General features: G+C 38.7%; 2 protein-coding genes and 2 long non-coding RNA genes across 4 annotated transcripts in view; all 4 read left to right on the forward strand.

The window, feature by feature from the left end:
- Nucleotides 1-27,140: 27,140 nt before the first annotated feature.
- LOC122050497 (probable serine/threonine-protein kinase PBL21) lies at nt 27,141-39,440 on the forward strand. The gene is made up of 10 exons (XM_042611395.1): nt 27,141-27,168; nt 36,423-36,586; nt 36,668-36,750; nt 36,981-37,009; nt 37,121-37,173; nt 37,452-37,585; nt 37,938-38,022; nt 38,232-38,293; nt 39,200-39,356; nt 39,405-39,440. Exons 1-10 carry the CDS (start codon nt 27,141-27,143, stop codon nt 39,438-39,440), a joined length of 831 nt encoding a protein of 276 aa, XP_042467329.1.
- Nucleotides 39,441-39,697: 257 nt separating this feature from the next.
- On the forward strand, nt 39,698-40,886 carry LOC122053866. Its single transcript, XR_006132414.1, has 4 exons — nt 39,698-39,731; nt 39,815-39,953; nt 40,262-40,615; nt 40,806-40,886. It is a non-coding gene; the product is annotated as an uncharacterized LOC122053866 (long non-coding RNA).
- Nucleotides 40,887-52,036: 11,150 nt separating this feature from the next.
- LOC122053867 lies at nt 52,037-56,567 on the forward strand. The gene is made up of 3 exons (XR_006132415.1): nt 52,037-52,099; nt 53,778-53,866; nt 56,442-56,567. It is a non-coding gene; the product is annotated as an uncharacterized LOC122053867 (long non-coding RNA).
- Nucleotides 56,568-71,424: 14,857 nt separating this feature from the next.
- The window catches only part of LOC122050498 (ethylene-responsive transcription factor 3-like), an 841-nt gene continuing 176 nt past the window's right edge, over nt 71,425-72,089 (forward strand). The window contains exons 1-2 of the mRNA XM_042611396.1: nt 71,425-71,481; nt 71,660-72,089. The exon at nt 71,660-72,089 is cut by the window's right edge and continues 176 nt beyond it. Of these exons, the coding sequence (XP_042467330.1) occupies nt 71,425-71,481; nt 71,660-72,089 (487 nt within the window). The remainder of the gene's footprint in view (nt 71,482-71,659) is intronic.

Consider the following 72,089-nt stretch of genomic DNA (forward strand, 5'->3'; position numbering starts at 1 on the left):
GGAAGGAATCTTGTACTAGTTTGGTTACACAATGTTTTCCCTAACCTCCTTAAAATATTTTTGGCCGAAATTCTAGGGTTAGGCACTCCTCTAATCAAGCATCAATTAGGTATGAAAACATGAAGAAAATCCTTCCTACATAGCATAGAGAACATATCATAAAATAAAGACTTGTTTAAACCTTCCTAGATTTGAAAACCCTTTCTATAGCCGAATTTTCTTAAATTCTTTCCTAGGTTTTCTAATCCTCATAAAATCCAAAAATCACATAAAAATCCTTGTACCACAGGTGAGGGGAAGCTTACATCCTTTTCGCTTGTGGATTTAAGGTATGGTGATGGAAGAAGTAGCCTCTTCTTCTAATTCCTTTCCCTTGATTCCCTTGCTAAGTCCTCCTTGTATCTTAGGCTTTCTTAGGGAAAAAACCTTGTCTTTGGGGCCGAAGATGGAGGAGAGGGGACTGATGGTTTCGGTGAGGGAGAGGGAGGATGAGGAAATGAGAGAAAAAATAACTTTCTCTTTTCTTGCTCCCTTTTATGTTAAGGGGGAAGAGGTAGCAAAATTGATTTTTGCTTTCCTTCTCCCTTAACCCATTTTCTATTTTTTTATTTTATTTATTTTATTTCCTAATTTATTCTCACCATTCATGATGAAATAAGGGGGAATGAATTCCCTTAATTCCTCTTTAAATTTTTGGCAAAAACAAAGAGGAAGAGGGAGAGAAAGGGAGGATGGCAAGTTGCCTTTCTCTTGCTCTTTTCTTGTATTCTTTTGGCTAGCTTTTACTCTCACCCTTATCATGAATTTCCCACCTTTGCTATCAACATCTTCTCTCTATTCCAATTGGTTTCTACTAATTAATTCTATGAATAATATAAGAGGTTCAAGGTTCAATCCTTGACCTTCACTTCTTTTTATTTCATTTTATTCCTTTTTGCTTCAACTCACTTCCTATTATTTTTCTAAGGCAAAATCTCACATTCATATATTTATCATACAAGATTAGAGGGTATTACAGGTTAACCTAGAGTTATTTAAGGAAATAAATATTAGCTTTCCTTAAAAGGCTTTTCCTAGGCGGTGGTGGTTGCTCCCATATCCAAGAAGGTCACGTGCCTCGCCATGCAGTCCTGGAAGCCAATTTTGAAAATTAATATTTATGGAATTAATAACATAGGTGGATTTGAATCAATAGTGTTAAGTTCCGCTTGCGATTCAAATCTAAACCATTAAGAACAGATAAGTTAAATTTGAAATCAATGATGTTAAGTTCCGTTTGCGATTCCTAATTTATCTTCAAAAGAACACAATAGGTTATTTAAGGAAAGGTTAGACACTTGTACAAAATTTTTGTACAGTGGAGCCGGTATGATTTTCCTAGGACTAACCAACAGACCCATAGCGGTCGGGATATACCTCAAAAGAGGTACGCCAATATCGATCGGCATATACCTCAGAGGAGGTAGGCCAATATTGATAGGGGTATACCTCAAGGGAGGTAGACAAATATCGGCCAGGATATACTTCCAAATAAGCAGGCTAGCATCGACCGAGATATACCTCAAAGGAGGTAGACCAATATCGGCCGGGATATACCTCAAAGGTGGTAGACCAATATCGATCAGCATATACCTCAAAGGAGGTAGGCCAATATTGATAGGGGTATACCTCAAAGGAGGTAGGCCAATATTGATAGGGGTATACCTCAAGGGAGGTAGACAAACATCGGCCGGGACATACTCTTAAATAAGCAGGCTAGTATCGACCAAGATATACCTTCAGGAAAGAAGAGAAATATCGGCCAGGATATACTTCCGAGTGAGTAGACCAATGTCGACCGAGACATACCTTTAAGAAGGAAAGCCAATATCGGCCGGGATATACATCCTAGTGAGTAGACTAGTATCGACCGAGACATGCCTTTAAGAAGGAAAGTCAATATCGACTGGGATATACTTCCTAGTGAGTAGACTAGTATCGATCGAGACATGCCTTTAAGAAGGAAAGCCAATACCGACCGGGTTAACTAATATCTTGAAATGATATTTGATAAAATATAGACCAGGGCTAGCAAGAATAATAAACATAAAGGAGCTTGGACGAGCATTGCCTCAGGAGCCTCATAAGAGGTAATAATAATTGATCAAACCTAATTAAACTCAACCTCGATCAATACAAGAAACATTAGTATATTAAGTTATCTATGATGAAGTAAAAACAGGAGGGACGAGTAGGAAAGGTAGAAATACTTTAAAAGAACTTGTGAAACAAAGGAGAAGTAATATTTCAAATAAAGCGATGCAGGAAGATATTTGCAGTATATGATTGTATGATAGGTGTTATATGTTTTGGCGGTAAATGTGTATTCAGACTATTTTGTAGGTACTAGACGACAAAGAAGGTACATCTGGGGTACAAAAAAGATTCCTTAAAAGTCGTTTACCACAAGTACGTAGCTTACGTCATCTCATAACAAACTCTAACAAACCGGGGTCCACTTCATGACTACGGAGGTTATATGAAGTGGTATAAAAAGGGGAATCCTCTCCGTTGGCATGGTAAGTTCACATCATTGTGCACATTCATAACCCTAATTTTCAACCAATGTTCATATTCTTCCTCCTTCAGACACACCAAGACAGATCACTTACTTGAGCGTCGGAGGGCCTAGCCAGGGATTACTACCCCGGTCTTAGGTCACTGACGATAGTGTTGGCTGGTCTCTTGTGCGCAGGAAGTCTTGGAAGCCCCGGATCTGAGTTCTCTTCGGTTGGATTTCTCTCTCGGTATTAGATCTTTGCACAAGGAGAGCATTTAGCGACTCTATTCTTCCTGATCTGCTTTGGGTTTCTCAGATCGGTGTTCTACAGGCATTATTCTTCATCAGCGGTAGGTTTTTTCTCCTGGCTCTCCGTCTTGTCCAGCTTCTCAGACAGGATCACATGGTATTTATTATCCACTAATGCAACCACTAATCCCTAACACTAGTTTAATGCAACCATGCATGCATGGTATTTTAATACTAGCTTAGGAACTCTCCAAAATTGCATTAAAACCTTACGAAGGACATCAAAAATCACTTTAGAAACCCCCCCCCCCAAAAAAATACATACGAAAATGGTCCTCATGTTGGTTCAATTTCACTTTCAAATTGAAGGAATGTGATCCATTTAGTTGTTGCCTCCATTGTACATTGATCCTCCTTTTCCTTGAGCCCCATTATTAAGCCTTCCAAAGCTTGCTTCATTCTCTTAGTCTTGGACCTGGTCATGGGTCCCCCAATTCCCTTCAATGCCTCTTCTTGGCTCACATCACTTTGCTTTGACAAAACCTGACTACAAATGATTTAGGTAGTAGTGAATATCAAACTTTGGTAGGCATATGAAAAGGACCTAATTTCAATTAAACTACGCATATATCACATACAATCATAGTACACATCAACATATATACTAAATTAAATATGACATCGTTATAGTCCCATCAACTACGATCTTCTCAAGCCAATGAGAAGAGCAAAAGGTCAACCTAGGTCAAAGTAGCTTCTCCAAGTGCTTCCTTGATCATCGTGTATTGTTGTCCATCTCCCTTTTTCACCATTGTCCAATAGACTAGTTCTTTCTCTAATTTATACATTACAAAACCTAAAGAAACCTCAAGTTATATTAGAGAGTAGTCTAAATTTACAACAGGAATAAAAGAGAAGAAAGCCACGACACGCGTGTCGTATTATGAATTACAGCATACACACACATTCAATCACATTAGGGTTAAAGGCCATAACCATACACCATGTCATAATATTCATAATATTTTATGACATAAAATCTACTATGATTGCAACAAAGAATTATGAGTCGTAATGCCACGGCGATCCCGCTAGCCGGTTAGTAGGAGGAAGTCAAGGGGGCAACGGCCCTTGCGGGGTTTTCAGGGGTAGTGCCCCCAAAGTAAAACTATTTTCCATACTCATTATATGAGTTGCTGTCATGCCCGAGACCTTGTTCCCCACAAAACCTTTGGCCAAAATCTTGCTGTTCACAATAGTTTTGCCCGAGACCTTATTGTTCACAACATCTTTGGTCGAGACCTAGTTTGGCCGAATCCTTTGTCTGGCCGAGACCTTGTTTGGCTGAAACCTTGTATGGCTGAGAACTAGTTTGGCTGAGACCATTTTGTTCACAATAACTTTCTGACTCATAATTATGCAAATCATAGTAAGCATCTCATACAATTTCTATATCACATATAAAAATCTAACAACTTAGTGTTGGAGCAATCCCAATGATCTGCGGGACCATGTGTTTTGGTGTTTGGGCAAAGGGTTTATGTTAGGATTACCCTCGTTATTTGATATGTGTATGTGAATGTGCAGGTTTACAGGATACACATGTGACTCAGGTTGACGGCTTCGGGTCCGGTGAAGGATGGAGCATCCGAGGGACCGTGGACAAGGCAGCAAGGACAAGGGCCGATGGAAGCAACTTCGAGGTATACGTGAAGGATGGCATTGGGGACGAGCCGCGGGCTTGGATGCATCCAAGGGACGAGAGCAAAAGGAAGTAAGCTTGAAGGCAAGAGGTCAAAGCTGCAAAGAAGAGTCAAGTGAGTCGTGAGGGTACGAGTGCATGAGAGATTGTACTCGGAAAAAAATCCCACGGGGGTACTGTAGCAGTTGACGACACTGTAGCAGTTACTGTAGCAGTCGACTGATGCACTGTAGCAGTCGACTGATACACTCTAGCAGTCAACTGGTAGAGAGCCGTTGGGTTTAGGGTTTAGGGTTTAGGGTTTACTAGCAGTCAACTGGTGCACTGTAGCTCGACTGGTAGAGAGCTGTTGGGTAGGCACTAGTCGACTGGTGCAAGGACCAGTCGATTGGTAACGGGCAAATCAGCTTTCTAATTTCTTCTAAGCTCTATAAGAAGGAGCTTGGGATGGCCAGCCAAGGTGACGAAATAAGACTTGGTTAAAGCCTAATTAGTAGTCACTAAGTGCTCAAAGGTTCATTTGTGTCCAAGTGTTTTTGGTGAGTGTTGTGGTGAGGTTTCTCCACCCACAAGGAGGTTGAGCTAGCCGGAGTTTGCCGGGGACTAATCCACCGACGGATTGAGGGATCGTCCACCTTACGGGCACGCTGTGGAGTAGGAGGAAGTTATCTCCGAACCACGTAAATGAACGTGTTATCGGTTGGTATCTCCATTCTTGTATTTGGTGTTTAGCTTTCTATTTGTGTTCGTTTGTATTCCGCTGTGCTAACATCGTAGGAAGCAAGTAATTGGGGGCGCCGTCCATTCAACCCCCTTCGAGCCAGCCGTAAGATCCCTTACAAGTGGTATCAGAGCGAGGCCGCTCTCCGTTGGACTAACCGCCATGGAAGCACAAGATGACCGGCTTGATAGAACCGCCAAAGCTTGAAGGTAGAGGCTTATCGGACATCACACATTGGATGATGAAGATGGAGTTGTTCTTCAATGCGGATTGGGACACCATGATGGTGGTAAAGGAACCGTTCGAAGTCCCAAAGGACAAGAAGGGAAAGAAGCTCCAACCACGACATTGGACGGAGGAGCAAACCACACGATTAAAGGAAAACGACAAGGAAATATCTATATTAATTGATATTTTGCCTAATGACGTAATGAGCCTTGTAGGTAAATATGAGAATGCTCACGATTTTTGGAGCAAGATAAAGAAGGCTCAATGGGAAGAACCTATGCCTACACAAGAAGAAGAAAAATCCGAAGAAATGGATGAAGAAGCTCAAGTAGAGGAGGAGCAATCGGAAGGTGAAGAGCACTCAACTTCCGAGGAGAAAGAGGAGAAGGATGAAGAAATGCCATCCACTAGTGTGGATGAGGAGACATCCTCAAAGGTTTAAGAACAATCCAAGACAAGTGAAGAAGAAGAAGAAGTCTTGGAAATCATCCTAGCAAGCACCTCCACCGAAGTGAAGTCAAAAGACAATATAATATGCTTCGGGTGCAATGAGAAGGGACACTACAAGAATAGATGTCCTATGGGTAAGAAGAAGGTAAATCCTAAACCCAATCAAGTTATTTTAAATTCTAATGTGGGTTATAGGAATGAAGAAGTCCAAAAGAAGAAGATGCGCATCATATGCTTCACGTGTGGAGAGAAGGGTCACTACCACACCAAATGCCCCAAAAAGGGGAAAATCAAGAAGCTTGCGCAATTGAAGAAATGGGAGAAAGAGAAGAAGAAGAAAAGCTCAAGTCAAGAGGGAGCTCCAAAGGTAAAGGGTAAGGTAAACCCTTGTTTAAATTTGAAGTCAAATTTAAATTCCTCCATGCATGCTAGGAATAATTCTCATTATTTACCCATGCAAAATTTTGGATTTAAATATCAAGATAGGAATAGGGTAAATATCGATCATAAACCTAGGAGACCTATGCATGATAGACCTAGGAAAGTTAAATTCTCATTACCTAAGGAGAAGAAGGTAATAGAGAACCAAGGCATTAATCCCAAGAAGGGGAGACATATGCCTAGGAAGGGTAGGTCTAGGAATGTCCAAGGTGAACAAATTAACTCTAGGGTTAGAAACCTAGAGAAGGAGAATCAAGCTTTAAGGGGAAAGCTTGATAAGTTAGAACAATTCCTTAAGAGATTCAATGTTGGATCTAAGGAATTAAGTATGGTGTTGGGTAGTCAAAGACCCAACAATGATAGATCGAGTTTGGGATACCGATCTTGTCCCTCCAAGGCCAAAAGGAGACCATGTGCTAGGGTGGCACATGATAAGGGCAAGGGAGAGTCATTTAAAGCCAATGAGAAGAAATATGCTAGGGTTGCATATAATTATGGCAAGGATGATGTGTCCAAGGTGCACCACTGTGGTTTAGCCATAATGGAGAAAGCATCTAGGGAGGTGGTTAAGGCTAAGGGCTCTAAGGGGAGCGCAAAGAGTCAAATTAGAACCCACGGCCAATGGATCTCATGTGGGTACTACTTGAGAGTCTAGAGGAGCCATGGAGTGTGCCACATAGTTTGGAGACGGACTTGAGTCTTAAACCTAGGGATTTGGTACACATGGTTTGTGTTTCATGTAAGAAATATGACATTTGGGGGTCATATAACATTATAATTGATTTTGGATGTATATATTCCATATAAACCAATGATAGGGGTGCATTGTGGGTTGGTATGGGCAAATACATCAAGAGGAAGCCAAAACTAGGACTTTAGGTCAAAGTTCAATTGAACCATTTAGCTAGTTTTGGATTTTGTATCAATCTTGGGATTGGTGATAGATACATTTTGTAATGTATTTTTCCCAAGTAGACAAGGGTACAATAGACCTCTCCACAAAATTTGGAGATTTTTGGAGGTATAGGGAATTTCTGGTGCATTTCTGAATTTGGCTTGAAAAGACTGATTTTTTCAGAAATAAGGTACCAGTCGACTGGTACAGATACCAGTCGACTGGTAACAGTGTTTTTGACCACAGAATGTCTCTTTAAGCTCATTTTTATGAGGGCAGTCGACTGGTGACGAGACCAGTCGACTGGTAACAGTAGATTTCGACCACAGAATGCTTCTGTAAGGTTCTGTCGAAGGGGACAGTCGACTGGCACTCAGGGGCAGTCGACTGATACCAGCCTAATATTATTTTTCAATGTTGTTTGTGACCGTGTCAACTCATTTAAATGTATGGGATCCATGGGATAAATACATGAGTTTGGGTCAGTTTGGATGATAAGTTTTCAACAATTGAGATATTGTTGGAGAACTTTTTGGATGTTTGGCAAAGGGGGAGAAGTAAGGTTTAGTTAGGAAAACCTTAAATGCCTTTGCATAAGGGGAGCCTTGTGATAGGTTCTTAAAAATCCCTGTGGTAAAATCCTAGCTCATTTGGGAGCTTAGGTGTAGGGGGAGCCTTGGGATAGGTTCAAATGCATGATGCATTGTTTCGGCGGTGTAAGTCCAAGTGTGTAGTCTTGGCAACGTAAATCCATTCGGCTGTGTAAGACCAAGTGTGTAGCCATGGCAACGTAAGTCCATTCGGCGGTGTAAGTCCAAGTGTACAGCCTTGCCAACGTAAGTCCATTCGGCGGTGTAAGTCGAAGTGTGTAGCCTTGGCAACGTAAGTCCATTCGGTGGTGTAAGTCCAAGTGTGTAGTCTTAGCATCGTAAGTCCATTGTTTTTAGCATATTTATTTGCTATTTGTTTTCCCTAACTTAAACGTATTGCCAAACATCAAAATGGGGGAGATTGTTGGAGCAATCCCAATGGTCGGCGGGATCATGTGTTTTGGTGTTTGGGCAAAGGGTTTAAGTTAGGATTACCCTCGTTATTTGTTATATGTATGTGAGTGTGCAGGTTTGCAGGATACACATGTGACTCAGGTTGACGGCTTCAGGTCCGATGAAGGATGGAGCATCCGAGGGACCGTGGACAAGGCAGCAAGGACAAGGGCTGATGGAAGCAACTTCGAGGCATACACGAAGGATGGCATTGGGGACGAGCCGCGGGCTTGGATGCATCCAAGGGACGAGAGCCAAAGGAAGTATGCTTGAAGGCAAGAGGTCAAAGCTGCAAAGAAGAGTCAAGTGAGTCGTGAGGGTACGAGTGCATGAGAGAATGTGCTCGGAAAAAAATCCCGTGGGGGGTACTGTAGCAGTCAAACGGGGGGACTGTAGTAGTCAACGGGTACTGTAGCTGCTGACGCACTATAGCAGTTACTGTAGCAGTTGACTGATGCACTGTAGCAGTCGACTGGTGCACTATAGCTCGACTGGTAGAGAGCCGTTGAGAGAGTCATTGGGCTGGCACCAGTCGACTGGTGCAAGGACCAGTCATCTGGTAACGGGCAAATCAGCTTTCTAATTTCTTCCAAGCTCTATAAGAACGAGCTTGGGATGGCCGGCCAAGGTGACGAAATTAGACTTGGTTAAAGCCTAATTAGTAGTCACTAAGTGCTCAAAGGTTCCTTTGTGTCCAAGTGTTTATGGTGAGTGTTGTGGTGAGGTTTCTCCACCCACAAGGAGGTTGAGCTAGCTGGAGTTTGCCGGGGACTAATCCATCGACGGATTGAGGGATCGTCCACCTTACGGACACGCCGTGGAGTAGGAGGAAGTTATCTCCGAACCACGTAAATGAACGTGTTAGCGGTTTGTATCTCCATTCTTGTATTTCGTGTTTAGCTTTCTATTTGTGTTCGTTTGTATTCCGCTGCGCTAACATCGTAGGAAGCAAGTAATTGGGGGCGTCGTCTATTCAACCCCCCTTCTAGCCGGCCGTAAGATCCCTTACACTTAGTATATGTCTTTACAAGTGGTTCAGATTCCATTGTAAGGATCTAGCATGCTAAACAAGTAGAAAGCATAGTTGAAAAATTATTTAGATCCTCTCTAGAAGATTCGTGCAAAGGAAAATCATATACTAAGTTTTTGTTGAGAGTTATACCTTTGTTGTGTGCCCTTCACGGTTAGCTAGAGCCCTAGATCCAATCATTTGATGATTGTATTTTGGACTTGTTGTATCATATTCTATATATAAATAAAGGCATTTGGTTTTTGGTTATTATACTTACTTGTATTGGTGCCAAATAAACTAAGTATAATAACGTCCTTGAGTAGAAGGTTCTTACCTATATCAATCGGTCAGATGAACCGATAGTGAGATGATATAGGGAATACTACTCTTAATCATTTCTAGTAGAGTATTAACATTCAGGGACAATGTTAATGCAATAAGACTAGCATGTAGGTCAACTTGATGACTTGATCTCACAAGTCATGGATATAGAGATATTAAGTTGACACATGGGTATACATTAGAGAATGTATACTGAATGACCTGCCATGAGAAATTATCATGGATCGTTATATGAGTGTCATATACTTTCTCATGTGGCTATTAGTATGACTACTAGTTCTTAGACCTGAAGTCACCATGGATCCCTACATAAGGAGTTATGTACTTTGGTTTCGTCAAACGTCACCCGGAACTGGGTGGACTATAAAGGTGATTACTGGGTATGTAATGAATTATGCAGAGGGATGTGAGTGATGTAGATGGGATCTATCCCTCGTATATGGCGGGAGAGACATCGGTATTCTTGATAGAGTGAGACCACGAAGTGCATGGCCATTCCCAAATGAGTCAATATGAGATATTGAGCTCATTTGATTTAGTGAGTCTACTTGGAGTTCAAGATTTAGTTTGATCAGAGGATGACATGGTCTATGCCTCACATTGATCAATCTAGATGTCTAGGATAGAAGGACACTTGTCATATATTGTGACAAGTCACAATTAGTAGTCACAAGGTGATGTTGGATCTCAACATTCTTATAACTTGGGTAGTAATAATGTGTTGCTAGATACCACTCATTACTTATGCTCCTAAATGGGTTTAGGGGCATTGCCAACGTTACAAGAACCTATAGAGTCACACACTAAGGACAATTAGATGGAGATTAAGTTCATATGATGAACCAAGAGAATTAGATTCATTTGATGAATCAAATTGGATTAAGAGTAATCCTAATTGGGCTAACTTGAGTTGGACTCAAGTTGATACATGTATTCAATGAGTCTAATTTAGATTATGACTCATTAGATCAACTTAATTTAATGAATTAGATTCATTATATTAAGTTGGCTTGAATCAAATGGTTAGATTAGATCAACCAGGGAAGAGATTTGGTCAAGTTTGACTTGACTTGAGAGGAAGATAAAAAGTCAAGTTTGACTTGACTTTATGTCACCTCATTGGTGAGTTGGCATTGATGTGGACTAATGATGTTGCTCCACATCATCATGGGGTGCCACCTCATGGAAGTTACAAAGTCATTCTCTTTAATGGCTTCACATTAATTGCACTTAATGCAAAATTTGGGGGTTACACTTGGGAAGTGGCCGGCCACTTTTGAATGTGAAGAGAATTCATTTTTCTCATTAAAGTGCATTCACATCTTCTTCCTCTTCGAGCTTTCTCTTCTCCCTCTCCTCCTCTCTTGGCCAAACAAGACAAGGTGCTAGCACACCATTGTTTGATCTTATCCATCAAGGATTGTTCGTGTGAATACTTCTAGAGGACCGTACGCTTGACGGTCTAGAGATCCGGCACCTTGGACGAGCGGGATTCGCGAAGGGCGCGCTTCAAAGGTATAACCATTTCTTCATGTATATCTAGAAGTAGATCTAAGTAGAAACTCGTACATGTAAATTTTGAAATCTATCCTTCGCTCGAGATCCAGTGGCATGGGTGATTCGGGGTTTCCACGACGTGAAAACGTGGTTTTCGCGGCCCGAAAAAACCCAACATTCAGAATCTTGGCACCAACGTTTCTTTAGATACAGATATCAGTGCGATCAAGTGGTCATGTCTCTATGGTATCTACATGAACAAGCCTTCGTTTGTCTCACAAACTCATGAAGTGGAGAAGGAAACAATCTTTGGTTGTGCTAGGAACCCACCAAGGATGTTTCGGCCAAACAAGAAGAAGAGGAGGAGGAGGAGGAAGCTCAATGGATACAACAAGTTTTCATCTAATAAAAATTTCATTTATAAATCATATTTATATCTATCTAATGAATACCAAAGGGTTTTTCCCTTTGATCTTCCTCTCTTCAATCCAATGGTTCAAACTTAACCATTCATCTCCCTTGATGAATTCGAGTTCACCCAATGACTCTAACTCATTGATCCTCATCAATCCGAATTGACTCCATGAGTCTAATTCATTGCATGATTGGCTCTTAGGACTAATACTAACAATATCTTGGGCCATCACACTCCATCTTCTGGTGACATTTTCGATGATCTGAAGTTGTTCCCATCATTTGTCCATCTCTGAAGCAAAGGATTGGTTCTCAAAGACATCGATTTCTCCTTGGCTAAGTTTTCTCCTCTCTTCCTGTCATTTTGAGTTGTAGAATACTTCCATTGATGTCTTTGAGTCTTAGTTCTTTGTGTATGAGTATATTCTCTTTGTTCTAGGACATAGGTAGTAGTTGTGATGTGCATTTGATGTAAAAGTCTATGAATATGTCTATTTCTTGTTTTAATGGCATTCTTATGCTTGGTTCTTGTTCGATTGAATGTGTATGTGAGCTTTGCTGGCTTTTATATGTTGTGTGATTGAATGGATGTATGGATTTGTCTTTACGTAGAAAGAATACTCGAGATTATATGACCGGGGATCCTTAGTGATAAAGGATATCCCTTTAACTGGATATCTCAAGTGTTCCCCTAAATTAGAGGTCAAATCCAAATAAGGGAGACTCTAATTAGAGCTTAATAGATTTTTTCATAATTCTGTGATAGAAAATGATTTGTGTAACCTAAACAGTATGACCGAGGGACTCTTGGTGGTAAAGGGTATCCCTTTAACCATACCTTTTATGTTACCTTCTCTACTTAGTGACATTGAATGTTAATGGAGAGAATACTCTAGTGTGACTATCATAGGGATACATCAGTATTTAGTTAGAATTCCTAGTAAGCATGAACATAAAGGATAGATAATTGGCTATTCACATTACTTCAATGTGCCTCATAATGAAATTGAAATCCTAGAACTCTTCACCAAGTTAAACTTTCGCACACAACTTTCCTCATTCTCTTCTCTTTAGCTCTCACTCGCTCTCTCTAGTTCACGAACTTTCCCACAATTCAATAGTTTAGGTAATTCATTTTGCAAAGTCTTTAGTGTTTACTTACAGTACCTATGGATCAATATCTTTTATTACTTGACGGTATTTCCATGCACTTATAGATACACATCGAGAGGTAAATCAAATGAATTTATTTTTGAATTTGTTTGGAGTCTTTAGCTTATTGTTGTCTATGTAGATCTATGATTCTAACTGAATGGAGAAAAAAATGAATAGTTAAATTAGTTTAAGTTATATTAATGTCTTGGACAAATTTGGACTCTGATGGCAAAAATTGTTAAGATAACAAGAGATTTAAAGACTCATTAGGTGTAATTATCATGAATCAAGTTTTGAAAGATATGAATTTGATCATTAATGGAAGGATTTTCTACTATCTTAAATTTGTTAAAATAGGAGGCAACTTGTTTACCATCGTCAAGTATGTATCTTACAACTCCTTTCTTACATGTTTCATATAGATTATCAGATAAACAACTGAGTGAACTCAATAAATTTTTAGGACTCATAAGACAAGTATTAGATGTAGAGTTGAGGCTTTGGAAGAGGCTTGCCCTCAGAGAAATTAGATCATTGAAATTTCTCTAAGGCTTTAGAACAAACTATTCTAATGAGTATGTTGTTGCCAACCAGAACCCAGCATAATGTTGTGATAAACTAAACTACATTTAAATTTAGTAACAAAGACAAAATAAACATTAATTCCAATGGTTATAATGGTTATAACTTGGATATTTGCAGTGACCACAGAAGCCAGATCCCATGCTCCAAAAAATAATGCGACCAAGTGATAGAGCATTTGTAATTATGATATGATGTTGATCGTGATCTGATCATAATTAGTTACAAGTTGCCTTTAGATTTATCGTCTCCTACGTTATAGTTTGGATTGGGTCGGATCGCCGTAGGCCTCCTCTTGCTCAACGTCCAATAGTCTAGTCACTTATACACCTCCAATAACCTCCGAATGACCTCCGGTCATTCGTCTCGATCCAAAATATAATCTAGAAGACGATGAATTGAGAGAAATATTATAATCAAATATGATCAAATTATGAATATAATCCAATTATAATTACAAATGATCTATTTCTTGATTTATTTTGTTATAGACTAGAGGATCTATCTCATGACAACGTGTCCGTTTAATAAACAGTTTAAATTCTTGGGGAAGCACCAGTGTGGGAGTAGGGGTGAGTATTCGGTTAAAACCGAACCGAACCGAACCGAATAAACCGAACCTGAATAAATCGAATTTTTTTAAAAAAAATCGAACCGACCGAATTCCTCATTAAAACTCGAACAAACCGAACCGATTAAAAATTGGTTAATTCAGTTTTCAACCGAATTAACCGAATAGGCCGGATTTCTCATAAAATTAATGAGAAATCATTTATAATGGCTTTGATCGCATCATTGGAGGACTGCACCATAGCCACAAGGCTTAGCATTTAAAATGTTGGACTTGGAATATGAGTTATTAACTTTGTATCCGTAAGTTGAGGAATTTGTGATTTTACATTCTTTTTTCCAATTTCATAACAAACCAACACTTTATTTTTTGTAACTGAATCGATCGAGATTTCATTTTATCATAGAATCAAATTCAACCATGAAGGGCATTATTACCGCCTATGCAATTTTACGGTGCATATTGTGGTTTTAGTCTTCTTCAATGAAATATGCTTCGCAATACAGAATTGAAGTAACGTACAACTAGGCGTAGTTATTCAGAAAAAAGGGCACATCAACGACATACAAAAGCTGAGTTGGTTATTTAAAAGACACGCTGATACATGATGGATAGTATGACTGATTTTATTGTAGCATAGCATAACTATATAATGAAGTACAAGACAATCAAAACATATTAAATCTCACTTGCCACAAATATAGCTAAAAATTAACAATAAATAGAAAGAAAAAAAAGGAAACCTCATTTTAAATCAACCCATAATCCTCATGCTTGGTTGGCTACAATTAATTCATACCAAATAACAAGGTCTCTCAAAATATTTGTCCTAATACAGTCACTGACCTTTAGCACAAAAGGAAATTTGAAGGCATGATAAGACGAGAGAAATTCTTTTTAAAAAAATGGAGCCTAGGACTTTGATTTCATTGATAAGCCTGTTTCAACTTTCTTAATTTCAAAAATCAGCATCCTCCACGTTTTGAGGACAAACATTTCTGCCTCATCATCTAATATAGACTGAAGCATTTCTAGCATTGTGGATGCTTGTACGTGATCTTTAATACAGGAAACAATGTAGTCCACCAAAGTGGCCTCCTCTTCTCCAAGGAACTCAGTTATCTTCTTTGAGATCCAAGGTCTCATCCTCTCATGCAAGTGATGCTGCAAAGGACAAGGTATACATTTATCAATAGCAGAGAGCATAGTACAAGAAAAAAGAGCAACTTTATGCCAGTAAAAATGTAACCCTTTTTATGAATCTTCAGGGAACTATATCTCATTTAGCATAATAGCATTCAAACAAATTCAACAGCTTAGTACACTAAGCTATAGCATTCAATACTGAGAAAAACATTTGAATCCATAACACTATCATATATTAAAATTCATAAAAGAAAGCATTACCTTGTCATAAACATCCCAATTAATTTCATAGACAAACAGTTCTTCTTTTGTTTTTGGAATCATATCAATCAACTGCTTGGCATCCAATAATTTCTTATTTCCAGTTTTTGGTTTATCTTCTCTGCCTTTTTCCCGATCAATATTCCTATCATGCATCTTCTCCCTACTTTCATCTTTTGAACGGCTACTCTCATCATCATTCTAATCTCGATCTCTCAAATTCTGTTTGCCACTAGAACGTCTACTCCTTTCCCTATCTATATCAGCCTTCACATCTTTTGGGTTGGCACCAGATATGCGCTTGGCAAATTCAGCAGCAGCCGCCAAATTTGATTGTGATCCAGATGCATTTGCCTGGACAGCCTGTAATTCTTCACTTGAATAATCAATTGGCACAAGAGGTCTCATTTTTTTCTCATCCAAATCCTCATCATCCTCTTCATGGAAAACTGAAGGGATAGTAGTACGTTTTCCTGAGCCAATTAACCCAAATCCAAGCTTCCGAGCTGGAGCATTATTGTTCTGCTTTTTGTCTGAAACTGCAATTGCCACCATCATATTCAGATCATCACCACTGCTGTTTCCAGAAATGGCATCAACTGTGGTAGTAAAAATAAAACATTTGTTATAAATAGCATGCTTACGCTTAAAATGAATCCATAGTAAACAAAGGAAGTAAAAGTTTACCATCATTAAGACCATTTCTAGAAACATCATTAGCATGACTGGACTCAATATGCTTTCGTTCAAAACTTCATTATTGCTAGTCTCAAACAGAACATAAAAAAAAAGTAAGAACTTTGCTAGTATCAAGAACAAAAATAGCATAGCCAAAGTAAGAACTTTGCAATACTATACTCTTTCATAAGGAATTGGATTGCACCTTTCCTTGTCCTTTAGAAAATGATGGATCCAGCACAGTGCACTTCTCGGCATCTTTAAAACCTTCAAGCAAAGCACCTAACTTCTTGGCATCTTTAAAATCTTCAAGCAAAGCACCTAACTTTGTGTAGCATGCTACCTTAGCAGTAAACTTTTAAAAGCTTGAGTCATTAAATAAAAAAATGCTATGAAAAAGGCTGAGTAGGAGTTAGAATTACTATTAACAAGTGGGTGTTTTTGATTGCACAAGACAATCTAGGCAAAATTACAATGAGCACAAAGGGTTCTAGGCTAATAGATCATCTACTTGTATGAGATATACAAAAAAACTTTATACAATGTTTTGATTACATCAAGATAAAAATTCATCATTTGGAGAGCAGTTTCAATGCATAAAGCAACAAGGTCAGCCCCAACATAGTCATGTGTCTGCAATCCTTTCCAAATCAACCTACATTATATAAATCAAATTGCATAAAATCAACATGTACTGTCACATTTTTATTGAACAAGGTAACAACAATTGAAAATGATCGCTTACATCATTAGATAACTTCAAGGTCAATTTAAATAAAATATAATATTTAAACATACCATTGTTTATCACCGGTGTTGTCGAAGAAGATGAGTCCACTATAATTTTTGAGAATTCTGATAAAAAAAATGCAAGTTATCACAATATTCTTTATAAGTTTATAATTATAAATAAAAATCTAATTATCTTTTTCTTAAAAAGAAAAACTTACCACTTTCAAGTTTTTCCACATCCTCTAAAATTTCTTCGATGTTGAGTGGTTTCAAATTTAACCAAAGCCAATCTTGAGTGTAAATAAGACTTTCTACCACCTTCGGAGTCAATGAACTCCTAAAGCAATCAAGTACCCGACCACTAGTACTAAAAGCAGATTCTGAAGCAACTGTTGATATCGGAATGGCTAATACATCACGAGCAATTTGAGCAAGTATAGGAAATCTGTGATAATTTTGCTTCCACCATCCCAAAATGTCAAAATTATCACAATACTCTTCAACTATTTCATTCAGATACTTGTCTAATTCTGACATATTGCCATCACCAAAAACTTGTGACTTTTGTTTCTTATACTTGGCTATAATTGTTTGTCTTTTCAAATCACTCATATTGTTTGAAGTATTGTCCTTGTCAACTGATTCTAAAATAGATGGAACTCTTGAAGTATTACATTGAGGCTCCATTTTTTCCTTATAATTCTTGTACAAAGCAAATAAAGTGTCCTTTATTATCTTTCCTACTCTTTCACCCTTCTCATCTCCATATAATTCAATCAACATAAATTCTACGAAATCCAATTTATGCCTTGGATGAAGCACCACAGCAATATAAAGCAACTTATTCATTTTCTCAGGATCTCCCCAATACTTGTCAAATTTATTTTTCATTTTAATTCCCATTGAATACACATCAACACTACAACAAAAATCCTCATAGACATCAGTGGAACAACAACGGTTTTAAGCAAAAATCGATGTCTTTGAGTATTTTACACCGATTTTTCTAAAAATCGATGTCTATGAGCGTAAATTTTAGCTCATAGACATCGGTTTTTTAGGCGATGTTTATGAGCGCCCTTTTTTTCGTTAATAGACACCAATTTATATGCGGTTTTTAAAATCCGGTGTTAAAGAACCAAAATAAAATATTTTAATATTCCCACAGCTAAAATTTGCAACATTGTGAAGTTCCCTCCAAACCTAAATCTATATCGCGCCCCTTCCTCCGCACGACCATCTCTCTCGCCTAAGACTAAACCTAAACCTCCGACCATCTCTCTCAACCTCATCTCCCTCTTTTCCTTCCTAGATCGACGCCCCTTCCTCTCCCGATCAAGATCAAGATACGATGCCCTTACTTCTCCGTCCAACCACACCGCATCTCCTCCAACTCCACCCTTAGGTTGAGAAGAGGAGCCCTTCATTTTATAGAAATGCTCACAGTTAAAAGGGCAAGTTGGCGACAACAGCGGAGCTTTTACTCACTTAAGCTGTTTTTGTTAGAGTGTATACTAAAAGCCTAGCTTTTGGTATAAACATTTATCTAGAAATAAGAATCACATTGGTCAGATGTCTACATTTATGATAAATGTAGTTGTTCAATTATTTTATATTGTAGATAACATGGTGTGTGGTGTCACACACAGAGGATCATGTTATCAGTACCTTATAAATTATAAACAGTAGCTCACGACCATGATGGAAAGGAACAAACCATTGGAAGGTCGTAGTGTAACTAGGTATTAGTTTATCTTAACCATATAATTACACTAGTACACTTAGTGTGTATTGAGTAGGACCATTAGAGATCATTTCTTTTATACTGATTTTATAAAGGAACAAAGACCTCAGTTATTATGGAAGTGTGTGCTCTTAATCCTAATATAATAACAAGCACATATATTAGATATTTATTTATTTAATTTATCAATGGGTGAGATTTAGCTCGATGAATCAATAAGCCCGATAGGTTGGGAAATGATATCATTTATAGTGTGTGTTGTTAATTATAGAAGGAAATTGTATCCTAGTAATCTAGGTTGAGAATACCCCCAAGAGGAGCTCATAAGGATTGTCATGTCAAACCCTGCAGGTGGACTTAGTCCGACATGACAATAAGGTTGAGTGGTACTACTCTTGGAGCTAGATATTAATTAAGTGAGTTGTCAGTAACTTACTTAATTAGTGGACATTTGTTATCTTAAACACAGGGAGACTGACACACTCATAATAAGAAGGAGCCCAAAAAAAGTAATTTGGGATTGGTGCGGTAGTTCAATAATAGTTCTCTAGTGGAATGAATTATTATTGATAAAATTAAGTTGTGTGTTCGGGGCGAACACGGGATGCTTAATTTTATCGGGAGACCAAAACCAATTCTCCTCTTGGTCCCTATCGTAGCCTCTTATTTATAGAGTACTATACCAACCTATACCCACCTTCTATACCCACCTAAAGGGGGCCAGCCAAGCTAGCTTGGGAACCAAGCTAGGGCCGACCTAGGTATAAATTGGGGTGGTCGTCCCTAGCTTGAACCCAAGCTAGAGGGGCCGGCCAAATTAAATTAAAAAAAAATTTAATTTTTATTTTATTATGTGGAAGATATAATTTATTAAAGAGAATTAAAATTAAATTATCTCTCTTGTAAAAGATCTACAAAAGATTAAAGAAAGAGATTAGATCTCTTTCCTTATTTGTAGATTGGTGAGATATTTTATTTTCTCTTTAAAAATTATTCACATGTTGTAAAATTAAAATTATGGAAATTTCTTTTTATCAACCATGAAGAGATTTTGAAGAGAAATTTTAATTTTAAAAATTTCTGGAAACAAATTAGGAAGTTTTAATTGTTGATTGAAACTTGTCTAATTTGATTTCATGATGTGGCCGGCCATTAGAATTTAATTGGAGAAATTTTATTTTATTTTTCTCAATTAAATCATGTCAAGGAAATTATGGTAATTTTATTGTAATTAAATTTCCTAATTTTCTTAGGCCAAGGAATATAAAAGAAGGGGTGAGGGTGCCTTCATGAGATACAACCACTATTATTTCTCTCCCTCTTTTGTTCCTTGGTGTGGCCGGCCATCATCCTCTCCCTCTCTTCCTCTTGTGGTGGCCGAACCTCTCTCTCCCCTTGGAGCTCTTGTGGTGGCCGGATACTACTTGGAGAAGAAGAAGAAGAAGGAGAGAAAGCTAGCATCTCTTGGAGCTTGGTTGGTGTTTTGTTCTTCATCCTTGGTAAAGCTTCTTTGTGGCCGAACCTAGCGAGGAGAAGAAGGTGGTTGGTGGTTTCTCATCTCGGAAGATCGTTGCCCACACAACGTCCGAGGTTAGAAGAGGAATACGGTAAAAGATCAAGAGGTCTTTCTAGAAAGTATAACTAGTAATTTTTCCTTTCCGCATCATGTTAGTTATTTATGGAAAAAATACAAAATACAAGAGGCTTACGATTCTAGTATTTCGAATATGTTTTTTGATGTTTGTTCTTTTGTTTTATTTTTCCTTGTGATTTGATTGTTCTTTTCGGTTAACCTAAAGTTATTTTAGGAAATTAAATATTAGCTTTCTATAAAAGGTTTTGTCTAGTCGGTGGTGGTTGCTCCCATATCCAAGAAGGTCATGTGCCTCGCCACGTCAGTACTGGGAACCAATTATGAAAATTAATATTTAATGGAATTAATAACTTAAGGTGATTTGGGTCGAACGTGTCAAGTTCCGCAGGAGACCCAAATCAAAACCTAAAAGAACGAATAGATTAAGTTTTGGATCAAACGTGTTAAGTTCCGCTGGCGATCCAAAATTTAATTTAAAAGAACACATGGTAGTTAGGAAAAGGATCAGATCTTTGTACAAAAATTTTGTACAGTGGAACCTCTAGGTTTTCCGAGTAGGAACCAACAATTGGTATCAGAGCTAGGGTTTTGCCTCTGTGTATTTGGTATTATTTTAATTATGCACATGTCATACATAATTTAGGCAGGTTAATAGTAGGATGTGCTAACTTTGTGGATGCAGGATCCAACTATTATGGCTTATAGTTATTATGTGTGTGATTGGACCCTTGGACATGTCAAGGGCATTTTATTGTGTGTGCATGATTGTATTATAAAATACAGCAGGAGCTGTATTTAGTTTTATTAGGATTTTATTTTTGATCTAGTTATATGAACATTCCTTTTATGGAATATAGGATCGATGGAAGTAAATTTTATTTTATGTTCGATCTAGTTTACATGTACATTCCTTCGAGGAATATAGGATCAAAATGTAAAATTCTATTTATGTCGCGGATCGAATCTTGCAAAGCGTGGAACCTTCTAAGGACCAGAGGCGCAGCAGAACTAGGAGCAAGATGGATGCGGTGGCAGTGGCCAAATATGGCAGCAGCTTGGGATGACAAAACACGGAGGACAACAAGAGATAAAAGCCATAATAGTTGAAAATTAGATTTTCTATTTATTGCTTTTATATTGTGTTGTGTGTGCATGTTAGTTTACATATTTAGTAGGCTAACATAATTAAAATTCCTCATTTATAAATAACTAAGTGGGAGAGGATTTTAAGTAAATCCCATGGTCTCCATTATTGGTTTGTAAGTGATGCAAACAAGCTTGTGTGCTCTGAGTGCCTTCCTCCATAACGGATGAGCTTGTTTGTGGATCACTAGAAGACTTCCATTTTGGATGACTATAGGAAGTTAATTAAGAGCGTGTGATCTTCCCAACGGAAGGGCATAATCTTATTAATGGACTTAGTGTCAAGTAATGGTATACACTTAGACACATCTAATAGTATCCTCCCCATCGGAGTCACTGCTATTATTTGTGTGACCAAATGATACCAACTATTAATTTTATTTGTCAAAAAGTTAGGTTGACAAGATAATAAAATTAATGGGTTAAAACCCTCCTTTTACAAATGTTGAATTTGTATACGTCCACACTAACGTGGCATACAAAATTCACGGTGTTTGAGGTGTTGGTGAATTTAAATAATATTGTTTGAGGAATCAATATTTTTTAAATTCAAAAGTTTTTGACCAAATATTTGATCAAAGACAGATCAACTATTAATTTTATTCGTCATAAAGTAAAGTTGACGAGATAATAAAATTAATGAATAAAATCTTCTCTTCGATTTTGTATATGCCCATACTATCGTGGCATACAAAATTCATGGGGATTTTTAAGGAGTTGATCTTGACCAAGTATTTTTGTGATTCTTAGGATTTAAAATGTTTGTCAATCCCCTAGTAGTCATACTATAAGAAACACTTAGTAATCCCAATTGTAATGATTGGAAATAGGACTTGGACATTAAGGTAAACTGTCTTCTTAGAACTAAGAACAATATAGGTGTATTTAATTCATTAGTTGAAACATGTTTAGTGGAGTTATCTACCAGAACCTGGAGTGTAGATATAGATGCCATTAATCATGCCCGCAATTCATTTCAGGGTTCCAAGAAACCCGGCAACTAAATGAAAATTAAAACACTGTCTACATGGGCACTACTGTAAAAATGGTAGTTGTTGCAGTGGGAGATGTTTATCTTTTGATAAGAATAAAACATGGATTTTTGAGTAATTGTCTTTCCGCACCAAGTTTAGAAAGAAAAATCTTCTAACTTTAAAAGAAAGTAATCTTCGAAAATGAACCAATTATATCTTTGGCTTCTAAGGCTAGGTTATATTAACTTGAGTAGGATTCATTGGTAGCTAATAAACTTTTGGGTTCATTAGTAGTGGAAATCTTTCCAACCTACGAGTCTTACTTGGAAGGAAAAATAACCAAGAAGCTTTTAAGTATAAGGTGTATGGAGTCAAAGATATGTTGAAATTGGTTCATTCTGATTTGTGTGATCCTATGACTATCCAGACAAGAGGTAGTATTGAATATTTCGTCTATTTTATAGACAACTATTCAAGATACAAATAAATTTACTTAATGTATCGCAAGACTAAGTACTTTGATTAGTTTAAAGAGTACAAGGCTGATGCGGAGAAATGTTAAAGTAAAAGTCACTATGGTAAGATCGTAGTGGCAAGTACCTCTTGGGAGAATTTAGGAGTCACTTATCAGAAGTAGGGATTTAATCCTAACTAACTGCACCTGGTTTACCCCAACAGAATGGTATAGAAAAAGGAAGGTATAGGACTCTTATGGAAATAAGTAGATTGATGAGTTATTTAGAATATTACCAAAATCATTTTAAGGATATACTCTGGAAACGGAAATGAATATAGTACCTTCCAAAGACAGAAATCTCTACTCATATAGAATTGCTGAATAGGCGTAAGCCTATTTCGAAGCATATTCAGATTCGGGTAGTCCAACACATATGCAGAAGAGAGACAATGATAAGTTGGACAGGAATTCACTTGTTTGTGGGTTATCCTAGAGAAATGAAAGTAGGTTTATAGTCTTAAAAATCAGAAGATCATTGTTAGCATCAATGACCGATTTTTAGAAACGGACTATGTAATAAACCATGTGCCCATAAGAAAATTTGTTCTTAAGGAAATAATAAAAGACATGTCTAATCTAGTACCAACTGTACAAGATGAGATACCACAAGGAAACTGCAACACATATCACAAATGATACACAATTGCAGAAAGTGCCTTGTCGTAGTGGGAGGGTTATTAGGCAACCTAAAAAGATTCATGTTTTGGGAGAGTTTTTGGACTCGATCCCTGGAGGACATGAACCTGATCTCCGGACATATGACGAAACACTCCAAGATAAAGATGCAACATCTTGGAAAAGAGTAATGAATAACAGAATTAGAATATATGTATTCTAATAAAATCTGAAAGCTTGTAGAACCACCAAATGGTGTAAAAGCCTTTGGGTGTTAAAAGGTCTATAATAGGAAAAGAGGGATAGAAAGGAAGGTAGTAACTTTCAAAGCAAGGCTTGATGAAAAAGGAAACTTTTTCACTGGTAGTCATGCTTAAGTCTATCCGGATTCTTTTATCTATTTGGCAAGTGGATGTCAAGACAGCATTCCTTAATTGAAGTCTTGATGAAAGCATCCATATAAAGCAACCAGAAGGGTTCATTGCAAAGGGCTAAGAGCATCTTGTGTGCAAGCTCAGTCAATCTATGGGCTGAGGCAAAGCTTCAAGGTCTTGGAATGTAACGACCCACCTTCTGGGTACTGGCTGTAAGGCCGGTCGCTACAATTATGCTAAACTATACTGTGCGGAAAGCTGGGCTAATTAAAATTTTACTCTACTAATGACGGATACAACTGCTAAGAAAGGTCTAAAGACCTTCTTTGCTGGTGTACATATGCTAAGGAGGGGAAACTGAACATCCCAACTCGGCTAGGGACTAGAAACTACACTTCCCAACTAACTACAGACCTGCCGATCGATCCGCAGATAGATCGAAGCTGTGGAGCATTCGGTTCCCAACTAGATCGGTCGGGCAGACCGATCCATGTGTGGCTGGATCGGTCGACAGATCCGATCCAGGTGTGGCCGGATCGGTCGGCTGACCGATCCAGGTACCCGAAACTTCTTGAACGCTACTGTATCGTGCTGGATCGGTCGGCTGACCGATCCAGGAGGATACAGTAGCATACTGTATCTGTCTGGATCGGTCGGCAGACTGATCCAGCGTCTGATTTCCTGATACAAAATCAGAGATGCTGATTTCGACACTTTGTCGTGCCAAAACCACCTGCAACTACTCTAAATCAATGCAAATCACACTACTATAAAACTACTAATATTCTAAACCTGGCATACTACATAGTGCATGGTTTACTATTTCATAACACTTAACAAATCAAAAATTGAATAGTAACAACTGAAACCACTAAGTACTAATACTGAAGTAAAACTGTTTAGATCCCAAAAATCTTTATTCCAACTCCTGCCCACACACATCCTGATAGCATTGCCCTCCAGCCTCCACTACTAGTCCACTTTTCTTTTACCTGTATCTGCAATATAAGAAAAGTAGTATCTGTAAGCGAAAAAGCTTAGTAAGAAACCATCTACCTCACAAAAACATGCATACGATGCATATATGTTTTAAAAACATGCTGTTGGAAAGCAGATGCTGTACATGGCATGGCATGGCATTTATTCATATGAACAGAAACAGAGCATGACATTTATTAAAAACTGAGTACGGGTGCTAAACTGAACATAGCAATCATACTTGCAAAAATAGAGCTGCACATGAAAACTGAAACTGAATACAAATCATGGAACTGAACTAAGCTGATCATGATCTGCACTAAACTAACTGAGCTGGTACTAAAACTAAGCTGAACTCACATAACTGATTGTGAATTTGAAGAAAACTATACATATAATAAGTGAAAATACTAAACATGCTGCTGATGGGCCCTGGCAACTGTACGTACTATGCGCGCATCCCTATCTAAACTCGGGATTGCAAGTTCCGAATCTAGTAGGGTTTACTAGGTTAGCTAAACCTAGGGACGACTATGGGAGTCCAGCCCAGTGGATATCTAATCCAGTACAGTGCCACTGCTGAAAGTAAAATACTGAATGCTATATACTTATTTTGCTGAATCTAGGTTATCTGAACCTAGAACTAGGTTGTCTGAACCTAGAGAAGACTGTGGGAGCCTACCCATTGGACTGTAGTCCTACATAAGTTGAAATAAACTAACTTGCTGTTTTAAATGCTTCTAGTGCATTTAATAAGTTCTTTAAACTGTCTATTACTGAGCTAGACATTTAATCGAGCCCCTAGGATGCTCTAACTCTTCTCCCCCATTAGGGAGACCACCTCTAGGCACCCGACAACGTCTAACCTCCTATCTGAAGAAGGAAGACGTGCCCGACCCATCTAGAGGTGCTCAACTAAATCCCTAATCTACGAAGAGAGTTAAATACACCCTAGATATCGATAAAAATCTGCATATATCCTAACTAAAGCATAAAAACTCAAACGGAAGCTATTTTACTGCAGGTGAGGGGTTTCTTACCTTGTGTGCTAGATTTCTTACAAATCTAATCGCTAGAAATTCCGGTGGAGACGACTTCCCGACGATTCGCTCGCGTCCACGTGCTCAACTCGCGGAGGGGAACGTCCTTGTGCTGAAATCGTCGCCGAAAAGTGTCCTTGGGCCCTAGGGAAAAACCCTAGGTCTTCCCTTGTTGTGGCGCCGAGAGAAGGGAGGAGAGGGAGAGGTTTTCGGTGTGAGGGTTTGGAGGGGGAGAGATTGCCGAACTAAATAAAAGAAAATAACCCAAACCAACTTAAGTTTTTAATTTATATTAAGTGGGTAACTAGGCCCAACTCAATTATAAATATATTTGATTCTCCTTTCTCTCAGCACGGCCCTACTGGGTTCACCGGTTACTAAGGCTAACTAAAGGTTTAGCGGACCCGAGAGGTTCCGGGTTCGATTCCCGCTTAAGCCCTTTTTATTCTTTTAATTATTTTTGCTACTTCCGCTACTCGGAAAATTCCGGAAAAATATCTAAAAATTCCAGAAAAATCATAGAATAATCCTAATGCAAGTTTGAGAATTTTCGGGTGTTACAATCCCCCATACCTTATAAAAAGTTCATCCTCGAACTTAGAACAATTCTGGGTACTTCTGTCTCATGCTGGCTTCTGTCTCCCAAGTACTGTGCCAAATGACTTTGACTAATGGTACTTCCTTGTTCCGCAATTTCTTAACTGCTCGGTCTATTATCTGAATATGCCGACTATCATAGCTGAGGTCTTCGCGGATCTGTACCGACTGGGGCTCAATCACCTGGGTGGCATCTAGGGTATGCTTCTTCTGCATAGAGACATGAAATACGTTATGGACAGCTGACATTTCCTGGGGTAGCTCTAGCTCATATGCTACCTTGCCCACTCTTCTGCTAATAAGGTATGGTCCCACATATCTGGGACTTAGCTTGCCCTTCTTCCCAAAACGCATTACTCCCTTCATGGGAGCTACCCTGAGGAACACTGAATCCCCAACTGAAAACTCTAAGGGTCTGCGCTGTGTATCAGCATAGCTTTTCTGACGGCTCTGAGCTGTCTCTATCCTCTGGCGGATCTGCTGTATAGCTGCTGTGGTTCTTTCTCATACCAGCAGATTGGAGATCTACACCTCCGCCCATAGAGAGCCTCGTAAGGTGTCATGCCGATAGTGGCTTGATAGTTGTTGTTGTATGCAAATTCTAAGCTCGGATATTTGCACCAACTTCCTTGAAGTCTAGGGCACACTCTAGCATATCTTCGAGTACCGATTTACTCGCTCTCGACCATCCGTCATGGATGGAATCTTGTCTTGAACTTTAACCGTGCCCAATCTTGTACACACTCCCAAAGTGTGATGTAAATCTTGCTCTCTGAAATAATGGTACGTGGGACTCCATGAAGTCTGACGATCTCCGAGATACAACCGAGCTAGCTTCTCCATGGAGTAGGATATCTTGATAGCTAAAAGTGGGCTGATTTAGTCAACCTGTCGACTATTACCTAGATGGCATCCAAACCATCCGTGGTTCTGGGTAGTCCCACTATGAAGTCCATAGAGATATCCTCCCACTTCCATTCCGGAATCTGTATAGGCTGCAGAACTCCTCCTGGTCGCTGATGTTCTGCCTTGACCCTCTGACAGGTGAGGCAGATGCTAACATATCTGGCGATGTCTCGCTTCATCCCGGGCCACCAAAAATGTTTCTTCAGGTCTTGATACATTTTGGTGGAACCTGGATGCATCGCATAGGGAGTCCTGTGAGCCTCATCTAAAATCTGTCTCCGTAGATCTGGAACACAGAGTCTGTCACCAAAATACAACACCCCCCTATCGGACACTCTGAATTCTCTACTTTCTGGTTCTGCTAGCCCTTGCTTGATTTTCTGAATTCCAGGGTCCTGCTCCTGAGCTGACTGAATATCACCAAGCAAGGTAGACTCTAAGGTCATAGTAGAGAGTTGTCCAACGATGAGCTCGAGACTGAAATCTACGATCTCCTTCTGTAGGGGCGGTGACATGGCTGTAAGAGATAATAAGGTAGCACTGGATTTTCTGCTAAGTGCATCGGCTACCTTATTGGCTTTCCCTGGATGGTAGAGGATGTCTATGTCGTAGTCTTTGACCAGCTCTAACCATCTGCGCTATCGCATATTCAGATCCTTCTGAGTGAAAAAGTACTTCAGACTCTGATGATCTGTATACACTCTGCACTGAGCTCCATACAAATAATGTCTCCAAATTTTTAGAGCGAACACCACTGCTGCAAGCTCAAGGTCATGAGTAGGGTAATTCTTCTCATAATCCTTGAGTTGTCTGGAGGTATAGGCGATCACCTTACCGTTTTGCATCAGCACTGCTCCTAGTCCCAACTTAGAGGCATCACTATAGATGTCAAAGCTGCTGGTGTTGTCTGGTAGAGCCAAAATGGGAGCACTGGTCAATCTCCTTTTTAGCTCGCTGAAGCTGTTCTCACAGTCCTCGGTCCACTGATACTTTCTGTTCTTTCTGGTAAGAGCTGTCAGTGGGGAGGCTATCCTGGAGAAGTCCTCTACGAATTTTCTGTAATAGCCTGTTAATCCCAGAAAGCTTCTGATCTCGCTAGCGTTCTTGGGTCTCTTCCAATTGCTCACAGCTTCTATCTTACTGGGGTCTACCATAATACCCTCCTTTGAGATGATGTGACCCAGGAAGGACACCTGATCTAACCAAAATTCACATTTCGTGAACTTGGCGTATAGCTGGTGCTACTGAAGGGTCTGCAATACTAGTTTCAGGTGCTCTGAATGTTCTTCCTGAGTTCCTGAATAGATAAGAATGTCATCGATAAACACAATAACAAACTTATCTAAATACTCCCTGAATACTCTGTTCATGAGATCCATGAATGTAGCTGGAGCATTGGTCACGCCAAAGGGCATGACTACGAACTTGTAGTGTCCGTATCTAGTTCTGAATGCTGTCTTAGGTATATCCCCTTCGTTAACCTTCACCTGATGATAACCTGATCTGAGATCTATCTTAGAGAACACTGCTGCCCCCTTCAGCTGGTCGAACAGGTCATCGATTCTGGGGAGGGGATACCTGTTCTTGATTGTAACTTGGTTTAGTGATATGTAGTCTATGCACAGTCGCATGCTTCCATCCTTCTTCTTCACGAACAATACAGGCGCTCCCCAGGGTGAGTGACTCAGGCGTATGAAACCCTTGTCAAGCAGCTCCTGTAGTTGCTCCTGAAGTTCCTTCAGTTCTGCTGGAGCCATGCAATAAGGCGCTTTGGAGGTAGGATTTGTACCGGGAATGAGCTCTATCTCATAGTCAATCTCCCTGTCTGGTGCTAAGCCTGGTAACTCTTCAGGGATGACTGCTGGGTAGTCACATACGACTCGAACCTCTGCTAGCTGGTGGTTCTTGTCCTGGCTGGCGTTGACTACGTGTGCTAGGAATCCTGTACATCCTGAATGCAGTAGCTTCTGTGCTTTCATAGCTGAGAGAAACTTCTTGGCCTTTCTCTTTGGTTCTCCGCTGTATTCAAATTGCACTGCCGCTTCAGGTTGGAAGATGACTTTCTGTTTATGGCACTCTATGGTAGCACCGTATCTAATCAGAAAGTCCATTCCAAAGATCTTAGATGGTCCTCCTTTTGGGTCACTTCCTGATTTGCGCTTGCTGTTGGAGTTCCCTTTCCAGTTAGAGCTGTGGCCTTGCTGTTTTTGAGTGTGAGAGTTTCCTTGGCCTTTGGACTCTGAGGAGGCTTGCTTCTGCTGCTTTATGCTGTTCTGGTAGTGCTCTGTGGTCAAGGCACTGCTCACTAACTCCTCTGTGATTTGTGGCCTATGTATGCCACCAGCCACGTTCACTGCTCTCTTTGGCCTCAGCATCTTGAGCATCAACCGGATTCGTTCCTTTTATGTGCTGACTAGCTCTGGGCATACACGAGCCAACCTGTTGAATTTCTTCACGGCTTCCTCAACTGATAGGTTGCCCTGACGAAACTCAGTGAACTCGTCGTAGTGGCGGTTTGTAACCCGTATGTGAAAGAACTCCTCGAAGAATTCCTTCTCGAAGTCAGCCCATGACATCTGGTTCACTGGGCGCTTCGTTCTGATTCTTTCCCACCACATGCATGCATCTCCTGTCAGGCAGAAGGAGGCACACTTCACCTTCTCGTGTTCTGGCCAGTCCAGAAGCTCCATCGTGCTCTCCAGTGTTTTGAACCAGGCTTGTGTATCCCATGGTTCACTAGTGCCTGAGAAGTTCTCTGGCTTGACCCGCTGCCACTGGATCAGATAGGCTTCCTTTCTTGGCTCAGCTGTTGGGACTTGGCTGGACTGGTGGAACCTCTAAGACTACCGAGTCGTCAAATTCGATTCCGGGGTGAGGGTATTTTTTGGTTAGCCTTTAAGGTGGCTATTTCTGTTGCTGTTCAGCTAGCTGCTGCTGTAACTGAACCACTAGTGCTGTAAGGTCTGGCCTCTTGCTGGGGCTCAGTAGCTAGTGCCCTTCTAGCTGGGCGTCCTCGTGCCATTTCTAAAGACATAGAGAACATAACATAACTAAGGTAATTACAGTTATATCACTACTGATATCATGTTTAAAACTATCACATACAACCAGCAGTAGGCATATAAACATGAACTGTAACTAGAAAGCAAGAACAATAAAGAGAGTAGAGGTATTCTTACTTGGAAGCTGCAGGTACAATGCTGATGTGTGTGTAGGAAGTATGGAACACTGCTCTTATACCACTCTGTAACGACCCACCTTCTAGGTACTGGCTGTAAGGCCGGTCGCTACAATTATGCTAAACTATACTATGCAGAAAGCTGGGCTAATTAAAATTTTACTCTACTAATGACGGATACAACTGCTAAGAAAGGTCTAAAGACCTTCTTTGCTGGTGTACATATGCTAAGGAGGGGAAACTGAACATCCCAACTCGGCTAGGGACTAGAAACTACACTTCCCAACTAACTACAGACCTGCCGATCGATCCGCAGATCGATCGAAGCTATGGGGCATTCGGTTCCCAACTGGATCGGTCGGGCAGACCGATCCATGTGTGGCTGGATCGGTCGGCTGACCGATCCAGGTACCCGAAACTTCTGGAACGCTACTGTATCGTGCTGGATTGGTCGGCTGACCGATCCAGGAGGATACAGTAGCATTCTGTATCTGTCTGGATCGGTCGGCAGACCGATCCAGCGTCTGATTTCCTGATACGAAATCAGAGATGCTGATTTCGACACTTTGTCGTGCCAAAACCACCTGCAACCACTCTAAATCAATGCAAATCACACTACTATAAAACTACTAATATTCTAAACCTGGCATACTACATAATGCATGGTTTACTATTTCATAACACTTAACAAATCAAAAACTGAATAGTAACAACTGAAACCACTAAGTACTAATACTGAAGTAAAACTGTTTAGATCCCAAAGATCTTTATTCCAACTCCTGCCCACACACATCCTGATAGCATTGCCCTCCAGCCTCCGCTACTGGTCCACTTTTCTTTTACCTGTATCTGCAGTATAAGAAAAGTAGTATCTGTAAGCTAAAAAGCTTAGTAAGAAACCATCTACCTCACAAAAACATGCATACGATGCAGATATGTTTTAAAAACATGCTGTTGGAAAGTAGATGCTGTACATGGCATGGCATGGCATTTATTCATATGAATAGAAACTGAGCATGGCATTTATTAAAAACTGAGTACGGGTGCTAAACTGAACATAGCAATCATACTTGCAAAAATAGAGCTGCGCATGAAAACTGAAACTGAATACAAATCATGGAACTGAACTAAGCTGATCATGATCTGCACTAAACTAACTGAGCTGGTACTGAAAATAAGATGAACTCACATAACTGATTGTGAATTTGAAGAAAACTATACATATAATAAGTGAAAATACTAAACATGCTGTTGATGGGCCCTGGCAACTGTACTTACTATGCGCGCATCCCTATCCAAACCCGGGATTGCAAGTTCCGAATCTAGTAGGGTTTACTAGGTTAGCTAAACCTAGGGACGACTATGGTAGTCCAGCCCAGTGGATATCTAATCCAGTAAAGTGCCACTGCTGAAAGTAAAAACTGAATGCTATATACTTATTTTGCTGAATCTAGGTTATCTGAACCTAGAACTAGGTTGTCTGAACCTAGAGGCGACTGTGGGAGCCTACCCATTGGACTGTAGTCCTACATAAGTTGAAATAAACTAACTTGCTATTTTAAATGCTTCTAGTGCATTTAATAAGTTCTTTAAACTGTCTATTACTGAGCTAGACATTTAATCGATCCCCTAGGATGCTCTAACTCTTCTCCCCCATTAGGGAGACCACCTATAGGCAACCGACAACGTCTAACCTCCTATCTGAAGAGGGAAGACGTGCCCGGCCCATCTAGAGGTGCTCAACTAAATCCCTAATCTGCGAAGAGAGTTAAATACACCCTAGATATCGATAAAAATCCGCATATATCCTAACTAAAGCATAAAAACTCAAACGGAAGCTATTATACTGCAGGTGAGGGGTTTCTTACCTTGTGTGCTAGATTTCTTACAAATCTAATCGCTAGAAATTCCGGTGGAGACGACTTCCCGACGATTCGCTCGCGTCCACGTGCTCTACTCGCGGAGGGGAACGTCCTTGTGCTGAAATCGTCACCGGAAAGTGTCCTTGGGCCCTAGGGAAAAACCCTTGGTCTTCCCTTGTTGTGGCGCCTAGAGAAGGGAGGAGAGGGAGAGGTGTTCGGCGTGAGGGTTTGGAGAGGGAGAGATTGCCGAACCAAATAAAAGAAAATAACCCAAACCAACTTAAGTTTTTAATTTATATTAAGTGGGTAACTAGGCCCAACTCAATTATAAATATATTTGATTCTCCTTTCTCTCAGCACGGCCCTACTGGGTCACCGGTTACTAAGGCTAACTAAAAGTTTAGCGGACCCGAGAGGTTCCGGGTTCTATTCCCTCTTAAGCCCTTTTTATTCTTTTAATTATTTTTGCTACTTCCGCTACTCGAAAAATTCCGGAAAAATATCTAAAAATTCCAGAAAAATCATAGAATAATCCTAATGCAAGTTTGAGAATTTTCGAGCGTTACATGGAATATCCGGTTTATCAAAGTAATCCAGACCTATGGATTTATTGAGTAAACGGATAAGTCTTGTGTATACAAAAGGTGTGATGGAAACGTGGTGGTATTTCTTGTACTATACGTAGATAGCATTTTTGGTAGTTGGAAACAATATCAAAATGTTATCAGAAGTAGGGGTATAGTTGTCCAAATAATTCGATATAAAGGACTTGGGAGAATGTATATATTCTTGAGATCAAAGTAATAAGGGATCGCAAGAAAAGAATATTTTACTTATCCCAAGCTTCATACATCGGAAAAATCCTTGCTCATTTTAAGCATGCAAAACTCCAAGAAAGGTTTCTTACCTTTTTCGGATAGAGTAACTTTATCTAAAGATATGTCTCTGTAGACATCAAAGGAGATAAAGGAAATAAAGGCAGTTCTTTATGCTTCGGCTAATGCTATGCACGAGATCAGAAATCTGTTTTGCCAAGGGCATAGTTAGCAGATATCAAAGTAACCCTGGACTGCAGTAAAACATATATTGAAGTACCTTAGAGGCACTAGAGATTATATGCTAGCTCACAAGGCAGTTAATTTGGTTCTTGTGGGTTGCATGGATTTTGACTTCCAATCGGATAGGAACAATAATAAGTCAACCTCGGGGTTTTGTGTTTACTTTAGGGGGAAAAGTCATAACTATGGAAGAGTGATAAGCATAGGTGTTTTTCTGGACTCCACCATAGAAGCTGAGTATATGGCAAGCCTCTGAGGTAACCATAAAAGCTGAATGACTCAATAACCTCAAGATAGACTTAGATATGATTTCTAGTTTGTCCAAAGATTATTACAATTTATTGTAATAATAATGGTGGAGTAGCAAACTCGAAGAAACCATGAGTCTATAAGGCAAGTAAACACAATAGAGCACAAGTACCACCCAATACGAGAAATTGTATAACGAGGAGAAGTTGTTGCCGCCTAGATTGCATCAGATGATAACCTAAGGTCCTAAAGGCAAGAGCTTTTTGAAAGGCATGGGAATCAGATGTATGGCAGCAGATATGGCAGCTTAGTCTTTTAGTATAAGTGGGAGATTGTTAGAGTGTATACTAAAAGCCTAGCTTTTGGTATAAACATTTATCTAGAAATAAGAATCACATTGGTCAGATGTCTACATTTATGATAAATGTAGTTGTTCAATTAATTTATATTGTAGATAACATGGTGTGTGGTGTCACACACAGAGGATCATGTTATCAGTACCTTATAAATTATAAACAGTAGCTCACAACCATGATGGAAAGGAACAAACCATTGGAAGGTCGTAGTGTAATTAGGTATTAGTTTATCTTAACTATATAATTACACTAGTACACTTAGAGTGTATTAAGTAGGACCATTAGAGGTCGTTTCTTTTATACTGACTTTATAAAGGAACAAAGACCTCAGTTATTATGGAAGTGTGTGCTCTTAATCCTAATATAATAACAAGCACATATATTTGATATTTATTTTTTTAATTTATCAATGGGTGAGATTTAGTTCGATGAATCAATAAGCCCGATAGGTTGGGAAATGATATCACTTATAGTGTGTGTTGTTGATTATAGAAGGAAACTGTGTCCTAGTAATCTAGGTTGAGAATGTCCCCAAGAGGAGCTCATAAGGATTGTCATGTTAAACCCTGCAGGTGGACTTAGTCCGACATGACAATAAGGTTGAGTGGTACTACTCTTGGAGCTAGATATTAATTAAGTGAGTTGTCAGTAACTTACTTAATTAGTGGACATTTGTTATCTTAAATACAGGGAGACTGACACACTCAAAATAAGAAGGAGCCCAAAAAATGTAATTTGGGATTGGTGCGATAGTTCAATAATAGTTCTCTAGTGGAATGAATTATTATTGATAAAATTAAGTTGTGTGTTCGGGGCGAACATGGGATGCTTAATATTATCGGGAGGCCAAAACCAATTCCTCCTCTCGGTCCCTCTCGTAGCCTCTTATTTATAGAGTACTATACCCACCTATACCCACCTTCTATACCCACCTAAAGGGGGCCGGCCAAGCTAGCTTGGGAACCAAGCTAGGGCTGACCTAGGTGTAAATTGGGGTGGCCGACCCTAGCTTGAACCCAAGCTAGAGGGGCCAGCCAAATTAAATTAAAAAAGAATTTTAATTTTAATTTTTATTATGTGGAAGATATAATTTATTAAAAAGAATTAAAATTAAATTATCTCTCTTGTAAAAGATCTACAAAAGATTAAAGAAAGAGATTAGATCTCTTTCCTTATTTGTAGATTGGTGAGATATTTTATTTTCTCTTTAAAAATTATTCACATGTTGTAAAATTAAAATTATGGAAATTTCTTTTTATCAACCATGAAGAGATTTTGAAGAGAAATTTTAATTTTAAAAATTTTCGGAAACAAATTAAGAAGTTTTAATTGTTGATTGAAACTTGTCTAATTTGATTTCATAAAGTGGTCGGCCATTAGAATTTAATTGGAAAAATTTTATTTTATTTTTCTCAATTAAATCATGTTAAGGAAATTAAGGAAATTTTATTGTAATTAAATTTCCTAATTTGCTTAGGCCAAGGAATATAAAAGAAGGGGTGAGGGTGTCTTCATGAGATACAACCTCTATTATTTCTCTCCCTCTTTTGTTCCTTGGTGTGGCCGGCCATCATCCTCTCCCTCTCTTCCTCTTGTGGTGGCCGAACCTCTCTCTCCCCTTGGAGCTCTTGTGGTGGCCGGATACTACTTGGAGAAGAAGAAGAAGAAGGAGAGAAAGCTAGCATCTCTTGGAGCTTGGTTGGTGTTTTGTTCTTCATCCTTGGTAAAGCTTCTTTGTGGCCAAACCTAGCTAGGAGGAGAAGAAGGTGGTTGGTGGTTTCTCATCTCGGAAGATCGTTGCCCACACAACGTCCGAGGTTAGAAGAGGAATACGGTAGAAGATCAAGAGGTCTTTCTAGAAGGTATAACTAGTAATTTTTCCTTTCCGCATCATGTTAGTTATTTATGAAAATAATACCAAATACAAGAGGCTTATGATTCTAGTATTTTGAATATGTTTTTTGATGTTGTGTTCTTTTGTTTTATTTTTCCTTGTGTTTTGATTGTTCTTTTCGGTTAACCTAAAGTTATTTTAGGAAATTAAATATTAGCTTTCTATAAAAGGTTTTGTCTAGTCGGTGGTGGTTGCTCCCATATCCAAGAAGGTCATGTGCCTCGCCACGTCAGTACTGAGAACCAATTATGGAAATTAATATTTAATGGAATTAATAACTTAAGGTGATTTGGGTCGAACGTATTAAGTTCCGCAGGAGACCCAAATCAAAACCTAAAAGAACGAATAGATTAAGTTTTGGATCAAACGTGTTAAGTTCCGCAGGCGATCCAAAATTTAATTTAAAAGAACACATGGTAGCTAGGAAAAGGCTCAGATCTTTGTACAAATTTTTTGTACAGTGGAACCTCTAGGTTTTCCGAGTAGCAACCAATAGTTTTCCCTGTCTCAGCCCTCGCCGGAAAGAAGCTAGGTGTAGAATCGAAGACAACAGTCATTCCCGCCCCCGTTCGCATTTCACCGCCGATCCTCCTGGTGGCCGCCATCTCTAAACCCTAAAATCTCTTCTTTTGGTCGGCGCAATTCGATCACTCTTCAAAAGACATTTTTTTTTCCTTTGCGCTAGAGAATGAGAAGTCGGCTCCATCCGACGGTGGCGAGAGGAACAAATCCGTGAGAAAATTCACCTTCAGAGATCTCGCCGCGCCCACTCACAACATTAGGGAGTCGAATCTAATCGGAGAAGGCGGCTTCGGGATAGTCTACAAAGGGCGACTCGATTCAGACCAGGCAAGTTGCTCACTCCTTCTCCCCTCCTCCTTGATTCTGCCATCTTGCGGCTTCGTCTGAACACTGGAACTTGGAAACCAGATTGTGGCCATCAAGCAACTTAAGCAGGATGGTTATCAGGGGAGCAAGATCACTGTGACCTCACAGGGCCCCTTCTCAAAGAGGTAGTTGCTTTTTCTTCTTCTCCTTGGAATCTATTTAATTCGTTATTTTCCCTTTTTGTTTAAATTTTTTCCGTCGCATGAATTTCCATTCTGCCGAGATCTGTCTTTTGGTGTTTTAGGTTAAAATTGCACTTACGCTGCATTGGTGAATAACCATCTTCATCTGTATTAGTTTCTCATCATTTGTGGCTGGAATTTGAGTAATTATTGTTTCAATATTCACTTTTAAGGCACTTTGCGCCGTGTTCTCAAGAAAAAGGTTTGTTTTTGCGTGTGAATAATGGAGCTGCACAACGCTCGATATATTATGTTTTATAGGTTGGACTCCTTATTTTGAGGCAGTGTTCATCTTTAATTTGTCTTGTTTTAGATAGTTTGGAGGTCAATACTATTCATCTTAGAAAGCCATTTGCTGCAGGGATTGTAAGTTGTGACAACATGAACTAGTGTTTGTAGGAGGCAAAAGTAGGTTCGAGATTTTGGTCTTTCCTGCATTTCCTTTTTCCATGGAAAACATTTTACCTAGTACAAATTTTAGGTTTCGATGTATGAAGTTGGTATCTCTGTGTGTGATTTATGTGTCTTTTGATTCCCCTGCTCATAGAAAAAACTAATTTGATTATTGTCTTATTCTCTAAGAATTTCGTCCTTGCCCCACCTTTTCTTATGCCTAACCTAAAACCTAAAACCTAAAATTGAAGTGTGAACTGACCAATCAAAAAATGGAATATGCAAAGGGGCTCACGTACTTGCACGATGTTGCAAACCCTCCCGTAATTTACAGGGATATGAAGGCGGCAAACGTGTTGTTGGATGAAAACTTCAACCCCAAGCTGTTTGATTTTGGACTTGCGCCTAAACTTGGGCCTGTCGACGACAAAACGCCTATTTATCTTAGCTTATAGTTTGGAAATCGAAACCTACTTCTGTGCCTTTGATGTTGAAATTCTTATTTGCTCTTCACCATTGTTTCTTCTTGTGTCGAAATTGAAACCGCGACTTGTATTTCTCTTTAGAAGATACACTTGAAATGCACTATATATGGTCGATTCTCATAACTGATTGTTTGCCAAGACTATAGAAGATGAATGTAGACTCCATTAAGTATCCAGTTTAAAGCAAAGGATCTCCATGTGTGTGTATTTTAATTGCATAATTTTAACCCTTCTAATACCATTTTGTCGCAGGTGTGGACACTACAAGAAGCTTGCCCCTGAATATGAAAAGCTTGGATCGAGCTTTAAAAAGGCTAAATCTGTTTTGATTGGGAAGGTTAGCATCGTTCTAAATCAGGCCAAGAAGCATCATCTCTTTTACTGAATAGGACATGCTCAGATTCCTTTTTTGGTTTTATCTTTTCTGATCATTTTGAGTCTAAATGTAGCACACTACTAGTGTGCTATACTGCCATGTAGTGATTGAGTCTAAATGTAGCACACTACTAGCAACTATCCCTTCTAATGTAGTAGTATTGACTCCAGACATTTGATCAGATTGTTCTTGATGTAAATAAAGATGTTCTTGTTGAATTCTATGATCCATGGTTAGTGTATTTGCTGAGGTTCTTTTTTTTCTCTCCATTTGTAGCATTAGATACTTTTCCTTATCCACTGTAGACGACTAAGTTTCTTATCTTCAAACAGGTGTGGCCACTGCAAGCATCTTGCTCCTGTGAGTATTTTTGTTGAGACAGGGCTTAAGACCTAGATTAGCCTAAGGTCATATTTGCCATGTTTTTAATTATGAGATTACTAGATCTAACCTGATTCATTGATGTGGATTTAGTCAATTGTGTACCTTGAATGCTTCATTAGTTCTGCTACCTATTTAGATTTTGGAGAAATATTATATGATGTTAATTTAGAGTAAGTTGAAAGTAGGTATCATTTATTGAATTATATGTATTTTGAAACTTACATATTGCTAAATAGTTGTCAAACTGAGAGTTCTGTATTTCTAATCACCTATGTACTAGATTTAGATTTGGGGAATTGTGGTAGTGTGATGTCAGTTGATACCTTAAATGCAGAATCAACATCTGATTGAGAGGAGGATCAGATTCACTCACAATTCTTGTTTTCTACAAATTTAATATTTGAATTCGTTGATGTTTGAGAAGAAGTGTAATGCTAAAATGCTTCCAACCTTATCCAACATTCATCTGACATGAAAATTGTGTGAAAAATGTGCATTATGACCTACTATATTTTGTGCTTAATCATTATTATTTCTCAAATTATCATGATGAAGTCCTCTTCAGTCATTTTTTTTGGTATATCATCCTTACTATGATAGGGTGTTAGCAATAATTTGGTTTGATATGAATGATTCCATCTAAAAATTCACTATACTAAAGACTATTTAGTCATTTCCTATGTGGGAGGATCAGAATTTTCAACTTTGTCATTCTGAAATTAGTTTGTTAAGCGGGATGCCTTTTGCATTTCAGGTACGGAGTTAGTGGTTATCCTACCTTGAAGTTTTTTCCCAAGGAAAACAAAGCTGGTGAAGATTATGAGGCTGAACGAGAGTTGGATGATTTTGTTAAATTTATTAATGTGAAATGTGGCACTAGCCGTGATGCGAATGGTCAACTTACTTTCCAGGTGAGTGATAGATTGTGAAGGATCATATTGACAAACTTTGTTCTTCAGTCCGTAGTTGTATATGATAGTTACTATCTTGTCTAACATTGCATACGTAACTTCATCAAGATATGTAAGCAAATCATAAATGCACATCTTAATTTAGGTCTTATGCTAGGCTAATTTGCTGTGTCATAGATTTCTCTATCCAATATATATCCACTTATCGGCATCGCAACAACGGCTTTCATTGATAGTTTCCTAGATCTTTTACTGTGTCACATATTTATCTATCCAATATATCCACTTATTTGCATTGTAGCAACTGCTATTATTGATAGTTTCTCGGATCTTTTTCGCGATAAGTATGCAGTGGAAGACTCATTGATTGTGATGGTATGTTCTCCCTTTCTTAATATGGTCCATTGTTTAAGCAAGTAACTATACTATGTTTGATTTCTTCTTGTCTATCTACACAGATTGCTAAGGGACTAAGACCCATTTTTCTTGGCCTTATATTGTGTGCATCCCATAGTCGTACGTTCTCTATACTTAATGAGTGATTCGTGCCTTTGGAAATATATAAACACTTGGGCCATCACGATGTTATTTGAAATGGTAATTTTTTTTAATTTTGAACTAGAATATCCTGTTTGTAGTAAATTCAATATCAAGTTTTAAGATGCAACATCTCTACCTACTCTTTTCGAAGGATCATCATTACTTTTTCAGCGTTCTTATGTACCTTTAATAGTGTTTAGAATAAAAGGAAACAAAACTGAAAAATAATTCTACATAATTGATGCTCAAGGTGATCAAATTTTTTCTTTATTCACAATTTTTGTTTTGAAAGTCTGGTTGATTACGCATATTGTTTGATTAGATTATAGTTTTAAATTTGATGGAATGCTTGCCTTTATGCACAGAGACTATGCTTTGCATCGGAAGTGAATGGCATCGTTATCCTTCTTCATTTTTTATGCTTTCGTACATTAAGGAAGTTCAATGGATAAATGAAGGATTCAGGGGTCTTCTCCCATATCCTTTTAATTCAAGTTTGGGAGGCATGACAACTACCCCACCTTATTTCAATGACAAGAACAAGGGTTCTCATGGCCAATATGTGTCTATTAATGGGATTTTCAATGTCTTGCTTACCACGCTAATCCTACTTCTGATTGGATTTGCAGCTTCAAGATATCAAACTCTACACCTTCTATATGGAGCTAGATTTGCAAAAGCCATATCCAACTCGAGGAAGTGACTTATTGACATGGGAGGTAGGTGTACCACTTTAGTTCCGCTTTTGACCAAATATCCCTATAAAGATTCATTTGTGTGCTCTTAACAGATCTATTCCTACAACGTTGTTATCTAGGATTAGCATTTATTCACTTAAATGTGATTTATGCACCTATAATTATTCTGGTGAAGTTAGCATTCTATTAAACTAGATTATAACCTTTGCAGAGAACTTATTGGTAACCAAGGACTTTGTGAAGATAGCAAATTTTGGCCTTGCTTGTGAAGTTCATTCGAAGACACCATTAATGAAGAATATTTGTATAATTTATGAATATTTGTGTATTTTTTTTTGTTATTGTCGGTTTTTCATTGTTTCGGAAATCAAATTTGTGCTGTTAAAAAATATACATATTACATCGGTCTTCCACCGCTGCAAAACTGGTGTTATTAACTAATATTACATCGGTCATTTACCGCTGCCAAAACTGGTGTTATTAACATACAATATTACATCGGTTTTACACCGTTGATGAAACGATGTCGTTAAGTGATACTACACTGGTTAATAACCGATTCGAAGACCGGTGTCGTTAAGTGATACTACACCGGTTTTAGCCCGATGTCTAAAATGGCAGACTTTTAACATCGGCTTCATAGACATCGGGCGAAAATGAAATAGACACCGGTGGAAAACCGATGTCTATGAAGGTTTTTGTTGTAGTGCAAGGTCATCACTTTCTTGCCACTCCTTCAAGATGGTAAAAATATAACTAATCTCATGTGCAAAAGTATTGGATGTGACATACAAAGATCCTGAAACTTTTAATGTTAGCTCATAAAAAACTTGCAGTAGAGATGCAAAATGTCTAACATTAGCCCAATCTATACTTGTTGGCTTCCCATCAAAAGTCTTCAGTTCTCTTTTTGGTTTACCATTTGAATCAAATATCATCTCTCCATTCTCATTCAAAATGGTATGTCATTCTACATATTGAAGATCTAATTTAAAACATGGATCTTGTTCATCAAACCTATCAAAAGCTCTTTCAAATTTTTGAGCTGTATTCAACATCAAGAAAGTTGAGTTCCATCTAGTTTGTACATCTAAACATAATGAGTTCTTGCTTTCAATTTTTTTCAATCTCAACACATTCTTTGAACTTGCTTAATCTAGAGGGGGATTGCTTAACATATTTAATTGCATTCCTAACCTTCATCACAGATTGATTTATATCTTTTAAACTATCAGCAACAATCAAATTGATTATATGAGCTACACATCTCATATGAACATATTCTCCCTTCAAAATAGTGGAATCCCAATTAGTCATCTTTTTTCTGAAACTATTGACAGGAACATCATTTGAACTTGCATTATCAACTGTAATTGTGAAAATTCTATCAATTCCCCAACCTCTCAAGCAATTTTCAATGGCTAAACTAATAGTCTCTCCTTTGTGACTTGTAATTGGACAAAAATTGAGAATTCTGTAAATTCCAATTTGTATCAATAAAATGAGCTGTTAGACACATATAGTTGATTTTTTGAATCGATGCCCATGTATCAGTGGTCAAACAAACTCTTTGTGTTGAATCATGCAACAATTTTTTCAATTTTTCCCTTTCTACTGTATATAATTCAACACAATCATGTGCAATCGTCCATCCTGAAGGAATTCGAAACTTTGGACATACCATAGCCATAAATGTTTTAAATCCTTCTCTTTCTACAAATTTGAACGGAAGTTCATCCATGATGATCATTCTAGCTAATGCTTTTCTAGATACATCTTGATCAAATTTCCAAGAAGTTAGAGACACCTCACCCTCTCTTCAACTTTGTAAACTTAATTGTGCTTGAATTGTTTCAACAACATCAAGGTGTTTTTTACATTAGGTAATATGAGATCTCAAACTTGTTGTTCCATTCCTGTATGGATCACAAAAAAAGTCTTTATCATAATATTTGCATTTGGCTTTTATCTCTGATGCATCATTAGTAAACTTTATGAAATGATCCCATACTTCACTTCTTGGTTTCATTGCTTTTCTTTTGGTTGCCTTTCTTTTGGAATCTATAGTAGTTTTTGTTTCCACAGTAGGACCACTTTCAGATTGTGGTGTTGAACAACTATTAGTAATATCCATATTTGATAAATCTCCTTGCTTGATATCAGACAATTACTGATCAGTGATCACAGTTCAATGATTCACAAACACTGTTTACAAAATATTACATGGTGTGATAACACTGTTTAAAATAGAAATAACTAAAATTGAAAGATAAATATGAATTCAACTTATGACTAAGCATGATGTTAATCTAGCTACTATCAAATACTTGAGTTCAACAAAGAATTCATATGCCATACAAAATCAATGATTACTAATTTCAAAATATTGAGTAAGTTAAAAGTAGGTATTACTTACCCACACCGTAGCCCGTAGGGCAGTTGTTGACTACTGTGGTGTGAGCATGAGAGAGCTCTGGAGTTTGGAGGAATGAGCCGGCGGTGAGACTTGAGAGTGTCAGGAAAGTGGTGTTAGTTAGAGCCCTAGAGCCAATCATTTGATGATTGTATGGACTCATTGTATCATATTCTTGTATATTAATAAAGGCATTTGTTTGGTTATTATACTTATTTGTATTAGTGCCAAATTGACTAAGTATAATAGCGTCCTTGAGTAGAAGGTTCATACCTATATCAATCGATTAGTTGAATCGATAGTGAGATGATATAGGGAACACTACTCTAAATCATTCCTAGTCGAGTATTAACATTCAGGGACAATGTTAATGCAATAAGACTAGCATGTAGGTCAGCTCGATGACTTGATCTCACAAGTCATGGATATAGAGATATCATGCTGACACATGGGTATACATTGGAGAATGTATACTGAATGACCCACCATGAGAAAGTATCATGGATCGTTATATGAGTGTCATATACTTTCTCATGTGGCTATTAGTATGACTATTAGTCCTTAGACCTGAAGTCACCATGGATCCCTACATAAGGAGTTATGTACTTTGGTTTCGTCAAACGTCACCCGTAACTGGGTGGACTATAAAGGCGATTACTGGGTATGTAACGAATTATGCAGAGGAATGTGAGTGATGTAGATGGGATCTATCCCTCCCATATGACGGGAGCGACATCGCTATTCTTGATAGAGTGAGACCACGAAGTGCATGGCCATGCCCAAATGAGTCAACATTAGATGTTGAGCTCATTTGATCGAGTGAGTCTACTTGGAGTTCAAGATTTAGATTGATTAGAGGATGACACGGTCTATGCCTCACATTAATCAATCTAGATGTCTAGGATAGAAGGACACTTGTCACATATTGTGAGGAGTCATAATTAGTAGTCACAAGGTGATGTTGGATCTCAACATTCTTGTAACTTGGGTAGCAATGATGTATTGCTAGATCGCTCATTGTTTATGTTTCTAAAGGAGTTTAGAAACATTGCCAATGTTACAAGAACCTATTGGGTCACACACAAAGAACAAGTGGATGGAGATTAGGTTCATATGATGAACCAATTGGATTAGGTTCATGTGATGAACCAATTGGATTAGGTTCATGTGATGAACCAAATTGGATTAAGAGTAATCCAAATTGGTCTAATTGAGTTAGACTCAAGTTGATTCATGTGTTCAATGAGTCTAATTTGGATTATGACTCATTGAATCAATTTAATTAAATGAATTAGATTCATTATATTAAGTTGGCTTGAATCAAATGGTTAGATTAGATCAACCATGAGAGAGATTTGGTCAAGTTTGACTTGATTTGAGAAGGAAGATCAAAGGTCAATTTTGAATTGACCTTTTGCCACCTCATTTGTGAGTTGGCATAAGGTGGACCATTGATGATGCTCCACATCATCATGGTTGCACATGTGTGTGACACCTCATGGAGGTTACAAATCCCCTCTTTAATGGCCACATTAAATGGGAAGGGGGTTACACACACATGAAGGAGAGTGAATGCAATTCATTCTCATTCATTCCATCTTCTTCCTCCTTAGCTCTCTCTTGCTTTCTCCTCTCTTTTGGTCGTGGGTTCCATGAAGGGAGAGAAGGTGGTTGAGTTGTATTCCAAGAGAAGAAAGAAAGGGTGAAGGTCACAAAAGAGGAGACTACTTCTTGAGTGTAAGAGTTTCCTTTCTTCTTTCTTTTTCCCTCCATTTAAATCCTATCCGAGAGCTCTAGAAAGTGCTAGCACACTTGGGGCTCTCTTCTCCATCCTTTGAGTGTGAGAGACACTCCTTGTTCGTGTGGATATCACTAGAGAAGTATCTACCTTGATACTTTGGAGATCCGACAAGTACCTTGGACGAGCGGGATTTTGCAAGGGCACGCATCGAAGGTAAAATGATTTTTCCTTTGTAGATCTACTGTAGATCGTAGTATAAAACTCGTATTTATGTTTTCGAAATTTTTCCTTGCACGGATCTACGGCTTTGGGTGATTCGGGGTTTCCGCGACGCGAAAAGCGGTTTTCGCGGCCCGAAAAACCCAACAGTGGTAAGTCATAAGCATGTTTATTCGTTTTATTTTTATGAAAAATAAAACCTTCTGTGATTTTCTGTAAAAATTAGTTTTTTATGATTTTATGGGTAATTTTTCCGTAGAAGCGAAGCACAAGTGTCTCGGCACTTGTAGGCTTCGGCTACCGGAAAGATCTTTCAAAACCGGCTTCGTTTTGCCCCAAATCCATTTGGGACAGCGGGCTTGGGTGTCATTAGATCGCAAAGGAGCAACTCACGATGGTTAATTCGTGGGTAGGGGTACTGCCCCTAACCCCGCAAGGGGATTTGCTCCGTGATCGCACCCGAAATCGCTAAAAACGAACCCGCCGGGAAGATTTTTCCGAAACGGCAATGTCTCGACCCAAATCGTTTTGGGACAGCGGGTTTAGGCGCTATTGGATCGCAAAGGAACCCTCGCGATGGTTAGATCGCGGGTAGGGGCGATGCCCCTGGGCCCTGCAAGGGGATCCGTTCCGCGATTACGCCCGAAACCGCTAAACGGGACCGCCGGGAAATTTTATTCGTAAAATTGTAAAAATTAATTTTAAAATTATAGAAAATTATGAAAAATATATAATTTTGAATTATATATTAATTTGTGATAGTCATGGCCCAAAGCCCAATATGATTGGTTGTGTTGTAATTCTTAATACGGCCTGCGTACCGTTATGTGTTTGCGAGTGTTGTATTATATTCGCGACCTGCGCGTCGTGCCTTCTCTTATTTTCTTTTTGTAAATTAGATTTAGACTCGAATGTAACTCGAGTTTCAAATTGTAATGTACAAATTGGAGCGGTGGAGGGTCCACACGAGACGGAGTTCCGAGGCGGGCACGAGCAACACAAGGTGGTCAAAGGGAGTAGCTTGAAGAAGCTGTTGACCCTAGGTTGACCAATCGATCTTCTCATTGGCTTGAGAAGATCGTAGTAGGGCCAAGACTAAATCACAAATAGATTAATTAATTGCTTGTGTATGTGATGCATATTTAATAAGTAGTTAATTAATTAGTGCCTAACGATTAGATTAGATCTAAGTCGTGCACATGATGCACCCTTGCGATTAGATTAGATCTAAGTCGTGCACAAGATGCATCCCTTCTCGATTAGATTAGATCTCAATCGACTCAACTCTAATGCCTAACCGTGTCGTGATACCTATCACTACCTCGATCACATGTATTGTTGAATCTGCCAAAGCAGAGCAATACATATTATCTTGGTAGGGTACGGAGGGACAATCTTGGTCCCGTCTATCAACGCATGGGTGAATACAAACTCAATTAGATTGAGTATTCATAGTTACTCGGTTGGATCGAGTCAACTATAGGCATTCTTCCAATAGTTGGAAAGATAGGTCAATATCACATATATATTAACTCTCGGGCGTATTAGCCAAAGCTAACTCGAGTTCTAATATAAATGCGGATATTGATTCTATAAACAAGAGTTGCATAGAGATGTAATTGGTAATCGTTACCTACCGATCATACTAAGCCTTGGGCGTATTAGCCAAAGCTAACTCAAGGGTTAGAATGATGTGGATCTTGTCCCACAAGAATTATAGAATTCAGTGGGAGCATCATTTAATTAAAGGCCTAATTAAATGATTTTAAAGAATATGATACTTATTTCTGCATTTATTTCTGTTGTAGAATTGTCATGACGTCGAATACGAACATTTTCTCCCTGCGATCTGTCCTTAAGAAGGACAAGCTCAACGGAGTAAATTTCCTGGACTGGTACAGGAACTTGAGAATAGTTCTCACCCAAGAACGTAAACTGTACGTTCCTCCTGCCACTGCCACGCGAGCTGACCGGGATACTTACAAGAAGCATCAAGATGACGCATTAGATGTGTCTTGTCTTATGCTCGCGACCATGAACTCTGAGCTTCAGAAGCAACATGAGTTGATGGGCGCTTACGATATGGTTAAGCATCTTTGTCACCTATATCAAGGACAAGCAAGGCACTGGAAGAGGAACTCCAAAGAATACCTGGAAGATCTTAAGAAGAAGAGAAATAAGATTTCTACTTCAGGTATACATGTTATAGAAGTCAACCTCTCTATTTCTTCATCGTGGGTATTAGATACCGGATGTACTTCGCATAATGTACAAGCGCTGAGGAATAGCAGGGCATTGACGAAGGGTGAGATAGACCTACAAGTAGGCAATGGAGCACGAGTTGCTGCTATTGCTGTAGGAACTTATCATCTATCTCTTCCTTCTGGGCTTGTACTAGAATTAGATGATTGTTGTTATGTTCCTGCCTTGACTAAGAACATTATATTAGTTTCTTGTTTGGATAAGAAAGGATTCTCGTTTATAATAAAGAACAAATGTTGTTCTGTCTATTTAAACGATATGTTCTATTGTAGTGCACCTCTGATAAACGGACTCTATATTCTAGACCTCGAGAGCCCTATCTATAACGTAAATACCAAGAGGTTCAAGTCTAATAACATGAACCAAACCTACCTTTGGCACTGTCGCTTAGGTCATATAAATGACAAGCGCTTATCCCAACTCCATAAGGATGGTTTGTTGGACTCATTTGATTTTGAATCATATGAGATATGCGAGTCATGCCTACGAGGCAAGATGACCAAGACTCCCTTTAGTGGGCACAGCGAGAGAGTGACTGATTTGTTAGGACTCATACATAGTGATGTATGTGGCCCTTTCAATGTCGCTGCTAGAGACGGTTATAGGTATTTCATCACATTTACTGATGACTTCAGTAGATACGGTTATGTGTACTTGATGACACATAAGTCCGAATCCTTTGAAAAGTTCAAAGAATTCAAGAATGAAGTACAGAACCAGCTTGGCAAGAGTATTAAGATACTTCGATCCGATCGAGGTGGTGAATACTTAAGCCATGAGTTTCGTGACTACTTAGCTGAGTGTGGGATTTTATCTCAACTCACTCCTCCTGGAACACCACATTGGAATGGTGTATCTGAAAGGAGGAATCGTACCTTATTAGATATGGTACGGTCTATGATGAGTCACACAGATCTTCCGACATACCTCTGGGGTTATGCTCTAGACATGGCAGCTTTCATTCTCAACCGAGTTCCATCCAAGGCCGTGATAAAGACACCATATAGGATATGGACTGGGAGAGATGCCCAGGTGTCTTTCATGAGGATTTGGGGTTGTGAGGCTTACGTACGACGTCAAGTCTCAGACAAATTAGGACCCAAATCCGACAAGTGCTATTTCATCGGATATCCCAAGGAAACTAAGGGATATTACTTCTACATTCCCAGTCAGCACAAGGTAGTTGTGGCAAAGACTGGGGTCTTTCTAGAAAGGGATTTTGTTTCTAGAAAGACTAGTGGGAGCACGTTCGATCTTGAACAATAGCACTAATGCCTCGATGGAAATTGAACCGGAACCACAAAGTGTTGTGGATGATGTTGTTCCACAAGGAGTTGAGGAACAACAACCGGTTCAAGTAGACATACCTCTTCGCAGGTCTGATAGGGTATGTCGTCAGCCTGAGAGATACTCTTTTCTCTTGTCTGACCATGATGACATTGTGCTCATAGAGGATGAGCCTACCACCTATCAGGAAGCTGTGATGAGACCAGATTCCGAGAAATGGCTAGAGGCCATGAGATCCGAGATGGAATCCATGTACACGAACCAAGTATGGACTTTGGTTGATCCACCTGAAGGGGTAAAACCCATTGGGTGCAAGTGGGTCTTTAAGAGAAAGACTGACATGGATGGACTTATCTATAAGGGTCGCTTGGTAGCTAAAGGTTTCAAGCAGATTCATGGTATTGACTATGATGAAACCTTTTCTCCAGTAGCGATGTTTAAGTCCATTCGGATCATGCTTGCTATTGCAGCTTACCACGATTACGAGATCTGGCAGATGGATGTCAAAACCGCGTTTCTGAATGGAAACCTACTCGAGGATGTGTACATGACACAACCTGAGGGTTTTGTAGATCCACAGCATACTAGCAGAGTACGCAAGCTGCATAAAGCAAGCTTCTCGGAGCTGGAATCTTCGATTCGATGATGCGATCAAACAGTTTGGTTTCATCAAGAACGAAGATGAACCTTGTGTCTACAAGAAGGTTGTAGGGGACATAGTTGTCTTCCTCATATTGTATGTGGATGACATACTACTCATTGGGAAGGACATCCCTATGCTTCAGTCTATCAAGACCTGGCTAGGGAGTTGCTTCTCGATGAAGGACTTAGGTGAGGCATCCCACATTCTTGGGATACAGATCTATAGAGATAGATCTAAGAGATTGCTTGGCCTAAGTCAGAGTACATACATTGACAAGGTACTCCTTCGGTTTGCCATGCAGAATTCCAAGAAGGGATTTTTGCCGATGTCACATGGCGTGAGTCATTCGAAGACTCAAGGTCCCTCTTCTAGAGAGGAGAGAGATCGCATGGATCAGATCCCTTATGCCTCAGCCATAGGATCGATCATGTATGCCATGCTATGTACTCGACCTGATGTCTCGTATGCTTTGAGCATGACGAGCAGATACCAGTCAAATCCAGGTGAAAGTCACTGGATAGCGGTCAAGAATATTCTTAAGTACTTAAGAAGGACTAAAGAATATTTCTTGATATATGGAGGCAATGATGAGCTAACTGTAAAGGGTTACAGTGATGCTAGCTTCCAGACCGATCAGGATTATTACCGATCGCAGTTAGGGTTCGTGTTTTGCTTAAATGGTGGTGGTGTGAGCTGGAAGAGTTCGAAGCAGGACACAGTAGCTGATTCTACAACAGAGGCCGAGTATATTGCTGCATCAGAGGCAGCAAAGGAGGCAGTTTGGATCCACAAGTTCATCACTGAACTTGGGGTGGTTCCTAGCATCGCTGATCCAGTTGAGCTCTATTGTGACAACAATGGAGCTATAGCACAGGCGAAGGAACCTCGCTCACACCAGCGGACCAAGCACATACTACGGCGCTTCCATCTCATTCGAGAGATTATCGATAGAGGAGATGTGAAGATTTGCAGAGTACCTACAGAGGCTAACATCGCAGATCCCTTGACCAAGGCTTTGGCACAGAGAAAGCATGATGGTCACACTAGGTCATTAGGCCTTAGAGCCTATACTGATTGGCACTAGTGCTAGTGGGAGATTGTTAGTTAGAGCCCTAGAGCCAATCATTTGATGATTGTATGGACTCATTGTATCATATTCTTGTATATTAATAAAGGCATTTGTTTGGTTATTATACTTATTTGTATTAGTGCCAAACAGACTAAGTATAATAACGTCCTTGAGTAGAAGGTTCATACCTATATCAATCGATTAGTTGAATCGATAGTGAGATGATATAGGGAACACTACTCTAAATCATTCCTAGTCAAGTATTAACATTCAGGGACAATGTTAATGCAATAAGACTAGCATGTAGGTCAGCTCGATGACTTGATCTCACAAGTCATGGATATAGAGATATCATGCTGACACATGGGTATACATTGGAGAATGTATACTGAATGACCCGCCATGAGAAAGTATCATAGATCGTTATATGAGTGTCATATACTTTCTCATGTGGCTATTAGTATGACTATTAGTCCTTAGACCTGAAGTCACCATGGATCCCTACATAAGGAGTTATGTACTTTAGTTTCGTCAAACGTCACCCGTAACTGGGTGGATTATAAAGACGATTACTGGGTATGTAACGAATTATGCAGAGGGATGTGAGTGATGTAGATGGGATCTATCCCTCCCATATGACGGGAGCGACATCGCTATTCTTGATAGAGTGAGACCACGAAGTGCATGGCCATGCCCAAATGAGTCAACATTAGATGTTGATCTCATTTGATCGAGTGAGTCTACTTGGAGTTCAAGATTTAGATTGATTAGAGGATGACACGGTCTATGCCTCACATTAATCAATCTAGATGTCTAGGATAGAAGGACGCTTGTCACATATTGTGAGGAGTCACAATTAGTAGTCACAAGGTGATGTTGGATCTCAACATTCTTCTAACTTGGGTAGCAATGATGTATTGCTAGATGCCGCTCATTGCTTATGTTTCTAAAGGAGTTTAGAAACATTGCCAACGTTACAAGAACCTATTGGGTCACACACAAAGAACAAGTGGATGGAGATTAGGTTCATATGATGAACCAATTGGATTAGGTTCATGTGATGAACCAATTGGATTAGGTTCATGTGATGAACCAAATTGGATTAAGAGTAATCCAAATTGGGTTAATTGAGTTAGACTCAAGTTGATTCATGTGTTCAATGAGTCTAATTTGGATTATGACTCATTGAATCAATTTAATTAAATGAATTAGATTCATTATATTAAGTTGGCTTGAATCAAATGGTTAGATTAGATCAACCATGAGAGAGATTTGGTCAAGTTTGACTTGATTTGAGAAGGAAGATCAAAGGTCAATTTTGAATTGACCTTTTGCCACCTCATTTGTGAGTTGGCATAAGGTGGACCATTGATGATGCTCCACATCATCATGGTTGCACATGTGTGTGACACCTCATGGAGGTTATAAATCCCCTCTTTAATGGCCACATTAAATGGGAAGGGGGTTACACACACATGAAGGAGAGTGAATGCAATTCATTCTCATTCATTCCATCTTCTTCCTCCTTAGCTCTCTCTTGCTTTCTCCTCTCTTTTGGTCGTGGGTTCCATGAAGGGAGAGAAGGTGGTTGAGTTGTATTCCAAGAGAAGAAAGAAAGGGTGAAGGTCACAAAAGAGGAGACTACTTCTTGAGTGTAAGAGTTTCCTTTCTTCTTTCTTTTTCCCTCCATTTAAATCCTATCCGAGAGCTCTAGAAAGTGCTAGCACACTTGGGGCTCTCTTCTCCATCCTTTGAGTGTGAGAGACACTCCTTGTTCGTGTGGATATCACTAGAGAAGTATCTACCTTGATACTTTGGAGATCCGACAAGTACCTTGGACGAGCGGGATTTTGCAAGGGCACGCATCGAAGGTAAAATGGTTTTTCCTTTGTAGATCTACTGTAGATCGTAGTATAAAACTCGTATTTGTTTTGAGAATGCGGATCTCTGGCTTTGGGGGATTGAGCCGACGGTGAGACTTGAAAGTGTCAGACAAGTGGAGGGCTGAGCAGTGAGCAGGGAGGAACACAGAGAGAGCAATGGGAGGATGGAGGGCTGCTGAGCAGTGAGCAGGAAGGACCGGCGGAGAGATCGGCGAAAGGAGGAAGGGCTGAGCAATGAGCAAGAAGGGCGAGGAGATGCTCGGAGAAGGAAGGAGGGATGGCTAGAGAACTGGCGGAGATTTGGACTCGCTCGTCAACGAGAGGAAGGAGGACTGCCGACTGTGTGAGCGGCGAAGGAGGGAGTCGTGCGAGGTGCGACTCGTGCGGAGAGACGAGAGGATTAGGGATTTTAGGGTTTAGTTGTGATTAAAGCCCGGTTCAAGTTCAGTTTTTTCAGTTTAACCGAATAACAAAGGTGAAAACTGAACCCGAACAGATTAACCTGAAATAACCGATTTATAAAACTGAATTAATCGAAATTCTGAATTAACCGAACCGAAATTAAAATATCGATCGATTTATTCGATTCGATCGGTTTAATCGAGATTTTTCTCACCCCTGTGTGGGAGCATCAACTCGCCTAGCGCATTCATCTCTTCACTGTCTGTCAGTGTCCGTTTCTTCTGCAGTACCTTAGAGTGGCAAGATAAGTCATAACTTAGACCAACCACTCCCTGTTCCTTGCTAAGGCCTATGGACCTACACATCGACCATCTTTGTGTCATTTCATACGGCCACCGTCACTTTCTGGGACCAATCATGTTGTTGCCAGCCACGTTCTTTGTACCAAACCATTTTTCTTTCGCTTTGATCACGTTACTTCTTAAATTTCAACTTTTAGATAATTATAAATTTAAATATGAAAATTTTAAAAGGCTGGTGATGCAGAAATATTAACTTGAGATATATAATTTTTAATTAGATGGACTCACACTATATTAAATTGACATTCGTTTATAGATCTATACTATAATTGATTATTAGATGTAAACTATAATAGTTTAATTTTAAATTAAAAAATATCATTTAAAATAATTTTTTAGATATTCCGAATAATTTAGTCCTTTATATTAATGTTGTTTTCATTTTTTAAGTAGTTAGAGTTTTGAAATCATTTAAATATTTATTTAGTTGATGTTAGGACACTATATTTATTTTGAATTAATATTTTTGGATTAAAATTAGAGACGGTTTCTTTATGTTTGATGATTTATTATGTCATCTTTGAAAATTATGTTAAACTAGGTTACAAAATAATTGTTATTATATCCGACGTTAACGCACCTAGCATTTAGATTTTACAAAGGACGTCCTTATTTTTCATTTTACCTTTCTCGTCAATTATTATGATATATTAATATTCAAATAACAATACTATTTGTGGTACAAGATTTCAATGAATAGTACAATTTAACACGGTAATGATGGTGCATTTTAAAAATTAATACTCCTTTGATTATGTATAATTTTAAAATCAGCACCACTAAAAATAAAAAATAAATAGTTTCTTTCATAAATTTAAAAGTTGAGTATGATTTTTAAGAATTTAACATTTTTAAATATATATATTTTTTCGATCAATTACCGTGCAAACTTTGTTTCGTAGGAGCGGCGAGAGAGTGGAGTATGAATAGAAGGGGAAGAAAACATGTGGCATGCATTGCTTGTCCTTTTCAAAAGATTCATTGGTAGAAGGTAAAAGTTTCATGCTTGATCTTCTAATTAGTGTTTGTAAAACTTTGTGGGGTCTTTTTCTTTTGTTGTTTGCCATTGTCCTGCCTCTGTGGAAAGGACACATTTTTTTAAGTGATAAGATCGAGATGGTCCAAACTTTGAGTCGGAATGAATTATGGGCACCGCAATTGAAGTGGAATCGCATGTGGCATGGTGAGAGGAGGCAAAAATGATAGGCAATTGCCACTCAATTATTATTTTTGCTTTTCCCGTCCTGTTGCATTGACACTTGCGTCTCAACAACTGATATGCATTTACCACATGTTTAGCGTAGGGACGAGTAGTTTCCTTGGAGTGTTAAATAAGGCTTGATGATTTTTTGTATCGTGTTCGTGTCATTTTTAAATAAAGTTATTTAATGTTCAAAAGATTAAACATTAAGTTTGATAAATAATTTTAGTCCGAGGCTTGATGATATTGCTAGAATCGTTTTTCTAAAAGTTGATGTAAACTTTATAATTTATTACAAAGAGATTGAGTTTGATAAATAATTTAGTCTTTGCAATATTTAATTGTGAAATGTAATTAATATGGACATATGCCACGTATATAATTTAAAATGGTTTTTGGACAGTAAAAAAACTAAGATTACTAAAAATTATTTTGTAAAACCTTTAGCAAATGAGGAATATGTGGATGTGAGACCTTTGTACATATGTGAAAGATCCGAAGGTAAATCTTTTGACATACAAGGTGAGACATCTTGGCAGAGAAAAAAAACTTAAAAGTGAAGCCTCTTGGAAGATGCGAAGGTAATGTCTATTAACAAACCAGAGACAAGGACTCTTGGCAAATAGAATTTTATAATGATTCATATATGAGAGCTTACAAGTGAGCTACATTTTATTGGTACAATCATGCTCTTAAGAATGTGATTTTGATGTTTAGGTAAAGTTTAAATTCAAATGATATTATGATTTCTCACATGTGTGTCTAGTGTGAAAATGGAGAATAGGTTGCCATATGTTGCAAGTGTAATAATGAAACTCCAAGTAGATCAATCTTGTTGGATCAAGAGAGGTGTGATGAATCCTAGAGGGAGAGGGGGTAAATAGTGATCGTATATACAAATGCTAGCTCTTGGTAATACTTTAGCAAGGTTAGAAAAATAAGTTAAGCAACAAAATATAAAATATAAAATACGCACTTAACAATTCCAAAGATGTTTACATGGTTTGACAACCCCAGATGTTTCTACTTTTCACAATTTATGATTTTTCATTTGATCACTCTCAAAAAATCACTATATTTTTCTTTTGATGTGCATAGGTTATATATTTTTAGACATTGTTTGACACATATTTACTTGTATTTCATAGATATAATTTATATTTATTGCACCCTATTTCATTATAATGTCTTAATTCCATTCTATTTATTTTAAGATATGCTCTTTACTTATTTTGATTGATAGGATGCAATTTGGAATAAAGAATAGAGCAGAAAAAGACTCAACACGGGTTAGCCGAACACATGAAACATGCATGAAGGAAAAGGTTTTCAAAAGACTTTCTGATGCGAATCCAAAGAGAAAGATATCTCAAGAACCCATAACGAATGGAAGAAGAAAGAAAGAACTAAATCGATAAGATTGATGAAAAAAAACCTTGACCCAATGCTTAGGAAAGCATGAACCTTGGTCCAGAAGATGGTAGACGCCACAATCTTGGGATGGAGGTTGATAAGTCTTCGAACATCATAAGGAAATGCCTTGATAAGTTCTAATTCAATGAAGAACCAACAAGTGAGAGTCTCACCGTGCTTTAGACTAAAAAATTTGTCAAAGATACATGTCTGGTCGTCACCCCCTTTATTTATAGCTATAAGGTGACTAAAAAATCCTAAAAGGCTAAAAGAAAGTCCATTTAGTAAAGACCTATGTAGACTACTTAGCCATTTTAAGCTTATGGCTTTATTACAACCCAAATAAAAGTAGAAATTGAGTCTAAATTAAGCCTACATATCCCTACTACATAGACATGAGACTTAAGTGCTAATTAAGCTCATATAAGGCTTGAATTAAGTTGACTATGCCGAATGACTTACTCTTGGTCAAACCTTCTTCAATGGTAGTTTTGGCCTTCACATCTTCAATTAGCATTAAGTGCTTCCTTCATCTTTCTAGCCTTAACCCTTGTAATTGCGCCTTCATTGATGCATAATGGATCATCATTAACATCTAGAGTGGGTTGACCATGATCCATATCATCCCCCTTTCCCCAAAAGGATTCGTCCTCGAATATTGATAACCTACATCAAAGGGAGAAAGATCAGAAACATTAAATGTGACACTCACATTATACTGACCTGGTAAGTCAAGCTTGTATGCATTATCATTGATTCTAGCAATGACTTGAAATAGATCATCTTTTCGTGGATGCAACTTAGTATGATGTTTATTAGGGAACCTTTTCTTCCTCATATGAACCCAAACCCAATCTCCGGGTTCAAATATCACTTTCTTTCGTCCCCTGTTGGCTTGTGTAGCATATTGTTCAGTCCTCTTTTTAATTTGCAATCATAATTTTTCATGCAGTTGCCTTACAAACTCAGCTTTCCTGGTACCATTTAAACTGCCATGCTCAGAGACAGGCAAATGTGACAAATCTAAAGGAGTTAAAGGGTTGAACCAAGATGAACAATTAGTAGTAGAATGCACAGATCTATTATAAGCAAATTCAACATGTGGTAAGCAATCTTCCCAACCTTTTAAATTCTTTTGAATGATAGCTCTCAATAAAGTAGATAAAGTTCGATTTACTACCTCAGTTTGTCCATCTGTTTGTGGATGACAAGTTGTAGAAAACAAAAGCTTTGTTCCCAATTTTGCCCATAGTGTCTTCCAAAAGTAGCTTAGGAACTTTGCATCACGATCTAAAACTATGCTCCTCGGTACTCCATGAAGCTGCACAATCTCCCTAAAAAATAGATCCACAATATGGTTAGCATCATCTATTTTCCTACAAGGAATAAAATGAGCAATTTTAGAAAATCTGTCCATAATAACAAAAATAGAATCCATAACTCGTTTAGACCTTGGTAGTCCTACAACAAAGTCAATGGAAATATCAACCCAAGGTTTACTAGGAATTGGTAAAGATCTAGATTTTGCTTGTCTACATGTAATACACATCTCACAAAACTTGACTACATCTCGTTTCATGTGTGGCCAAAAGAAATGCTCTACCAACACTTCTAGAGTTTTTCTTACTCCAAAATGTCCCATTAGTCCCCCACCATGAGCATCTTGGATTAATAATTCCCTTATTGAACCATTAGGGACACACAACCTATTCACTCTAAAAAGAAATTCCTCATGCCTATAAAACTTCTCAAATGCAGCATGTTCACAAATATCAAACATATTTCCAAAGTCAGGATCATTAGAATATAGATCTTTAATGTATTCAAATCCTAACAATTTAGTGTTCAAAGTAGAGATCAAGGTATACCTTCGAGACAAAGCATCTGCAACAATGTTGTAACACCCACTAAGCTTTTAAGATAAATATGAGATTGATGAATTTGCCTTAGAAAAATATTAGTAGAATGTTGAAGCAAAAAGAAATAAAATGAAATAAAAAGAAGAGGAGGTCAAGGATTGAACCTTGAACCTCTTATATTATAATTTATAGAATTAATTAGTAGAAACCAATTAGGATAGAGAGAAGATATTGATAGCAAGGAAAGGGAATGCATGATAAATATAGGAGCAAAGATCTAAGAAGAGAAAAGCAAGAAAAGAGCAAGAGAAAGGCAACTTGCCTTCCTCCCTTCCTCTCTCTTTTCCCTCTCTTGCCGTGACCTTAAATGGAGAATTAAGGGGATTCATTCCCCCTTGTTTCATCATGAATGATGAGAATAAATTAGAAAATAAAATAAATAAAAGAAAATAGAATAAAAGGCTAAGGGAGAAGGAAAGCAAAAACCAATTTTGCTACCTCTTCCCCCTTAACATAAAAGAGAGTATGTAAAGAGGAGATTTTATTTTTCTCTCATTTCTCTCATTCTCTCCTCTCCCTCACCGAACCCTCAGTACCCTCTCCTCCATCTTCAGCCCCAAGCCAAGGTTTTCTCCTAAGAAAGCCTAAGATACAAGGAGGACTTAGCAAGGGAATCAAGGGAAGGGAACTAGAAGAAGAGGCTACTTCTTCCATCACCACACCTTAGATCCACAAGCGAAAAGGATGTAAGCTTCCCCTCACCTGTGGTACAAGGCGTTTTATGTTCTTTTCGGATTTTATGAGGATTAGAAAACCTAGAATAGAATTTAAGAAAAATTCGGCCAAAGAAGAGTTTTCAAATCTAGGAAGGTTTAAACAAGTCCTCATTTCATGATATTTTTTCCATGCTATGTAGGAAGGTTTTCCTTCATGTTTTTATACCTATATGATGCTTGGTCAGAGGAGTACCTAACCCTAGAATTTCGGCCAAAAATATTTTAAAGAGGTTAGGGATATCATTGTTTAACCAAACTAGTACAAGATTCCCTCCATGAATTACTAAGGGTCTTTTGTTGGTTTTTCTTGCTTAAAATCTACTTGGAACCAAAAGAAATCCACTCATATGTTTCGGCCAAGAAAAGAGCTTAGGGTTAGGAAGACCTTTAAATTTAAGTAACCATGTTTATATGATAGAATATAGAGTTCTCTTAAAGAATTGCATGTTGAATATTGCTAGAAATTCATGAACTCTTCATTAAGATTTTCGGCAATGATAAGATGGATAGCTTAGAAAAGCTTAAACAAAATTTTAACATGCTCAAGACCTCTGTGATATTAAGATATGAAAGTTGTTTAATGCTGTCATGCTTAATTAGGGTATAGAGAATTTAGTTACATGATATATGACATGTAAGATCACAAGGGTCCTAGCTTGTTTATGAACCAAATTTGTATATGATGTTCTTAGTAATTTTTGCCATGAAACTTACTTAGGTTTTCCATGCTTTAGGCCACTTAAAACCTAGTTTAGAGATTGGTAGGTTTTAGCCATGAGGAAAATAAAAGAAAAAGGAAAGAAACCTAGGAAGCCTAAGACACAATTCACATGTATGTTTATTATGCTTGTCTTTATACATGCTATGAAACTTGTATGACTTCCTATGCTTTTAGGCTATTTGAAGCAAAGTTAAACACTGATGAGTCTCGGCCAAGTAGGGTTTAAATGACCTAGAGGCCTTAGAATTGAAACCAATTGTGTTAAAAATGCTTCTTATGGAAATGTGATAATATGTTGATTGAGTCACATGCTTGTATAATTTTTCCATGACCTAAATGGACCATTGTATGTTTCGGCCATGAAGGGATAGATGCCCTAGAAACCCTAGAACAAAAATTAAATATTCTCATGTCACTCTACATGAAATATGATAAGTAGAAAGCCAAAGTTCTCATGCTATATGTTGTTTAATGACCTAAAATGAGGCTAGGGTAAGTTTCGGCCATACGCATTGTATGATGCCTTAATATGAATTTATACATGATGTTAGTTCAAGTTCACATGCTTGTATGCTTGCTTTTAGCCCTAATGAATACTTGTTAAATTTCGGCCATGACATATGTTAAGGGCTTGAAGAACTTAGGAACTAGCTCAAATATGCTTACTATGTTACTTGGAAAAAAATGCTATAAATATGGTTTAAGGTTTCCATGCTTTCATGACATTTGGGACCTTGTTTCACATCTGATAGGGTTTGGCCACATGAAGTTTAGGGACTTGGAGAACTTAGAAACCAAGTTAATCATACATATAATGCTTCCTATGAAATTGATGTGATGATAATTTAGGTTCCACATGCATGGAGGTTGTTTTTACCTAAATTGAGATCTAAGGGGGGGTTCGGCCATGATAAGAACCCAAGAGATTAGGAAGCTTAGAACCCAAGCTAACTATGTTACCATGTTTCTTATGATAGTATAATCACATGATACACCCTTATGCTTAAACATGTATGCTTGTGATTTATACTTTCCATGATATGATATGTGCTTAGAAATATGCATGCTTTGATGATATGCTATGTGCTTAAAATATGCATGCTTTCATGATATGCTATGTGGATAGAAATATGCATGCTTTGATGATATGTTATGTGCTTAAAATATGCATGCTTTCATGATATGCTATGTGGATAGAAATATGCATGCTTTGATGATATGCTATGTGCTTAAAATATGCATGCTTTCATGATATGCTATGTGGATAGAAATATGCATGCTTTGATGATATGCTATGTGCCTAAATTATGCATGCTCTCATGATATGCTATGTGGTGAAAATATGCATGCTTTTATGACATGATGTATGCCTAAGTGATGCATACTTTTTATGACATGATGTATGCCTAAGTGATGCATACTTTTTGTGACATGATGTATGCCTAAGTGATCCATACTTTTTATGACATGATATATGCCTAAGTGATGCATACTATTTATGATATGATGTATGCCTAAGTGATGCATACTTTTATGACATAACGTATGCCTAAGTGATGCATACTTCTATGATATGCTATGTGACTAAATGATGCATTTTTATACATGCTACTTTACTTTGTAAGGCTTGTACCAAGGGTAGGCTCCTAATCAGCCCCTAGGCCTTTGGCTGTGTGATCCAGGCTAGTAAAAACAAAGGGATGGGCTCCTTAGTACGCCCCTAGGTCTATGGCTGTGTGATCCGGACCTAGTTCCTAGTATGATTCAAGACTTGCTACCTTGGATATACTTAGGAAGCGCGCATATCTACGTGATTTATATATGTGTGGTACAAGCCGGGGCCCTGATTATGTTGATATTATGTTCAAGTATATATGTAAGAAGAAATGGTTTTAAAGATCATGAGACATACACATATTTTTCGGATACATGTTTTCAAAATCATATTGCATATACCTTATGATCATGTTGTGATGATGCTACGATTTATGATATGCCATGATTAGATACGATTATGTTATGTTTCATGCTATGCTTTAAGAGCTTGATATGCCATGCCACCTTATGATGATACTATGGTATGCCATGATTATATATGATTATATTATGTTTCATGCTATGCTTTAAGAGATGATATGCCATGACTAGTTATGATTTTGTTATGTTGCATGATATGCTTAAAGAGTATGATATGTTATGCCATGACTAGTTGAGATCATGTTATGTTGAGACATTCTTTGATCATGTGATGATTTTCGGTTTTAGTGAGTAGGAAAGGAACTTACTGAGCCATGAGTGCTCATAGCTTACTTTCCTTGAACAACAGATAAAGGAAAAAGCTGGATGAGCTAAAGGAGCAGCAGGAGAGGCAAGGAGATGTGTGTGGCAGTGGCTAAGCAACCAAATAAGAACCTGCTTTAAAAACTTTTAAAGAACTATGCTTTGGTATCATGAATTGTAGTACCGTATGTGTGACTTGATGTTATGTTTCTACTAATTTTGATATCATGTTATTGATGCCATGATAGTGTATTTCAGATTTGATGAAAAGAAAAACAAAAGAAAAGTTTTTATTAAACTAAGAAAATTATTTTAAGTCTTCCCCTGTTTTAAAAAGAAAAATTTGTACATGGAGTATCGTAGCCCCGTCCCTTAGGGTTAGCAGGGAGGGCGGGCGTTACAGGTTGGTATCAGATCTAAAGTTTTTGCCAGCTCACTACACACACATCAAGCCTCCGACCTGCCGCTCCAAGTAAGAATGTTTATGCTTAATTTTATATGCTCATGCTTATTTTCTTGTGTTATATTATTTGCTTGATTTATTCTTTGAATTTCTTATATTGCTTACGCTTAAATTTCTTGTTTTATATTTATGCTTTATTTGCTTTATTGCTTGTGTCACATTATTTGCTTGCTATTTATTTCTTTGCTTTATTATATTGCTTATGCTTTATTTATGATGCATGGTTGCTACCTTATTCTTTATTTTTAGTCATAGTTTTAGACTACGATTGCATCTTGGTAGGTTAGGAATAATACCAGAACAATCTCACAAATGGATAGTAACAAACAAAACAGTATGTTAGATTGGCTAAAAAAAATGATAACCACTTACACTACTCTATTTGTCATTATTTAGATCAACATGGTTAGGACACGCAATGCCCGAACCGAGGGGACAGTGACCCCACCAGACCTGACACAGGTAGTCGTAGACCTCCAGCATTAGATCACAGAACAACAGCAGCTGATCACTACCTTAATAGGTCAGCAAGGCAACCTAGTTACCCCACCGGCAAATCAGAATACACTACCGGTTATACCTACAGCCGCACCAGTGCCCCTCAGTGGCAAAGGCTTAAGCCGGAAGCATTCTCGGGAAACTGCGAACCATGGGATGCGCAAGCCTGGCTCAAGACCGTGGAAAGCATAATGTAACTATTGGACTGGCCTGAACACGAGAAGGTCAAATGCGCGTCGTTCTGCCTTACCGGAAATGCCCGGATGTGGTGGGATCGAGTAAAAGCGAAAAGGCAAATAAACCAGATGCAGTGGACGGATTTTGAGACAGAGTTCTTAGAAGAATTCTTCCATATGCAAGTGACCAACAAGCACTATGACGAGTTCACTGAGTTCCGGCAAGGTGATCTGTCAGTTAACGAAGCCGTCAAGAAGTTCAACCGCCTAGCACGTCTGTGCCCAGAACTGATTAGTACTGAAAAAGAAAGGGTTCGGTTAATGTTAAAGATGCATTGCAGAGGAGCTAGTCAGCAGTGCCCTGATTACCGAGCACTACCAGAAAGCAATGAACAAGGGCAAGAACCAAGCACTGACCGGAGGACAAAAATCGCACAATACCAGAACCGACTGGAAAGTAAACTCAGGTGGAAAGAGGAAATAGTGGAACAACACAAAAGGTGGTCCGACCAATAAGCAAACTAAATACCCTCAGTGTACCACTTGTGGAAAAATGCATTCCGGAGTATGCCTCCTAAGCACCAGGAAGTGCTATAGCTGTGGAAAGGAAGGTCATCTAGCGAGAAATTGCCCAACTCAGCCTCAGGCACCACCTCCGCAGAACTTTCAGAACAGGAGTGCCCCCACACAGCTTCACCAGATGCAAGCTGCCATAGAAGGGACTTCAATCAGCCAAGGAAGATTGGAAGCCCCTCCCCTTGTGACAAATGCCAGAGTCTACTCCCTTACCCAGGAAGACGTGGCGAACGCCTCTACTGTCGTCACAGGTCAGCTATCTAATTTCAGTCAGTATGCTAGAATTTTATTCAATGCTGAAAGCGAACTGATGAGGGAATCCATCGAGAAACTGAGACATGTTTCGTATCCGTTAGTTGAAACCATGTCCGGACGACTCTCTACCCTCACCATAACACCAACGTTATTTGAGAACATGTTAGAGAAGCAAACCAGGGACCCGAGCCTTCAAAGAATTAAACAAGAGACCGCAGAAGGAAAGAATGACGGGTTCCGTATCGCAGACGATGGAATATTATACCTCAGGGATCGATTATGTATTCCAGAGGATCCAGAGTTGCGAAAGAAGATACTGGAAGAAGCCCATACAACGCCTTATGCAATGCACCCGGGTTCCACTAAGATGTACCAGGACCTGAAAAAGAAATTTTGGTGGTCCAGTATGAAAAGAGAAGTGGCTCAGTAGGTCAGTACTTGTCTGACCTGCCAAAGGGTAAAAGCTGAACACCAGAGACCCGGCGGATTACTACAACCTGTCCAAATTCCAGAATGGAAATGGGAAGAAATCTCCATGGATTTCATTTCAGGTCTACCCAGGACGACAAACGGATATGATGCTATATGGGTGATCGTGGATAGATTGACGAAGTCTGCACACTTTTTGGCGATCAAGATGACTTATTCAACTGAACAACTAGCTCAGATATATGTTAAGGAAATCGTCAGATTACATGGTATCCCTAAGACCATTATTTCTGATAGAGACGGACGTTTTGTCTCGCACTTTTGGGAGTACGTTCAGAAGGCCCTCGGCACGAAGTTGTTGTTTAGCACAGCCTTCCACCCACAGACTGATGGGCAGACTGAAAGAGTAAATCAAATATTGGAGGATATGTTAAGAGCTTGTGCCCTGGACTTCAAGGGGAGCTGGTGCCGATATTTATACCTGGCAGAATTCGCCTACAATAATAGCTACCAAGCTACTATTGGAATGACACCTTACAAATCTCTATATGGGAGGAAGTGTAGGTCCCCTATATGCTGGTATGAGAGTGGTGAAAAGAAGGAAATGGGATTCCGAACGGAACTTATTGATGACACCACCCGAGCTATACAGAAGATCCGCCAACGAATAGAAACTGCTCAGAGTCGGCAGAAGAATTATGCCGCTAGAATTCAACATCGGAGATTTGGTATTCCTTAAGGTATCCCCCATGAAAGGGATAATGAGGTTCGGAAAGAGGAGCAAGTTAAGCCCACGATACGTAGGACCGTACCGGATTTTAGAAAGAGTGGGTCAAGTCGCATACAGACTAGAACTACCTCCAGACATGACAGCCATTCACAATGTGTTCCATGTATCGATGCTCAAGAAGTGTACTCCCAGCACAGATCAAGTAATTGAGCCACAGTCGGTACAGGTTAAAGAGGACCTAAGTTACGAAAGTAGACCTATTCAGATCTTGGACCGAGAAGTCAAGAGGTTAAGGAACAAAGAAATACACTTAGTAAAGGTTCTATGGCGGAATCAACGATTTGAAGAAGCCACCTGGGAACGCGAGGACGATATGAAACAAAAGTACCCGGAGCTATTTTAAAGTTTGAGGACGAACTTTTTATGAGGTACGGGGTACTGTAACACCCACTAATCTTTTAAGATAAATATGAGAATGATGAATTTGCCTTAGAAAAATATTAGTAGAATGTTGAAGCAAAAAGAAATAAAATGAAATAAAAAGAAGAGGAGGTCAAGGATTGAACCTTGAACATCTTATATTATAATTTATAGAATTAATTAGTAGAAACCAATTAGGATAGAGAGAAGATATTGATAGCAAGGAAAGGGAATGCATGATAAAGATAGGAGTAAATATCTAAGAAGAGAAAAAGCAAGAAAAGAGCAAGAGAAAGGCAACTTGCCTTCCTCCCTTCCTCTCTCTTTTCCCTCTCTTGCCGTGACCTTAAATGGAGAATTAAGGGGATTCATTCCCCCTTGTTTCATCATGAATGATGAGAATAAATTAGAAAATAAAATAAATAAAAGAGAATAGAAAAAAAGGCTAAGGGAGAAGGAAAGCAAAAACCAATTTTGCTACCTCTTCCCCCTTAACATAAAAGAGAGTATGTAAAGAGGAGATTTTATTTTTCTCTCATTTCTCTCATTCTCTCCTCTCCCTCACCGAACCCTCAGTCCCCTCTCCTCCATCTTTGGCCCCAAGCCAAGGTTTTCTCCTAAGAAAGCCTAAGATACAAGGAGGCCTTAGCAAGGGAATCAAGGGAAGGGAACTAGAAGAAGAGGCTACTTCTTCCATCACCACACCTTAGATCCACAAGCGAAAAGGATGTAAGCTTCCCCTCACCTGTGGTACAAGGCGTTTTATGTGCTTTTCGGATTTTATGAGGATTAGAAAACCTAGAATAGAATTTAAGAAAAATTCGGCCAAAGAAGAGTTTTCAAATCTAGGAAGGTTTAAACAAGTCCTCATTTCATGATATTTTTTCTATGCTATGTAGGAAGGTTTTCCTTCATGTTTTTATACCTATATGATGCTTGGTCAGAGGAGTACCTAACCCTAGAATTTCGGCCAAAAATATTTTAAAGAGGTTAGGGAAATCATTGTTTAACCAAACTAGTACAAGATTCCCTCCATGAATTACTAAGGGTCTTTTGTTGGTTTTTCTTGCTTAAAAGCTACTTGGAACCAAAAGAAATCCACTCATATGTTTCGGCCAAGAAAAGAGCTTAGGGTTAGGAAGACCTTTAAATTTAAGTAACCATGTTTATATGAAAGAATATAGAGTTCTCTTAAAGAATTGCATGTTGAATATTGCTAGAAATTCATGAACTCTTCATTAAGATTTTCGGCCATGATAAGATGGATAGCTTAGAAAAGCTTAAACAAAATTTTAACATGCTCAAGACCTCTGTGATATTAAGATATGAAAGTTGTTTAATGATGCCATGCTTAATTAGGGTATAGAGAATTTAGTTACATGATATATGACATGTAAGATCACAAGGGTCCTAGCTTGTTTATGAACCAAATTTGTATATGATGTTCTTAGTAATTTTTGCCATGAAACTTACTTAGGTTTTCCATGCTTTAGGCCACTTAAAACCTAGTTTAAAGATTGGTAGGTTTCGGCCATGAGGAAAATAAAATAAAAAGGAAAGAAACCTAGGAAGCCTAAGACACAATTCACATGTATGTTTATTATGCTTGTCTTTATACATGCTATGAAACTTGTATGACTTCCTATGCTTTTAGGCTATTTGAAGCAAAGTTAAACACTGATGAGTCTCGGCCAAGTAGGGTTTAAATGACCTAGAGGCCTTAGAATTGAAACCAATTGTGTTAAAAATGCTTCTTATGGAAATGTGATAATATGTTGATTGAGTCACATGCTTGTATAATTTTTCCATGACCTAAATGGACCATTGTATATTTCGGACATGAAGGGATAGATGCCCTAGAAACCCTAGAATAAAAATTAAATATGCTCATGTCACTCTACATGAAATATGATAAGTAGAAAGCCAAAGTTCTCATGCTATATGTTGTTTAATGACCTAAAATGAGGCTAGGGTAAGTTTCGGCCATACCCATTGTATGATGCCTTATTATGAATTTATACATGATGTTAGTTCAAGTTCACATGCTTGTATACTTGCTTTTAGCCCTAATGAATACTTGTTAAATTTCGGTCATTACATATGTTAAGGGCTTGAAGAACTTAGGAACTAGCTCAAATATGCTTACTATGTTACTTGGAAAAAAATGCTATAAATATGGTTTAAGGTTTCCATGCTTTCATGACATTTGGGACCTTGTTTCACATCTGATAGGGTTCATCCATATGAAGTTTAGGGACTTGGAGAACTTAGAAACCAAGTTAATCATGCTTATAATGCTTCCTATGAAATTTATGTGATGATAATTTAGGTTCCACATGCTTGGAGGTTGTTTTTACCTAAATTGAGATCTAAGGGGGTTTCGGCCATGAAAAGAACCCAAGGGATTAGGAAGCTTAGAACCCAAGCTAACTATGTTACCATGTTTCTTATGATAGTATAATCACATGATACACCCTTATGCTTAAACATGTATGCTTGTGATTTATACTTTCCATGATATGATATGTGCTTAGAAATATGCATGCTTTGATGATATGCTATGTGCTTAAAATATGCATGCTTTCATGATATGCTATGTGGATAGAAATATGCATGCTTTGATGATATGCTATGTGCTTAAAATATGCATGCTTTCATGATATGCTATGTGGATAGAAATATGCATGCTTTGATGATATGCTATGTGCTTAAAATATGCATGATTTCATGATATGCTATGTGGTTAGAAATATGCATGCTTTGATGATATGCTATGTGCCTAAAATATGCATGCTCTCATGATATGCTATGTGGTGAAAATATGCATGCTTTTATGACATGATGTATGCCTAAGTGATGCATACTTTTTATGACATGATGTATGCCTAAGTGATGCATACTTTTTATAACATGATGTATGCCTAAGTGATGCATACTATTTATGATATGATGTATGCCTAAGTGATGCATACTTTTATGACATAACGTATGCCTAAGTGATGCATACTTCTATGATATGCTATGTGACTAAATGATGTATTTTTATACATGCTACTTTACTTTGTAAGGCTTGTACCAAGGGTGGGCTCCTAATCAGCCCCTAGGCCTTTGGTTGTGTGATCCAGGCTAGTAAAAACAAAGGGATGGGCTCCTTAGTACGCCCCTAGGTCTATGGCTGTGTGATCCGGACCTAGTTCCTAGTATGATTCAAGACTTGCTACCTTGGATATACTTAGGAAGCGCGTATATCTACGTGATTTATCTATGTGTGGTACAAGCCGGGGCCCTGATTATGTTGATATTATGTTCAAGTATATATGTAAGAAGAAATGGTTTTAAAGATCATGAGACATACACATGTTTTCGGATACATGTTTTCAAAATCATATTGCATATACCTTATGATCATGTTGTGATGATGCTATGATTTATGATATGCCATGATTAGATACGATTATGTTATGTTTCATGCTATGCTTTAAGAGCTTGATATGTCATGCCACCTTATGATGATACTATGATATGCCATGATTAGATATGATTATATTATGTTTCATGCTATGCTTTAAGAGATGATATGCCATGACTAGTTATGATTTTGTTATGTTGCATGATATGCTTAGAGAGTATGATATGTTATGCCTTGACTAGTTGAGATCATGTTATGTTGAGACATTCTTTGATTATGTGATGATTTTCGGTTTTAGTGAGTAGGAAAGGAACTTACTGAGCCATGAGTGCTCATACCTTACTTTCCTTGTACCATAGATAAAGGAAAAAGCTGGATGAGCTAAAGGAGCAGCAGGAGAGGCAAGGAGATGTGTGTGGCAGTGGCTAGGCAACCAAATAAGAACCTGCTTTAAAAACTTTTAAAGAACTATGCTTTGGTATCATGAATTGTAGTACCATATGTGTGACTTGATGTTATGTTTCTACTAATTTTGATATCATGTTATTGATGCCATGATAGTGTAGTTCAGATTTAATGAAAAGAAAAACAAAATAAAAGTTTTTATTAGACTAAGAAAATTATTTTAAGTCTTCCGCTGTTTTAAAAAGAAAAATTTGTACATGGAATATCGTAGCCCCGTCCCTTAGGGTTAGTAGGGAGGGCGGGCGTTACAAATGTTTTCCATGCCTTGTTTAAATTTGATCACATAAGGGAATGGCTCAATAAACTCCACCCATTTTGCATGACGTCTATTCAACTTACTTTGGCTCTTCAAATGCTTCAACGATTCATGGTGAGTGTGAATGACAAACTTTTTGGGGCACAAGTAATGTTGCCACGTCTCTAAAGCCCTCACCGATGCATATATCTCCTTATCATAAGTTGGATAGTTCAAAGCTGCTCCACTGAGTTTCTTACTAAAATAAGAAAGAGGTCGACCTTCTTGTATTAGCACAGCTCCAATACCTATTCCTGATGCATCACACTCAATTTTGAAAGTTTTAGCAAAGTTAGGTAATGCAAGTAATGGTGCAGAACTTAGCTTCTCCTTAAGTAAGTTGAAAGCTAAAACTTTTCACTATCCTAATGAAACCCAATATTCTTTTTAACAACTTCAGTTAAGGGTGCAACTATAGAACTAAAATTTTTAACAAACCTCCTATCACTACAAGAAAAACCCTCATAGACATCAGTGGAACAACAACCGTTTTAAGCAAAAACCGATGTCTTTGACCCTCAGTGTCTATGTGTTAGCTAGAGCCCTAGAGCCAATCATTTGATGATTGTATTTTGGACTTATTGTATCATATTCTATATAAATAAAGGCATTTGGATTTTGGTTATTATACTTACTTGTATTGGTGCCAAATAAACTAAGTATAATAATGTCCTTGGGTAGACGGTTCTCACCTATATCAATCGGTTAGTTGAACCGATAGTGAGATGATATAGGGAACACTACTCTTAATCATTCCTAGTCGAGTATTAACATTCAGGGACAATGTTAATGCAATAAGACTACCATGTAGGTCAACTCGATGACTTGATCTCACAAGTCATGGATATAGAGATATCAAGTTGACACATGGGTATACATTAGAGAATGTATACTGAATGACCCGCCATGAGAAAGTATTATGGATCATTATATGAGTGTCATATACTTTCTCATGTGGCTATTAGTATGACTACTAGTCCTTAGACCTGAAGTCATCATAGATCCCTACATAAGGAGTTATGTACTTTAGTTTCGTCAAACGTTACCCGTAACTGGGTGGACTATAAAGGCGATTACTGAGTATGTAACAAATTATGCGGAGGGATGTGAGTGATGTAGATGGGATCTATCCCTCCTATATGACGGGAGAGACATCGGTATTCTTGATAGAGTGAGACCACGAAGTGCATGGCCATACCCAAATGAGTCAATATGAGATATTGAGATCATTTGATTGAGTGAGTCTACTTGGAGTTCAAGATTTAGATTTATTAGAGGATGACACGGTCTATGCCTCACATTGATCAATCTAGATGTCTAGGATAGAAGGACACTTGTCATATTTTGTGAGGAGTCACAATTAGTAGTCACAAGGTGATGTCGGATCTCGACATTCTTGTAACTTGGGTAGTAATGATGTGTTGCTAGATACCGCTCATTACTTATGCTCCTAAATGGGTTTAGGGCATTGCCAATGTTACAAGAACCTATAGGGTCACACACTTAGGACAATTAGATGGAGATTAGGTTCATATGATGAACCAAGAGGATTAGATTCATTTGATGAATCAAATTGGATTAAGAGTAATCCTAATTGGGCTAACTTGAGTTCGACTCAAGTTGATTCATGTGTTCAATGAGTCTAATTTAGATTTTGACTCATTGAATCAATTTAATTAAATGAATTAGATTCATTATATTAAGTTGGCTTGAATCAAATAGTTGGATTCGATCAACCATAGAAGAGATTTGGTCAAGTTTGACTTGACTTGAGAGGAAGATTAAAAGTCAAGTTTGACTTGACTTTATGCCACCTCATTGGTGAGTTGGCATTGATGTAGACTAATGATGTTACTCCACATCATCATTGGGTGCCACCTCAAGGAAGTTACAAAGCCATTCTCTTTAATGGCTTCACATTAATGACACTTAATGCATTAATGTGGAGAGTTACACACATGATGGTGGCCGGCCACTTGAATGAGAAGAATAACTTTCATTTTTGAAGATTATTCTCTCATTGATTCCTTCTTCTTTCTCTCAAGCTCTCCCTCTCCTCCTTCCTTGGCCGAACCACATAGGTGCTAGCACACCTTGGTTTTTGGTCACCTCCACCTAGTTGTTCGTGTGGATACCTGTACAGAGTTGTCTACATTGACAACTTCGAGATCCGGCGTACCGAGGACGAGCGGGATACGCAAAAGGGCACACAACAAGGGTAAAGATCTTCATTATGTAGATCTAGAAGTTTTGTAACTCGTACTCGTATGTTTTCGATTCTTTCTTCGCATGAGATCCGTTGGCTAGGGTGATTCGGGGTTTCCGCGACGCGAAAAAGCGGTTTTCGCGGCCCGGAAAACCCAACACTATGACCCTCAGTTTTTTTAGCCGATGTCTATGAGCGCCTTTTTTTCATTAATAGACACCGATTTTAACCGCGATTTTAAAACCGGTGTCTATGAACCAAAATTCTGGAGGACTTTCTTAGCGCCCTTTCTTTTGGGGTTCTCCTCGCCCACCATAAATTGAAACCCTAATCCTCCGACATCCTCCTTTTAGGAGTTACCATTTGAAAGACGAGTAATGGATCTCGACGGCGATGTGGACGACGACCGTCGTCGGTGCTATCGCGGTCTACTAGTTCGCGTGGATGAAGCAACCAGCCAATTTATCTCCCCAATTTTGAACAATTCAACATGGCAAAATCAGCACTCCTCTTCCTTTGATCCCATCTCTCGCTCCCTCTTCCCCTTTCTTTTGTTCCTTTTCATTCCGTCGATTTGTTGGCCAGATGAAGAAAGGCTGAGTTCTGGTGGAGCTGGCGGCGGCAGTAGCGGAGACGCGGTTTCGTGGCGTGCGCAAGCGGCCGTGGGGGCGGTTCGTGGCCGAGATCAGGGACCCCTGGAAAAAGGTCAGGGTGTGGCTCGGAACCTTCGACTCGGCCGAGGCTGCCGCCCTGGCCTACAACTCCGCCGCTCGCGCGTTCTGTGGTTCCAAGGCCAAGACCAACTTTCCCTTCGCTGCCGCCGCTGCTGCGTCTCCCACCCCTACTCCTGCATTCCGCTGCCCTCCCTCCGCCCGGTTTCCCTTCTGCGACGACCACCATGACCCCCCGACGTCCTCTCTGCAACGGCCGACGTCGAGCAGCCACAACAGCACCGTGGAGTACTTCGGCAGGCCATGTCTTCCTACGCCTGCGTTCGCGACGCTGAGCCACCGATGTGTGTCGCAGCTAGAGAAGAAGGCCA

The sequence above is a fragment of the Zingiber officinale genome, chromosome 3A (genome assembly GCF_018446385.1).
Source record: "Zingiber officinale cultivar Zhangliang chromosome 3A, Zo_v1.1, whole genome shotgun sequence".
Taxonomy (NCBI): Eukaryota; Viridiplantae; Streptophyta; class Magnoliopsida; order Zingiberales; family Zingiberaceae; genus Zingiber; species Zingiber officinale.

What these genes read in the sequence shown, in the direction of transcription:
- LOC122050497 (XM_042611395.1), top strand. Translation starts at nt 27,141, where the DNA reads ATGGCATCCAAACCATCCGTGGTTCTGG. An exon ending in GGCGACTCGATTCAGACCAG is followed by an intron (nt 36,587 to 36,667) that starts GCAAGTTGCTCA and finishes CTTGGAAACCAG; the next exon opens with ATTGTGGCCATCAAGCAACT. An exon ending in GTTGAATTCTATGATCCATG is followed by an intron (nt 38,294 to 39,199) that starts GTTAGTGTATTT and finishes TTTGCATTTCAG; the next exon opens with GTACGGAGTTAGTGGTTATC.